The 71,664-nt window shown below is 45.4% G+C and overlaps 4 protein-coding genes across 6 annotated transcripts in view; 2 read left to right on the top strand and 2 right to left on the bottom strand.

Annotated features, from left to right (window-relative positions):
* Window positions 1-1,242, top strand: part of slc39a13 (solute carrier family 39 member 13) — a 51,978-nt gene extending 50,736 nt beyond the window's left edge. The window contains exon 10 of the mRNA XM_020518131.2: window positions 1-1,242. This exon is cut by the window's left edge and continues 459 nt beyond it. The gene's annotated coding sequence lies outside the window, so the exon portion shown is untranslated.
* A 16,146-nt stretch (window positions 1,243-17,388) lies between these two features.
* Window positions 17,389-42,961, top strand: LOC109920456 (transmembrane protein 178B). Its single transcript, XM_020520489.2, has 4 exons — window positions 17,389-17,749; window positions 28,605-28,718; window positions 41,079-41,216; window positions 42,603-42,961. The coding sequence occupies exons 1-4, from the start codon at window positions 17,389-17,391 to the stop codon at window positions 42,845-42,847; spliced, it is 858 nt and encodes a 285-aa protein (XP_020376078.1). The 3' UTR covers window positions 42,848-42,961.
* Window positions 42,962-44,164: 1,203 nt separating this feature from the next.
* On the bottom strand, window positions 44,165-60,561 carry psmc3 (proteasome 26S subunit, ATPase 3). 2 transcript variants are annotated; one of them, XM_048606949.1, is made up of 12 exons: window positions 60,322-60,561; window positions 55,256-55,336; window positions 54,629-54,754; window positions 53,654-53,758; window positions 51,381-51,443; window positions 51,019-51,156; window positions 50,660-50,803; window positions 50,331-50,479; window positions 49,839-49,935; window positions 49,062-49,207; window positions 48,488-48,569; window positions 44,165-46,102 (listed from the first exon to the last, which is right to left on the bottom strand). In XM_048606949.1, the coding sequence occupies exons 1-12, from the start codon at window positions 60,361-60,363 to the stop codon at window positions 45,992-45,994; spliced, it is 1,284 nt and encodes a 427-aa protein (XP_048462906.1). In that variant the 5' UTR covers window positions 60,364-60,561; the 3' UTR covers window positions 44,165-45,991. The 2 variants fall into 2 exon arrangements, with proteins under 2 accessions (XP_048462906.1, XP_048462907.1); XM_048606950.1 differs by lacking the exon at window positions 60,322-60,561 and adding an exon at window positions 59,379-59,502.
* An 8,813-nt stretch (window positions 60,562-69,374) lies between these two features.
* The window catches only part of mtch2 (mitochondrial carrier homolog 2), a 36,649-nt gene continuing 34,359 nt past the window's right edge, over window positions 69,375-71,664 (bottom strand). Inside the window, exons 13-14 of one of the 2 annotated variants that reach the window (XM_048606946.1) lie at window positions 70,656-70,751; window positions 69,375-69,616 (exon numbers count right to left, since the gene is read on the bottom strand). In XM_048606946.1, the coding sequence (XP_048462903.1) occupies window positions 70,665-70,751 (87 nt within the window). In that variant the 3' untranslated portion in view covers window positions 69,375-69,616; window positions 70,656-70,664. Of the gene's footprint in view, window positions 69,617-70,632; window positions 70,752-71,664 lie in introns of both variants that reach the window. The other variant, XM_020525167.2, reaches the window with a different exon arrangement.

Raw genomic sequence — 71,664 nt, 5'->3', positions numbered from 1 at the left:
CACTTTTTATTCAAAAGCAGCATAGGAAATGTTGCCAGGTGAACGTTGCTGGTTGCTGTCTCATTGTTAACAACTTGGGGTTTGCCATTGCTTTTTGACACAGATCAGATGTCAACAGCTAAAAGCATTGTGATGCTGCAGTAAATACTGTTACTGCAGTGCTTCCACTTATAGGGGTCTGCCAAAGTCAAAAATCCAAAGACAGTATGGACTTGTGCTGGAGTCATCAGGGGTCAGTAAGTTCTCCTAAAACAAAATCATCAGTAAAAGTTGTCATTTCACCCTGCTGACATCCAGATTAATGACTCCCTTTTCAACTATGTTACTAGACTGTAACAATAAACCAGGAGGACCCACTTCCCATTGGCTCTTTCCAAATACCCGCTCAAACACTATCAATTTGCAATATAACCCTCTTAATCCCATTCCCCAAATACACTCTGTCTAGCCATCTTGATCCTATTCCCCAAACACTGTCTGTCTGACCCTCTCGATCCTATTCTTCAAACACTACACAGCTGACCCCCTTGATCCTCTTCCCCATATGCTGTCTGACCCCCTCGATCATATTCCTCAAACACTACATGTTGACTGCCCCCGATCCTATTTCCCATAAACTGTCTGAGTCCCTTGATCCTCTTTCCCAAACACTACGTGTCTGTCCTTTCCATTTTGCCAAATTATTACTGGAGTCCCCAAGATTTCCACACTTCTTGTAATCAGATTGCACGTGACTTCATGATGATAGTATTTGCAGTGGTTAGGTAGCAAAACCAAAAGAAATGTGCAGTTTCCCAGATCACTTGGAGTTTACAACCATAACTATGCTTTTGGTGTGTGGCGTCTGTCCATTTACTACAGTGCAATAACTATGCCACCTACAAAATCAAACCTTTTTGCTCAGCACTGCTGTACTAGTGAAATCAGTCGCAGTGTTAGGAAATAGAGACATTCCTTAGTCTGTGTGCTCAAATGAGGGCTATGGACCGACTGTTACTACCAGCTGTTAGTGTTATTGGTGCTGTCTGCTCCTGTGTGAGCCTGTTGCTCAGTACATGCAACTGAGATCTTCAGCATCTCACAGCTATATACAGACCCATTGATAAAATGAAGCTCTCCACACTTTCTCCTATCTCCAGGCATAGATTTTATTTTCCTCATTATTTTTAAAACTTTTATGTATTTTAAATCTACTTGTAAATATTTAGCATGAAATATTTAATAAAATATGCATATTCAGTTTGTCACGTGTCTGATTTAGACCCAGAGCTGAAAGATCAAACCTTGTGCACGGGGATATTCAACATCTATAGATTTTTATAAGGCTGTGTGCAGTCTGTTGATATTTCAATTGCCAGATTGAAATAGCCTCTCATGTACATGCCACAGTGCCAAGACAGGTTTCAGAGCAATGAAACTGGTGTGTGTTATTCCTTCTGTCTTTCAGTCTTGGACTCCTGGTTAAATGTGACGTCACAATAATGTTCAGCACCATTCGTGAGTCCTCAGATACTGAAGCAGTCCATGTTGAAATGCAACAAGATCTGGACAATATCCAGGCTTGGGCTGACAAGTGGCAAGTGACGTTACGAATAAGAGACAATCTAACCACCACCCCTCGGCATTCAATGGTATTACCATCACTGATTCCCCCACTATCAACATCCTGGGGGTTACCATTCACCAGAAACTCAACTGGACTCGCCTCTTGTAGCCACTGCATTTATGTGCAGGTCAGAAGCTAGGAATAATGTGGCAAGTGACCTACCTCCTGACTCCTCAAAGCCTGTGCAGCATCTACAAGGCACAAGTCAGGAGTGTATTGGAATACTCCCCATTTGCCTGGATGGGTGCAGCTTCAACAACAGGCAAGAAGCTTGACAACATCCAGGATGAAGCAGCCCGCTTGAATGGCATTGCATCCACTCCCGTCACCACCGATGCTCAGTAGCAGCAGTGTGTTCTATCTACAAGATGCATTGCAGAAATTCACCTAAGATCCTCTCAGATAGCACCTTCCAAACCATCTAGAAGGACAAGGGCAGCAGATAATACGGGAACACCAGCACCCTCAAGTTCCCCTCTGAGCCACTCTCCATCCTGGCTTGGAAATGTATAGCCATTCCTTCACTCACTGGGTCAAAATCCTGGAATTCCTTCCCTAATGGGATTGTGGATCAACCAACAGCAGGTGGACTGCAGCGGTTCAAGAAGGCAGCTCACCATCAGTTTCTCAAGGGCAACTAGGGACGGGCAATAAATGCTGGTCAGCCAGCAACGCCCACATCTCTCAAATGAATTTTTAAAAAAGCCACAGGCATGGATTGGTAATGAATGGATTACCATCTGCACTATGTATCGAGACCCTGGGTCTCATGTCCTGTACTGTACAATAGGCCATCCAGTAGCTCTTAACAGGTCTCTGCAAGTGCTGCATTTAAAGCACCAGCACAACTGTGCTCTCACTTCTTCTGTTAAACTAGTGAATAAACTTCACCAGCACTTCAATGGCTATTTGACAATCCTGGAATCATGAAATATAATTATTTCCATGTTGTCTTTACATTTCTTTTTCGTTCTTGATGTTTTGTTTACTGAAGTTTCTCATTGTATACCTCTATATTCAGCCTCAACTGGAGAACTACATCCAGCTCTGGATGCCACACTTTATAACACTTCCATATCCTTCCTAGAGTGTATATAAAAGATTAATGAAGCACACCAACAAGAAACTTCAGTAAATTAGATTAATTGGAGGAGCTGGGGCTGCTTTTCTTGAGGGATATGGTTTAAATGCAGGTAAATGGGACTAGTTCAGTTTAGGAAACCTGGTTGGCATGGATGAGTTGGGCCGAAATGCCTGTTTCCATGCTGTATACTCTTTGACTCTATAACAGAATGTTGAGAGGAAATTTGATGGAGGATTTTAAAATCATAACGGACTTTGACAGAGTAAATATTTCCAATGATGGAGGATCAAGAACAATCAGCAACAGACTTAAAGCAGTTAGTAAAAGAAGCAATGGCAACATGAGGAAAAACATTTTCACACAAGTATTTGGGATTTGGATGCACTGCTTGAGAGTGTGGCCAAGGCAGATTCAATTCAGACATTTAAGAAGGAACTGGGTAATGATATAAAAAGGAAGAAAATGCAGGCCTACAGGAAGAAGTTGGTGACATGAGGTGACATGTTTGTATTAATAAAGCTCAGGATGATGTATGTATTATTAAGCACACTTTCCACTTGCCCTACCACCTTCAATAATTTGTGCATATATACACCTAGGATCCTCTGCTCTTGCACTCCCTTTTGGATTACACTAGACAATGTAATTGCACTCTTTTGTTTTTGTTCCTTAGCTTCAGATGATTAGATTCTACTCCTAACCCCTCTGGGATGTCCTCCCCCTCTCTTCAGCACAGCAATGTTCTCCTTAATCAACATTGTCATCCCTCTCTGCTTTCCTTGCATTCCTAAACACTTTATATTCAAGAACACTTACTGTGCAGTCCTACCCTTGGGTCGAGCTGAGTCTGTTAAGCCACAACACCTTTCCCAATAGCATTCTGCTCCTGTAACTCACCAGTCTTATTGAAATGCACTCTGTACGCTCACACATGTACATACTGACTCCAGTTTAAACTTTATTACATCTCCTTTACTCTCAACACCTTAGGATTTCTTACTCTAGTGTATCTCCTAGTGTTTTGTGCACCTTGGTATTCCTCTCAAATGTTACATCTTTGTTCCTAAATACTGCCTTATTCCTTGTGGGATAATTGGGGTGGCACAGTGGTGTAGTGGTTAGCACTGCTGCCTCACAGTGCCAGGGACCCAGGTTTGATTCGCACCCTCAGGCAACTGTCTGTGTGGAGTTTGCACATTCTCTCTGTGTCTGCGTGGTTCCCCACCGGGTGCTCCGGTTTCCTCCCACAGTCCAAAGATGTGCAGCTTAGGTGGATTGGCCATGCTAAATTGCCAAGTTAGGTGGATTAGCTATAGGAAATGTAGGGTTACATGGAAAGGGTAGGGGATGGGTCTGGGTGGGATGCTCTTCAGAGGGGCAGTGTGGACTTGTTGGGCCGAATGGCCTGTTTCCAGACTGTAGGGATTCTATGAGGTTTCTATGATCATTTACTTGTGCTGTTGGGGAGGGTTTAAACAAGCAATTCAAAGGTGGGCACAAAAGATCCAATGGCATATTTTGAACAGCAGGGCAATTCTCCCTCATATCCCTGCCAATACTCACCCCTCAATCAAGTTCAATGAACATTTGGCCCTTATCAAATAGTTATTTGTGGGAACTTGTACGCAAATTGCCTGCATAGTTTCCTATGTTACAACAGTAATTGCACTTAAAAGTATCTCATTAGCTGTAAGGTGCTTTGAGACATCCTGTGGTCATGAAGGGTATTATGTAAACATGCTGTTCTTTATAAATAGAGGAATAATGTTGAAAACAGGCATATTGCTGAAGTTTTCATCCTGCACTCATCAGGACAGTCACAAGAATCCCAAATTTCAAGTAATCACAATTTATACTGCAGGGGAAAAAGATGCTGTAGAATATGATTGACAAGTGCATTGTTATGGAGAAAGCAAAAGGGAAGATAAATTTCCCAAGGTCCTGGCTAATTCGAAAAATGTGTAAGGCTTCAATCATATTCCTTTAGTTTGCAGAGGATTGGCCTTGATGTATAAATGAATGTCATTTCTAGCAAGCTTAAATAAGTCAATATTCAGAACTCGATTGATCATGTTAAGTTGATTGTTAGTGTAGCTATTACCACACTGGATTATTCAGCAAGTGCTGTCTAATTGCAGAATCACATCTAACAGAAATGGTGTTATTTTGGATTTTATAAGCCAGGCTGATATAGTTTGTACTGTACCGTCTGTATTCTGCCAATTACGGACAACTAACTCAGTATACCAACTGGGTGATATGGTCAATCTACCTGGCATCACACCAGTAATATATTCAAATTTTGCACCATTTTTGAATTACCTGGGAGCTTGGGCAGCTGGGCCAGAAGTTGTTCCCTGTTAGCTTCTCTGTAGCAATGAGTTGGCCAATCAGAGTTGACTCGTCATCCACTTAGCAGTCTTTATCCTTAAAGTATAAGTTGTTGTGATTGTTTGTAATTTGGTATTCTCGCATCAGCCCCGATGAGTGCAAGATGAAAAATCTCAGCAACGTGTCCTCTGTTCAGCAATAATACACACACCTGGTGCCATGGCATACCTATCGAACCTGTCTCCCACATTTCTCTCTCTGACCACCCCCTCTTTTGCTCTCTCACCCATTTCCTCTCATCTGTCTCACGTCCCACCTCCCTCTCTTCCCCCATATCCCCCACCCTCCTCCCCATTTCTCTCTCTTGCCGCCCCACACCTCCCATCGCTCATCTCTTCCACAACCCCCATATCTCTCTGTCCCCACCCACACAACCCCCATCTCTAAAATCCTCCCTTTCTCTCATTTCTCCCACATCTCCCTCTTTCACGCTCTCTCCCACATTCCCCCTCCATCGCTCTTATCTAAGCCGTCTCTCTATCCCGCTGCCTTCGCTCTCTGACAATTTCTACTCTCTCTGTCTCCCACATTCCCTTCTCTCCCTCCCTCCCACAGCTCCCTCTCTCTCCCCCACATTCCCGCACCCTTACCCTCAACTCTTTCTTTCTTTCTCCCAACCCTCCATCTCGCCCACATTCCCTTCCTCTTGTCCACATTCTGTCCTAATCTCTCTTTCACACATTCCATACCCATCTCTCTCCCACATTCTGTCCCTCTATCCTAGTCTCTCTCCCTCTTGCACACATTATACTCCCTCCCCTACACATTATATTCCCTCCCCTCCCATGTTCCCCCCTCCATATCTCCAGTGCTTTTGTACATTCCCCTCCTCTTACTCTCTCCCAAATTTCCCCATCTTTTTCTGTCTTCGCCCTCCCTCCCTCTCCCAAATTTCCCTCCCCACTTTCCTTTCCCATATTCTCTCCCTCTCCCATATTCCCCACTTCCCTCTGTCTCCCAATTTCTCACACACATGTTCCCTCCTGCATTCCTTTTCCCACAATGCCACATTCCCCCTCTCCCTCACTGTCCCACATTCCCTCTCTTCCTCTTTCTCTCAGCCGCATTCCCCAACGTGTCTCCCTTTCTGTCCCACATTCCCTCCTCTCTCCTCATCACACTCCTCTCCCTCCCTGTATCCCCTATTCCCCCACTCTTTCAACCTCTTTCTCTCCCACATTCCCTCTCTTTGTCCTCCTCTCTGCCACATTTCCCCACTGTCTCTCCCTTTCTCTTCCACATTCCATCCATTCCACATTTCCTTCCTCTCTCCCTATCACATTCCTTCTTTCTCTCCAAAAAAGAGAGATAGCAAAAGTTTCTATAAATATATAAAACGAAAAAGAGTGGCTAAAGTAAACATTGGCCCTTTAGAGGATGAGAAGGGGAGTTTAGTTATGGGATATGATGAAATGGCCGAGGCATTGAACAGGTATTTTGTATCGGTCTTCACAGTGGAGGACACTAATAACATGCCAGTAATTGGCAAAGAGACGAAGGTAGGTGAGGACTTGGAAATAATCATTATTACGGAAGAGGTAGTGTTGGGCAAGCTAATGGAGCTAAGGATTGATAAGTCTCCTGGCCCTGATGGAATGCATCCCAGGGTACTAAAAGAGATGGTGGGAGAAATAGTAGGTGCACTGGCGGTAATTTTCCAAAATTCACTGGACTCTGGGGCAGTCCCAGCAGATTGGAAAACAGCAAATGTGACGCCACTGTTTAAAAAGGGAAGTAGACAAAAGATGGGGAATTATAGACCGGTTAGCTTAACCTCTGTAGTGGGGAAGATGCTTGAGTCTATTATCAAGGAAGAAATAGCAAGGCATCTTGATAGAAATTGTCCCGTTGGGCAGACGCAGCATGGGTTCATGAAGGGCAGGTCATGCTTGACAAATCTTTTGTAATTCTATGAAGACATTACAAGCAAGGTGGACAATGGGGACCCAGTGGATGTGGTGTACCTAGATTTCCAAAAGGTCTTCGACAAGGTGCTGCACAAGAGGCTACTGCATAAGCTAAGGATGTATGGCGTTAAGGGTAAAGTATTAGCATGGATAGAGGATTGGTTGACTAACAGGAAGCAAAGAGTGGGGATAAATGAGTGCTATTCTAGCTGGCAGCCAGTGACTAGTGGTGTGCCTCAGGGATTGGTGTTGGGACCACAATTATTTACAATTTATATAGATGATTTGGAGTTGGGGACCACGTGTAGGGTGTCAAAGATTGCAGATGACACTAAGATGAGTGGCAGAGCAAAGTGTGCAGAGGACTGTAAAACTTTGCAGAGGAACATAGATACATTGAGTGAGTGGGCAAAGGTCTGGCAGATGGAATACAATGTAAATAAATGTGAAGTCATACATTTTGGTAGGAGTAATAGTGAAAAGGATTATTACTTGAATGATAAAAAGTTGCAGCATGCTGCTATGCAGAGGGACCTGGGTGTCCTTGTGCATGAATCACAGAAGGTCGGTCTGCAGGTACAACAAGTAATTAGGAAGGCAAATGGAATTTTGTCCTTCATTGCTAAAGGGATTGAGATTAAAAGCAGAGAGGTTATGTTGCAGCTGTACAAGGTGCTGGTGAGGCCACACCTGGAGTACTGTGTGCAGTTTTGGTCTCCTTACTTGAGAAAGGATGTACTGGCACTGGAGGGGGTGCAAAGGAGGTTCACTAGGTTGATTCCGGAGTTGAGGGGGTTGGCTTATGAGGAGAGACTGAGTAGATTGGGATTATATTCATTGGAATTCAGAAGATTGAGGGGGGATCTTATAGAAACATATAAAATTATGAAGGGAATAGATAAGATAGAAGTAGAGAGGATGTTTCCACTGGCAGGTGAAGCTAGGACAAGAGGGCATAGCCTCAAGATTAAAGGGAGCACATTTAGTACTGAATTGAGAAGGAACTTCTTCACCCAGAGGGTTGTTAATCTATGGAATTCCTTGCCCAGTGAAGTAGTTGACGCTACTTCAGTAAACGTTTTTAAAGATAAGGTAGATTTTTTTTGAACAATAAAGGAATTAAGGGATATGGTGAGAACGCGGGTAAGTGGATCGGAGTCCACGAAAAGATCAGCCACGATCTTATTGAATGTCGGGGCAGGCTGGAAGGGCCGGACGGCCTACACCTGCTCCTAGTTGTTATGTTCTTATGTTCTAGTCCCCCACACTCTCGCCCTCCATCTCTCCCACATTCCCTCTCTTCCTCCTCCTCTCTGCTGTGTTCCCCACTGTCTCTCCCTCTGTCTCCCATATTCTGTCTGTCTCTCTCTCTCACCCCCTCTCCCCTGCCACATTCCTTCTGTGTTCCTGTATCCCCTATTCCCCCACTCTATCTCCCTCTCTCTCTCCCACATTACCTCACTACCTCTCTCTCCCACTTTCTGTCTCTCTCTCTCTCACCCCTCTCTCCCACTGCAACATTCCTTCTGTCTTCCTCCCTGTATCCCCTGTTCCCCCATTCACATTCCCCCTCCCTGCTCCCTCCCTCTTTCCCACATTCTCTCTCTTCCTCCTCTCTGCCGCATTTTCCCACTGTCTCTGCCTTTCTCTCCCATATTCCATCACTCTGTCTCCCTCTCTCTGACACATTCCTTCTCTCTTGCCCCCCCCCACATTCCTTCACTCTCCTTCCCTTTATCCCCTATTTCCCTACTCTTCCAACCTCCCTCTCTTCCACATTCCCTCTTCATCGTCCTCTCTGCCGCATTTCCCCCACTATCTCTCCCTTTCTCTCCCACTTCCCGTCACACACACTTCCTCTCTCTCACACATTCCGTCCATCCCATATTCCCTCCCTCTCTCCCTGCCACATTCCTTCTCTCTCCTTCCCTGCATCCCCTGTACCCCCACACTTTTTCTCCCTCTCTCCTGCATTCCCTCTCTTCCTCCTCTCTGCTGCATTCTCACACTGTCTCTCCCTCTCTCTCCCATATTCTGTCTCTCTCTACCATCCTTCCCCTCCACTCTCCCCACCACATTCCTTCTTTCTTCCTCCCTGTATTCCCTATTCCCTCACTCTATCTCCCCCCCCGCTCTTTCCCTCCCTCCTCCTTTCTCCACCACTCTCCCACATTCCATCTGCCCCATCCTCACCCCCTCTCCCTCCCTCCCGATATCTCCCTCCCCCTCCCCTCCTGTCTCCCATATACCCTCCCATTCTCTCTCCTGCATTCTCTCCCTGTCTCCCACATTCCCTCCCTGTTTCTCCTCCCTCCTCTCTCTCACCCTGCCACTTTCCTCCTGTCTACCTCCCTGTATTCCCCATTTTCCCACTCTCTCTCCCCCCTCCCATATTCCCTTCCCCTTTCTCTCCCACATTCCCTCTCTCTCCCCGCCACCTTGGCTCTCTGTCCCACATTCTCTCCCTCTCCCTCCCTCTGTCCCACATTCCTTCTCTCTCTCTCTCTCGCCCCCTCTCGTCCACATTCCTTCTGTCTCTGTCTGTCTCTCTCCTTCTCCCACATTTCCCCTCTCTCTCCCTCCCTCTTTCCCACACTCTCCCTCCCACTCTCCCACATTTCCTTTCTCCCTCCATCCTCCTTCCCACATTCCATCTTCCTCCCTCTCCTACATTCCCAAACACACTCTCTCCCCCACCTCTGTCTTTCATTCCCTCGCTCTCACATTTCCTTTCTCTCCCTCTTTCAGCCAGATTGCCTCTCCCTCCCTCTCTCTACCACATTCCTCTTCCCTCTTTCTCCCCAACATTCCCTCACTCTTCCCACATTCCTTCTTTCTCTCGCTCCTTCTCCCACAATCCCTCTCTTCCACATTCCTCCCCTCTGTCCCACATTCGCTGTCTCTCACCCCTTCTATCTGCCCCTCTCTACTCCCCCCACATTCCCCCCTCTCTCAGATACTCTCTCTACCTCCCTCTCTGCTACATTCCCCCCATTCCGCATTCCCTCCCTCCCTCCCTCTCCCCTGCATTTCTTTTCTCCCTCCCACCCCCTCTCCCACATTCCATCTTTCTCCCTCTCTCCTACATTCCCATACACTCTCTCTCTCTCCACTCTCTGTCCTGCATTCCTTCTCTCTTGTATTCCCCCTCTCCCTTTTTCACCAACATTCCCTCTCCTTCTCCATCTATCTCGCATATTCCCTCCCCCCTCTTTCTCCACATTGTCCCTCTCTCCACCACATTCCCCTCCCCCTCTCTCCCTGACCTTGCCTCACTCTCCCTCCCTAACTCTCTCCCATGTCTTCTCCCTCACTCCCTCTCTTCTATGTTACCCCTCTCTGCCCCACATTCGCTGTCTCTCTCTTTCCCTCTATCCCTCCCTCCGACATTCCCTCTCTCTACCTCCCTCTCTCTCCCTCCCTCTAGAATACCTTACAGTGAAATGCCATCCCTATTACCTACCATGAGAGTTCACCTCTGCCATCCTGACAGCAGTCTACATACCACCCCTTGTGGATGTGAAGAATGCCTTAGACGAAACTTACACTGCCTCAAACACTCTAGAGACAAAATTCCCCGAGGCCCTATTCACTGTGAGCAGCGACTTCAACCAAGCCAACCTCAAGCACGTGCTGCCAAAATACCACCAACACATCTCCTGCACCACAAGGGGACTGAACATTCTGGACCAGTGCTACAAAACCATCAAAGATGCCTACTACTCAATCCCCCACCCACGCTTCGGAAAATCCGACCACAGTGCTGTGTTCCTTCTCCCATCTTACAAGCAGAAGCTGAAATGGGAGAATCCTTCACAAAACAAAGTACAGTGCTGGTCTGAGGCAGCAGAAGACTCTGTTCGGGACGGCTCAGACTCAGTGGACTGGAACATGTTCAAGTATTCAGCGGAAAACCGAGACAAGTGCACCACCACCGTCACGGACTTCAGTAGCAAATGCGTTGAGGACTGTGAACCAAAGAAATCAATCCGTGTTCCCCAACTGTAAACCTTGGATGAACCAGGAAATCCACTCCCTACTGAAGATCGGGCATGCAGCATTCACGTTGGGTGATCCGGACCCACACAGAAAATCCAGATATGACCTTTGCAAAGCCATCAGGGAGGCCAAGAGGCAGTACTGGCCCAGACCTACCAAACAGACTCCTGCCATCTATGGCATGGCCTGAATGACATTATGGGATACAAAATAAAACAGTGTAAGATGGTGGACAATGACATATCCCTCCCTGACACACTCAATGCTTTCTATGCTCAGTTTGAGCAGAATACCACCGGCGTGGAACTCCTGCCCCGACAGTCCCAGACACGCTTTTCCCTCCGTCACCACTTCAGAAGTCAGATCAGTCTTCCTGGGAATCAACCGAAGGAAAGCAACAGGCCTGGACGGTGTCCCTGGCCGAGCACTCAGATCCTGTGCAGATACATTCACTGACATCTTCAACCCCTCCCTCCTACAAGCCGAAGACCACCATCATCCCCATATCCAAGAAAACACATGCAAGAGTGGCCTTAATAACTACCGTCCAGTGGCTCTGACTTCAATAGTCATGAAATGCTTCGAGAGGCTGGCCCACATCAGCTCCAATCTCCCAACTTGCCTCGATACCCTACAGTTGCCTACTGACGTAACAGGTCCAAAGAGGATGCCATATCCCTAGCCCTGCACTCATCTCTGGAACAACAAAGACACCTATGGTAGACAAACAGGAGGATGGAAGAACACAGCAGACCAGGCAGCATCTGGAGGAAAGGAGCAGCCAACATTTTGGGTATTACCCTTCTTCAGGACTTCTTCAAGACACCTACATCAAACTCCTGCTCATTGACTGCAATTCTGCCTTCAACACCATTATTCCCTCCTGACTGATCTCAAAACTGCGTGACCTTGGTCTCGGCTCCGACCTCTGCAACTGGATCCTCAGCTTTCTGACCCATAGGCTGCAATCAGTGAGGAGAGGTAACTGCACCTCCTCCACAGTAACACACAACACTAGAGCTCACAAAGGATGCATCCTCAGCCCCCTACTATACTTCCTGTACACCTACAGCTGTGTTGCTAAATTCTGAATGAACGCCATATACAGGTTCGCTGACAACAACACCACCGTAGTGGGATGGATATCTAACAACGACGAGTCAAAATACAGAAGGGAAAGAGGGGGCTTGGTGCTGTGGTGCAATGAAAACAACCTGTCTCTCAATGTCGGCAAAACTAAAGAACTGATCATCGACTTCAGAAAGAAGAGAAGAGAACATGCCCCCATCTACGTCAACGAAACTGAGGTCTAGAGGGTGAAGAGCATCAAGTTCCTAGGAGTGATGATAACCAACAACCTGTCCTGGATTTCCCATGTAAATTTGACAGTCAAGAAGGCACAACAACGCCTCTTCTTCCTCAGGCGGCTCAGGAAATTTGGCATGTCCATAAAGTCCCTCACCAACTTAATTCACCAAAAATCCTCAGACAGCATCTTCCAAACTCATGACCACTTCCATCTAGAAGGACAAGGGTGGCAGATATATAGGAACACCAGCACTCTCAGGTTTCCCTCTGAGCCAATCACCATCCTGACTGGGAAATATATAGCCATTCCTTCACTGTCACTGGGTCAAAATCCTGGAATTTCCTCCCTAATAGGATTGTGGGTCGACCCACAGCAGGTGGACTGCAGTGGTTCAAGAAGGCAGCTCACCACCACCTTCTCAAGGGCAACTAGAGACGGACAATAAATGCTGGCCAGCCAAGAATGCCCACATCCCACAAATAAATTTAAAAAAGCCACAGGCATGGGTTGGTAATGAATGGATTACCATCTGCATTGTGTATCGAGACTCTGGGTCTCATGTCCTGTACTGTACAGTTGGCCATCCGGTAGCTCTCAACAGGTCTCTGCAAACCACCAGCACAAACTGTGTCCCCACTTCACTTAAACCAGTGAATTAAACTTCACCAGCACTTCAATGGCTATTTGACAATCTGGAATCATGAAATATAATTATTTCCATGTTGTCTTTACATTTCTTTTTCGTTCTTGATGTTTTGTTTACTGAAGTTTCTCATTGTATACCTCTATATACACCCTCAACTGGAGAACTACATCCAGCTCTGGACACCACAGTTTATAACACCTTCATATCCTTCCTAAAATGTATATAAAAGATTAATGAAGCACACCAACCAGAAACTTCAGTAAATTAGATGAATTGGAGGAGCTGGGGCTGTTTTTCTTGAGGGATATGGTCCAAATGCAGGTAAATGAAACTAGTTCAGTTTAGGAAACCTGGTTGGCATGGATGAGTTGGGCCAAAAGGCCTGTTTCCAAGCTGTATACTCTATGACTTTTCTACAGATACGCCATTGAAAGCATACTGTCTGGGTGCCTGACAGCCTGGATCAGGCAACTGCTCTGCCCAGGATCATAAGAAACTACAGAAGGTGGCGTGCACAGCCCAGATCATCACAAAAGCCAACCTTCCATCCATGGGCTCCATTTACATGGCTCGCTACCGCGGAAAGGCTACCAACATCATCAAAGACACATCACACCCTGATAATGATCTCCTACAACCTCTTCCATCAGGCAGAAGATACAGAAGCCTGAACACACGCACATGCAGGTTCAGGAGCAGCTTCTTTCTAGCCATTATCAGACTGTTGAATGGACTCTAGCCTCAAATAATGTAACCTGTATGCCTCTGAGTGTATTTTGACTGCGCATCCTTTGCTTGCTGTGATCTGCCTGTACCACTTAAACAAAGTTTTTCACTGATTTTCGGTACAGGTGACAATAAAATCAATCAATCAATCAATCAATCAATCAATCAATCAATCCCTCACCCATGTTCCCTCTCTCTCCTACATTCCCTCTTGCCCCCCCACCCTCCCCTCTCCTTCCCTCACTCCTTCTCACCCATCCTCTCCTTTTCGCTCCCTGTCTTCCACATTTCCCCCTCTCTCTGCCACATTCGTTCTTTCCTACATTCCCTCTCTTCCACATTCCCTCTCTCTCCCCCATCCCTCTCTCTCCACATTCCCTCTTCCCCCATTCTTTCCTCTTCCACATTCCCTCTCCCTCTCTCCCACATTCCCCTTCTTTCTCTCCCTCCCTCTCTCTCCCACATTCTCTTTCTCCTCTTCCTCCCTCTTTCCCACATTGCCCCTGTCCCTCTGTCACCCATATTCTCTCTCTCCCTCTCTCTCCTGTCCCTTCCCCGCACCCCTCTCCCTCCCTCCCTCCCTCTCTCCCACATTACCTCTCTTCCTCCCTCTCTCTCACATTCCCCTCTTCCTCTGTCACCCATATTCTCTCTCTGTCTCCCCCCCCCGTCTCTCTTCTCCCCCTCTCTCTCTCCTCTTCATCCCTGTCTCTTCCACATTCTCTCCCTCTCCCTAGCATGTTCTCTCTCTCTCTGTCCTTTCCCTATTCCCCTCCTCTCTCTCCTCTCCCTTCTCCTGCTCCCTGCTCCCCACTCCCTCCTTCTCTCTCTCTCCCATTACCTCTCTCCCTAGCTCTCTCCTACATTCCTCCACACTCTCCCCCACTTTCCCTCTCCCCTTCCCTCCCTCTCTCTCCCCCACATTTCCCCCTCTCTCTTCATCTGACATTCCCACTCTCTCTCACACATGCCTCACTCTGTCTCCCACATCCCTCACTCTCCCTCTCCCCCACATCCCTCACTCTCCTTTCCCACATCCCCCCTCTCTCTGTCCCTCTTTCCCCCTCTCCCACCCTCTCTCCCAGTCTATCACCCTCCCTCCCTCTCTCTCCTTCCCATACCCTCCCTCTCTCTCTCCCTCTCCGTCCCTCTGTTTCCCCCACTCTCCCTCTCCCACACCCTCCCAACCTCCCTCCCACTTTACCCTCTCTCTCTTAGCCCCTCTCTCTCCCTCTCACCCACATTTCTCTCTCCCTCCCTAATTCCCCCCTCACATTGCCACCCCCACATACACCCCTCTCTTTCTCCCATATTCCCTCATTCCCACATTCCCTCCCTCCCACATTCTCCTCCTCTCTGTCCATCTCTTCCCCTTCTCCCCTCTCCATCTCTCCCACATTCACCCCTCTCCTTCTCTCCCACATTTCCCTGCTCCCTCTCCCCCTTCTTCACATCCTCTCCCAAATTCTCTCTCTCTGTCTCTCTCCCACCCTCCCTCTCTCCCACTCTCCCCCCACCCTCCCTCCCTCACATTCCCCCCTCTGCCTCTCCTCCACTGTCCCTCTCTCAACCTCTCTACCACTTTCCCCCTTTCACTCTCCCTCCCATTCTTCCACATTTCTGTCTCTCTCTCTCCCCCTCTCTCCCACTGTTCCCTCTCCCTCATTTCCCCCTCCCTCTCTCCCACATTGCCGCCCCCACATTCCCCCCTCTCTCCCACATTCCCTCTTTCCCACATTACCTCTCTCCCTAGCTCTCTCCCATATTCCTCCTCTCTCCCACAATCCCCCCCTCTCTTTCTCTCTCTCTCTCCCTCCCACTTCCACTCCCTCCCTCTCTCCCACATTCCCTCCTCCCCTCACCCACATTTCCTCCCTTTCTCCCAGTTCCTCACTCCTTCTCCCACCTCCGCCTCTCGTCCTCTCCTCTCCTACCCTCCCTCTCTCCCACTCACCCCTTCTCCCCTCTCCCCCTCCCTATCTCCTTCTCTCTCCTACACATTCCCCCCTCTGTCTCTCCCCTACTCTCCCTCTCGCCCACCTTCCCTCTCCCTGTCCTAACCTCCCTCCCACTGTGACCTCTATCTCTCCCTCTCTCCCACTTTCCCCCCTCTCTCCCACATTTCTCTCTCATCTATCTCTTCTCTCCCTCCCTCCCAGGTTCCCCCTCTCTCTCTCCCCCACCCTCCCTCTCCTTCTCCCCCACGCTTCATCTCCCTCTCCCTCCCTCCCACATTCCCCCCAGTCTCCCACATTCCCCCTCTCTCCACAATCCCCCTCTCTCCCACATCCCTCCTGTCACTCTCCCTCTCTCCCACATTCCCCTCTCACTCTCCCTCTCATCCCTCATCTCTCCCCCCCCTACCCTTCCTCTTTCCCACTCTCCCCCCCCCCTCACCCTCACTTCTCTCTCCCTCCCTCCCACATTCCCCCTCCCTCTCTCACCTTTCCTTCTCCCTCCCACCCTCTTTCCCACTCTCCCTCCTCCCTCTCTCCTACATTACCCCCTCTCCTCTCCCTCCCTCTCCACTAACCTTCTCCCCCATCCTCCCTCCCACATTCCCTCTCTCTCCCACTTCCCCCACTCCCACTTTCATCCCTCTCTCCTCTCCCACATTCCCACCCCTCTCTCCCACATTCCCTCCTTTCTCCTTCTCTCCCACATTTCCCCCTCCCTCTGTCCCCCTTCCTCACTTCTTCTCCCAAATTCTCTCTCTCTGTCTCTCTTTCTCTTCTCCCTCCCTCTCTCTCCCAAGCGTGTTCTCACTCTCTTCTATTTTTACCTCCTCCCTCCCTCCCTCTCTCTCCGTCCCACATTCCACCCTCTCTGTCTCTCTCCTACATTCCCCTCTCTCTCTCCTACATCACCCCCGTCTCTCCCACATTCCCCCCTCTCTCCCACATTCCCCTCTCACTCTCCCTCTCTCCCACATTCCCCTCTCACTCTCCTTCTCTCACATCCCTCATCTCTCCCCCCACCACCCTTCCTCTTTCCCACTCTCCCCCTCCATCTCTCACCTTCCCCTCTCCCTCCTACCCTCTTTCCCACTCTGCCTCCTCCCTCTCTCCCACATTCTCTCCCTCTCCTCTCCCTCTCCCCCATCCTCCCTCCCACATTCCCTCTTTCCCCCACTCCCACTTTCACCCCTCTCTCCCACATTCCCTCCTTTCTCGGTCTCTCCCACATTTCCCCCTTTCTCCCTCATTTCGCCCCTCCTCCTTCCTCACTTCCTCTCCCAAATTCTCTCTCTCTGTCTCTCTCTCTTCTCCCTCTCTCTCTCTCCCAAGCGTGTTCTCACTCTCTGCTATTCTTACCTCTCCTTCCCTCCCTCTCTCTCTCCCTCCCACATTCCACCCTCTCTGTCTCTCTCCTACATTCCCTCCTCTCTCCCTTTCTCTCTCCTACATCCCTCCCCCCTCCGTCTCTCCCACATTCCCCCTTTCTCTCCGTCCCTCCCTCTCCCACATTGTCTCCCTAGCGCGTTCTCTCTCTTCTCTCACTCCCCCTCTCTGCTCTCCCTCTCTCCCTAGCCTTCTCCTTCTTCCACCTTCCCTCCCACATTCCCTCTCTCTCACACGCACACATTCTCTCTCCCCCTAGCGCGCGCGCGCTCTCTCTCTCTTTCCCTCTCCCACATTCTCTCTGTCTCTTGCAGACACATTCTCCCTGTAGCGCTCTCTCTCTCCTCTCCCACATTCCCTCTCTCTGTCTCCGTGTGAAATGGCGGCGATGAAGGTGCTGACCGGTACCGGCCTGTTGCTGGCTCTCTGTGCTCTCGGCCTGCTTGCCATGGCTATCTGCACCGATTACTGGTACGAGACCGATGCCCGGCGGCACCGGGACCGCTGCAAGAACTACGCGAACAAGAGGAATGATCCCGGCTTCATCTATATCCCAAGCCAGAACCTACCCCTCCGCCAGGCTCCCCGGCAGCTGCTGGCCAGGGCCCGCAGCTACTTCCTCGCTTCAGCCCCGCTCGACTCTCACTGCAGCCGCCAGTTCAACTCCACCATCCTGGGCCTCTGGAGAAAGTGTCATCGCCAGGGCTTCGACCAGGACACCGAGGAGCTCATCTTCAAAGGTGAGAGCCACCGGGGCTGGCCGGGGGTCTCCCTGAGGGTGGAGTTGGGGGGGTGTGAGACTGGGTGAGAGTCTCCCAGAGAGACGGGATAGGATTGACAGACAGCTCAGAAATTGAGAGACTTGGAGCTCCAAGAGAGAGGAATGTCTTTTTGGGGTGGTGGGCAAGTGTCTGGGGTTGAAATGCTGTTTGGTACAAACAGTTAGGTTAGGAACACTTAGGGTTCTGTGGTTCAGAGGTTGGGTTAGGGTTCTGATCCTGTAAATGTGAGCTTGACATCAGGTTGTTTGGAGACAATGAACTTTGGGGTCTGCTGTTGGAGTGTTGTCAGCTGGAGCTCCAAGTTAAGTGGGGTGTGTATTCACGGGGAACTGGGTTCGGTGGGGTGAATTTGTCTGTGTTTGTCAGTTGTATTTGGCAGGCTGCTGTTCTGGGTGTAGGCATTTGCTGAAAGGCAGGATTATGGATCCAGGGACGGCGCTGTCCAAGGTGCTGAACATTGTTATATAAGATGTTAGAGAATCTTCTGAACGAGAGAACCGTAGCTCCTGGGATTGTGATGTACAAATCTGTGCTCTAATCGGTGTTAGAGTATGCCGTGAAATTTAAAAATAACTGTGAGGCTGTTAACAATCAGATTAATGGAGAAAGCAGGCATCGTGGACGCAGTAAATTATAGATTAATATGCGGGGAATGAGGGAGATGAGACACCCACAGGCTGCTAGACTTCAAAACATTCAGCAAATATCAATCAATCAATCAATCAAAGGGTCTTCGACTGTGGTTAGGTGTGGGGACCAGAGACAGGGGTAGGTGGCAGTCATGCAGTAAATAGTGCCTTCTCTCCTTCCAGTCAAGCCTTGTTTACCAGAAAATCATTTGAGTCACATGCAGGCTGAAGTTAGAAGAGCTTTCTAATCAGTCTGCATTGGAATTTGTCCTGCTTTCTACTCATTGAAGAATTGTAATAGTGAATTGTAAATCTTACTTTTAATGGAAGGTTTCTCACAAAGGCTCTGAGTTGGGAGGGTTGCACAATCAGATAACTTGATTTCCACTTTAAATACTAATTATTTTCTCAATAAATTCCACAGAAAATACACCACTGCTAGCCATACCAGTCATAATCCATTTGATCCAGCTCTATGCATGTACATGGCTTCCTATGGAGAAGTGTTGTTCTACGTTTGTGCATGTGCACCCATGCCTTCCTGCTTGTGTCTATGTATGTGTCATATACAGGTTAAGATCATACAACTATTGTCATACTAACATAGGGGTGAAGCGTATATGCAGAGGCAGGTGTTCAATGAATTTTGTGTTGGTCTTCATTAGAAATGCTACACGTAGCATCCTGGAAATAGCTGTAAATCAGGAATTGAAAAGGAGGGAGGAACTCAAGAAAATTCCAATCTCCAGGGAAGTAGCTCTGAGTAAGTTGTTGAACTATGAGTAGACACACCCCCAAGCCCTGATGGACTTTATCCTACAGTCTTAAAACAAGTAACTAGTGAGATTGTTGATTCCATGGATTTAGTGTTCAAAAGCTAATTAGATTCAAGAAATGTTCCTTTAGATTGTAAAATAATAAATTTAATCCTCCTTTTCCACAAAGGGAGGGAGGCAGAAAGCAGGAAACTAGAGGACAATCAGCTCAACATCTGCCATAGTGAAAATTTTACAAGTTACTATTAAAGATGTATAACAGAGATAAGTTCAAGATAATTAGACAAAGCCAACATGGTTTTGTCAAAGGGAGATCATATTGAACTAACTTTTTGGAGTTCTTTGAAGAAGAGACTTGAGCTGTGGATAAAGGGAAACCAGCAGATATATTGTATTTAGATTTCTAGAAGGCATATTTTATGGTGCTACACCAAACGTTATTGTGGAAATTGAAAGCTCGGGAGTAGCATAATGGCATGGATTGATGATGGAATTGCTAACAGGAAGCAGAGAGTAGGAATGAATGGGTCTTTTCAGGCTGGCAGGATGTCACAAATGATGTGCCACAAGGATCAGTGCTGGCGCCTGACCTCTTTACAATTTAAACAAACGATTTTGGATGAAGGGATCAAAGGCATGGTCGATAAATTAGCGTGACACAAAGATAGGTAGAAAAGTAAGTTTGAAAAGGACATAAGGAACCTGCAAAGGGATATAGATTGGTTCAGTGAGTGGGCAAAGATTTGTCAAATGGAGTACAATGTCGGAAAACATGAAATTGTCCATTTAGGCAGGAAGAATAAAATAGAAGCATGTTATCTAAATGGTGAGCTCAGAGATGTAGAGAGATCTGGGCATCCTACTGCATGGTTTGATTTGATTTATTATTGTCACATGTAGCTAGGTACAGTTAAAAGTTTGTTTTGTGTGCAGTACAGGCAGATCATACCATACAAAGTACATAGGGATATTAGAACTTAGTGCGGAATACAATGTTACGGCTGCAGAAAAGGTGAATCAGGCCTGGACGATTGTAGTATCTTCAGATCTGCAAGTAGATTTAAGTAAACATTGTTAGTAATTTTAACAGATATAGAATTGAGGATTAAAAGAGCAGAATGATTATAAAATATGTAAGAATAAGATCTGGGGCTGGTACAGCAAGTAATCAGGAAAGCAAATGGAACGTGATGGTTTATTGTAAGGGGAATTGAATACAAATGGAGGTTATGCTCCACTTATATAGGGCACTGGGGAGACCACATGTGGTCTCTGTGGCATCCAGCTGGAGGTGGCGGAAATGATGGCTTTGGATGCAGAGGCTGGGGGGATGGAAAATGAGGACCAGGGCACCCTAGTGAAGGGACGGGGTGAGGGATGAAGTGCAAAATTAATAGGAAACAGCTGAGGGCCTTGTCAACCGCAGGAGTGGGAATCCTCAGTTGAGGAAGAAGGTGAACATTTCTGAGGATCCCCCCGCTCCCCTGCAGAAGATGGCATCATCAGATCAGATGTAACGGAAGCAGGAAAACTGGGAGAACAGAATAAATCTTTATAAGAAGCAGGGTGTTAGGATGTATAGTTGCAGTAACTGTGGAAGTCAGTTGGTTTGTAGTGGGTATCGGTGGCCAGCCTATCCCCAGAAATGGAAAAAGAGGTGTAAAGGAATAGTAGTGAGGAGTCAGAAGTGGATCAGGCGAAGGTGAGAGTGGGGTGGAAATTGAAAGTGAAATTGCCAAATGTTCCCAATTCTGAACAAGAGGGGGAGGTAGCACCAATGATGTCATTGATGTGCCAGAGAAAGAGGAACATTCCATGTACCCCACAAAGAGATAGGCATCATTGGTGCCCAAGCAGTTTCCCTTGGCCACATCTTTGATCTGAAGAAAGTGGGAGGAATTAAACAAGAGATTCTTCAAAGAGATGACAAGCTCAGCCAGGCAGAGGAGGGTGGTGGCAGATGGGGACAGTTCATGCCTTTTTTCCAGGAAGAAGCAGAAAGCTCAGAAACCATCCTGTGGGGGATTGACATGTAAAGGTATTGCATATCCTTGCTGAAGAGGAGGTGGCTGGTGTCCATGAAAAGGAAACTGATGTAATGGTGGATGCATGTGAGGAGGGACAAGGTTCATAGATTTGTACGCGCGCAGAAAAGGCCTTTCAGCTCATTGAGTCTGCACCGACTTTACTGCCACTAAAAGTGTGCTAATCCCAATTTTCTCCACTTGTCCCATATCCTTGAATATTATGATATTTGAAGTACTCATCCAAATATCTTTTAAAGGTTGTAAAGTTTGCAGCCTCCACTACCTTCCCAGGGAGTGCATTCCAGATTCCCACCACCTGCTGAGTGAAAATGTGTTTTCCCAAAGCACCTCTGAATCTCCTGCCCCTTACACCTAAAACTATGCCATCTCATGATTGACCCCTCAACTAAAGAGAACAGCTGCTCTCTATTCACCCTGTCCATACCTCTCATGATCTTATAGACCTCAAGACTGTTCCCCCCTCAGTCTTCTCTGCTCCAAAGAAAACAATCCAAGCCTATCTAGTCTCCTTGTAGCTCAATTTCTCCATCCTAAGCAACATCCTGGTGAACCTCCTCTATCCTATCTAATGCTGTCACATACTTCCTGTAGTGAGGTGACCAGACTGCACACAGTATTCCAGTTACAGCATGAACAACGTTCAGTATAACTCCAACATTACCTTCTAGCTCTTATACTCTATTCTACGACTGATGAAATCAAGTGTCCCATATGCCACCTTAACTATCCTATTCATGTGCTCTGCCAACTTCAGGGATCTGTGAATAATTACTCCAAGATCCCTCTGTTCCTCTAAGCTATCCAGTGCCCTGCCATTCATTAAATACTCCCTCATCTTGTTTCTGGTTCCAAAGTGCATCACCTTGTACTTACCAGGGTTAAATACCATCTGCCACTGGTCTGCCCATCTGACCAATCCATCTATATCTTCCTGTAACATCTTCTTCACTATTAACCACTCTACCAATGTTGGTATCGTCTGCAAATTTGCTTAACATTACCCCAACATTTTCATCTATATCACTTATTGTATATGAAACAAGAAGGGTCCCAGTGCTGATCCTTCTGGTACACCAGCCTCCAGTCACTCAAACAGCCTTCTACCACTACCTAATATTCTTGAGTAGATTTGTAGCTCGGGTTGTGGATGCTGTGGTTGGTTTGCTCGCCGAGCTGGTTCATTAGTTCGCAGACATTTCATTAACCTGCTGGGTAACATCATCAGTGCAGCCTCCAATGAAGTGCTGTTGTATTTTTCCACCTGCTATTTAAATTCTGGGGTCCATTGGAGTTGATTACCTAATTTCTGGTTTTTCTTCGCAGTGGTGTATATATAGAGTTTAATTCTACGTATTTATTGATGGCCTTCTTGGTGGAGAACCAGGCCTCTAGGAATTCCGATGCTTATCTCTGTTTAAATCATAGAATCTTTATAGTGTGGAAACAGGCCCTTTGGCCCAACAAGTCCACACTGACCCTTGGAGCATCCTACCCACACCCATCCCCCTATAACCCACCTAAGCTACACATCCCTGAATACTACAGGCAATTTAGCATGGCCTATCCACCTAACCCACACATCTTTGGACTGTGGGAGGAAACCGGAGTACCCAGAGGAAACTCACGCAGACACGGGGAAAACATGCAAACTCCACACAGACAGTCACCCAAGGGTGGAATTGAACCCAGGTCCCTGGCGTTGTGAGGCAGCAGTGCTAACCACTGATCCACCCTGCTGTCCACGGTGGCTCAGTGGTTAGCTTGTCCTAGGATCCTGACGTTGTCCCAATTGAACTGGTGGTTCTCCTTGTCTGTACGTAAAGACGAGTGAGTATTAGTCATGTCTTTTTAGTTGGTGTTCATGTATTCTTGTAGCCAGTTTTCTTCCTGTCTGGCAATGTAATGTTTGTCGCAGTCCATGCATGCAACTAACAACAAAAAGACACAACCAATACTCACTCGTCTCCATACATGCAGACAAGGAGAGTCACCAGTTCGATTGGGACAACGTCAGGATCCTAGGACAAGCCAAACAGAGATAAGCATGGGAATTTCTAGAGGCTTGGTTCTCCACCAAGAAGGCCATCAATAAACACATAGAATTAGACCCTGTATATACACCACCATGAAGGAAATCTGGAAATGAGGTAATCAAGTCCAACAGACCCCAGAGTTTAAATAACTAGTGGGAAAATACAACAACGCTTCATCGGAGGCTGCACTGATGATGTTACCTAGCAGGGTAATGAAATGTCTGCAAACTAATAACCAGCTCAGTGAGCAAAATCAACCATAGCTTCTACCACCACCCTTTGTGTTCTATTACTAAGCCAGTTTCTGATCCATTTTGCCAAGTTTCCCTCAATTCCATGTGCTTTAACTTTTTCAAACAGTCTCCCATGTGGAATTGTGTCTAAAGCTTTGCGAAAATCCATATGAATTACATCAACTGAACTTAGCTTATCCACAGACTCGATCACATTTTCAAAATAATTCTAACAAATTTGTTAGGCAGGACTTCCTTCTGACAAAGCCATGCCATCCCTAATTATCCCGTGCCTTTTCAAGTGGATATTAATTTGTTCCTTCAGAATTTTCTCCAATAGTTTCCCTACCATTAATGTGAGGCTCCCTTCCAGAGTGAAGACCGAAGAGAAGTATTTATTTAACACCTTTCCAATATCCTGTGATGTCACACACCAGTTTTCCCCTTGGTCCTTAATGGGCCTTACTGTTTCCCTGGTTAACCTCTTCTCTTTAAGGTATTTATAAAATATCTTGTGATTTTCCTTAATCCTGTTCTCAAGTCCTTTCTCATGCCCCCTGTTACTGTTCTAATTGCTTAGGAGAGAAAAAAATTTGAGTTGAGGTAGGAAGAGATGTGTTCCATGGGGCAGGAGCAGGCAAACAAAATGGAGCTATCCAGGCAGACCTGTTTCTGAATTTTGGGAAGAAGGTAGAAGCGAGCTGTGCCAGGCTGGGGGACTATGAGCTTGAAGCAGTGGAGGGGAGGTCACCAGATGAAATGAGGTTATTGACCATTGTGGACACAATGGTCTAGTGTTCCATGATGGGGTCATGGTCCAAGGGGAGATAAGGAGGAGATGTCTGAGAGCTGGCGCTCAGCCTCTGCAACATAGAGGTCAGTCCGCCAGACAACAGCAGCACCACCCTTGTCGACAGGCTTAATTACAAAGTCAGGATTGGAACTGAGAGCACAGGGTGCTCAGAGGGAGATAGTTTTGAATAGGTGAGGGGACAGAGAAATTGAGGTAAGAAATATCAACTTTACTTTTTGTTTAAAAGAGTAAAGATGGCTTTACAATCAATTTAAAAGAGTAGAGGAAGCTCTACTCTGTATCTAATGCTGTGCTTGTCCTGTTCTGTGAGTCTTCGATAGTGGCTGTGTAATGGGGGCTTTACTTGCAGTTTCAAACAGCAGAGGGAGCTTTATGTTCAGTTTAACATTGTACAGGGTGCTTTATAATCAGTTTAAAATAGTGGAGGAGCTTTACTCTGTATCTAACTAAATACTGTACCTGTCTAGGAGTATTTGATGGTGGACAGTGTAGCGGAGCTTAACTATGTATTTAAACCCATGCTGTACCTGCTTTGTGAGTGTTCAATAGGACCATGTAGAGTAAACTTTGCTCTGTATCTAACCGCATGCTATATGGAGAATCATCAAATCCCTACTGTCCAGATAGAGGCCATTTGGCCCATTGGGTCTACAGCAACCCTCTGAAGAGCATCCCTCCCAGAACCACACCCCTCCTCACCCTACCTAGAGATAGAGATGTACAGCACAGAAACAGACCCTTTATTCCAACTCATCCGTGCTGACCAGATATCCTGGATAAATCTAGTCCCATTTGCTAGCATTTGGCCCATATCCCTCTAAACCCTTCCTATTCATATACCCATCCAGATGCCTTTTAAATGTTGTAATCGTACCAGCCTCCACCACTTCCTCTGGCAGCTGATTCCATACATGCACCATCCTCTGCGTGAAAATGTTTCTCCTTAGGTCCCTTTAAAATCTTTCCCCTCTCACCTTAAACCAATGCCCTCTAGTTTTTGACTCCCCCACCCTGGGGAAAAGACCTTGTTTATTTACCCTATCCATGTCCCTCATGATTTTATAAACCTCAATAAGGTCAGTGCTCAGCGTACAATGCTCCAGGAAAAACTGCCCCAGCTGATTCAGCCTCTCCCTCTATCTCAAACCTTCCAACTCTGCCAAATTCCTTGTTAATCTTTTCTGAACACGTTCAAGTTTCACAACGTTCTTCCTATTGCAGGGAGACCGGAATTCTCACAGTATTCCAAAAGTGGCTTAACCAATGACCTGTACAGTTGCAACATGACTCCCAACTCCTATACTCAGTACACTGACCAAAAGGCAAGTGTACCAAATGCCTTCTTCACTATCTTATCTACGTGCGACTCCACTTTCAAGGAACTGTGAACCAAGGTCTCCTTGTTCAGCAGCACTCCCCAGGATATTACCATTAAGTGAATGCGATTCCCTTGGCTAATCCACCTAATTTGCACATCATTGGACTGTGGGAGGAAACCAGAATACCCTGAGGAAACCCACACAGACATAGGGAGAATGTGAAACTCCACACAGACAGTCACCCAAGACTAGAATTGAACCTGGGTCCCTGGAGCTGTGAGGCAGCAGTGCTAACCACTGTGCCACCTACCTGCCCTGGGAATCTTTGATTGGGAGAGTGAAAAAGGAACTTTCTTTTCAGTTTAAAGAGTAGAGTGAAGTTTGAAACATAGAAACATGGAAGGTAGGAGCAAGAGGAGGCCATTCGGCTCTTTGAGCCTGCTCCGCCATTCATCACGATCATGGCTGATCGTCCAACTAAATAGACTAATCCTGCTTTCTCCCTATAACCTTTGATCCCATTTGACCCAAGTGCTATACTTAGTCGTCTCTTAAATACATTCAATGTTTTGGCATCAACTACTTTCTGTGGTAATGAATTCCACAGGCTCACCACTGTCTGGGTGAAGAAATGTCTCCTCAACTCCGTCCTAAATCGTCTACCCCGAATCCTCATACCGTGACCCCTGCTTCTGGGCACACCCACCTTCGGGAACATGCCCCCTGCATCTACCCTGTCCAGTCCTGTTAGAATTTTGTAAGTTTCTATGAGATCGCCCCTTATTCGCCTGAACTCCAGCGAAAACAATTTTAACCTAGATAATCTCTCCTCCTATGTCAGTCCGGCCATCCCCAGATTCAGCCTGGTGAAACTTCACCGTACTCCCTTGAGAGCAAGAGCTTCCTTCCTCAGAAAAGGAGACCAAAACTGCACACAATATTCCAAGTGTGGTCTCACCAAGGCCCTGTATAACTGCAACAACACATCCCTGCTCCTGTACTCAAAACCTCTCACAATGAAGGCCAACATACCATTTGCCTTCTTTACCGTCTGCTGCACTTGCATGCTCACCTTCAGCGACTGGTGTACAAGGACACTCAGGTCCCACTGCCCACTCTCCTCTCCAAATTTACAGCCATTCAGGTAATAATCTGCCTTCTTGTTTTTGCTTCCAAACTGAATGAGCTCAAATTTATCCAAATTATACTGAATCTGCCATTGATTTGCGCACTCACCCAACCTGTCCCGATCATGCTGAAGGATCTCTGCATCCTCATCATAGTTCACCTTCCCACCCAACTTTGCACAGGAATTAACCCTGTCTTGTCTCTATCCTGGGAGACTTTGATTCAGACAGTATCAAGGTAGCTTTATTTTCAGTTCAAAAGTGTAGAGGAATTTTCATTTTCAATTTTAAAAACTTGAGGGAGCTTAACTCTGTATCTAGCCTTGTGCTGTAACTGTCCTAAGAGTGTTTGATGGCAACAGTGTAGCAGGAGATTTGCTTTCAGTTTAAGAGTTGACAGTGCTTTACTTTGGGTTTAAAAGTAGAGGAGGCTTTACTCTGTATCTAACCCCATCTTGTCCCTGTTCCGTTAATGTTTGATGTGGATAGTGTAGTGGAAGCTTTGCTATCAGTTTAAAAGAATTGAAGGAGTTTTTTTTCAGTTTAAAAGATTAGAGGAAGCTTTAATTTCAGTTTAAAGAGCAGAGTTAGTTTTTACTTTCAGCTTAAAAGAGTAGAGAGAGTAGTACTCTGTTTCTAACTCAGCGCTGTCCCTGTCCTGGGCCTGATGAATGTGTTTAGTCTATAGGTGGATTTTCTCTGTTTATTTTTTACTTGCTTATGGAGTGTTTGTTTACTCAGTGCGGCCTGACCTTCACCCTATACGTATTCTGTGGAGTGTCTAGTGATGGAAGCTTGATTGGAGAAGAACTGAGAGGGCTTTTATGTTCACGGAAGCTGCTGGGAGAGCAAGGGTGCAGGGAGTTTGATAGCTGTATCTAATCCATGCTGCACCTTGGCCTTGATTCAGTCCCAGCTGCTTCTCATGTAATCACCCAACACCCAGACCCCTGAAGCAAGGGGAGTTGCAATACCATCGGGTTACATAATTATTGGAACAGTGAGCCCCAGGCATTGCCGGAACAAGGAGCATTGAGAGTTTTTTGACGTTCGGTGTAATATACAGTACTGTAGGCTGAGGTTCAGTGTAATATACAGTACTGCAGACTGAGGTTCAGAGTAATAGAGAGTATGGCAGACTGAATGGCGGTCTAACAATTAGGAATGAGTGGATTTGTTACTCATTTTCGCTGTCTGTGCAGCGAGCTTCCTGATAGAATGTGTTGTTAGTGGCTGTGGTTTAAGTCTGGAGAATTGAAAGTGTGATGATTGCAGTCTGAAGGGGCTCACGTTGTGGTGTTGAATGTAAAAACATCAACACCAGCTCACCCTGGGCCTGTCAACACTGAAGCCTGAATGAAGCTAGACCCAGCAGGGAGGAAAGGCCTCCGACAACTGGTGGAGACCTGGGGTAAGGCGTGACTGGAAAATGCCCAGGGACAAGAGGATGGAAGCAGAAAAGAGTTTACTGAAAGCAGAACTATACATGCAAAATGCCAGACTAGAATGCTGCAATAGACCATGGTTTTACTATATTGGAAAGCAGAAACGAAAGCTGGCTGCTGCTCTAAGATGTCACTCTGTCTTATATGCGACAGTTGTCTGGGTATTGCAAGAAAGTAACAATGCCTTTCCTGAAGAGATACTGAATTGATGTGTCCGCACTGTGGCTATTTGATGGTAGAATCGATTATATAGCTTTCTGGGCAGACAGAGTCAATGGCCTACGAACAGATGGTTAAAATGCCAGTAATACTTGCAGTGAGTGGGCGTGTTATGTTAGTTGCACAGTGTAGACCAGCAGTGGCTCTGAAATTGTATGTTTGTGTTACAGGTGTTGTACAACGATGTATCCCTGTGAAGTATCACTACTCCTCCTCAACAGTCCCACGAAACCTTCCGGTCAATTTAACCATGACCATTCGGCAGGACGAATGGCATGCTTTACGTAAGTACAAGGAAAAGAGGATCAGGACCACCGTTCAGAGTAATAGAGAGTACTGCAAGCTGAGGTTCAGGGTAATAGAGAGCACTTCAGGCTGAGTTTCAGAGCAATAGAGAGTACTGCAGGCTGAGGCTCAGAACAATAGAGAGTACTGCAGGCTGAGGTTCACAGTAATAGAGTACTGCAGGCTGAGGTTCAGAGCAATAGGGAGTACTGCAGGCTGAGGTTCACAGTAATAGACCGTACTGCAGGCTGAGGTTCAGAGTACTCTAGATGTGTTTCAGAATAATAAAGCAGATAATGATAATAATAGACTGTGATGCTCTCAGCTGATGCTATTATTGGACAAATCAGAACCCACAGGAACCTGGTATGATTCTTTATATTTGGATTTGTACAGTTTTAACATAATGGTCTCTTGCTGAAACATAAAGTCAAAATGCTGCAGATTTTGCTCTAACAAGAAAATAAATTTTTATTAACAAGAAAAGCTAAGATTGGAAAAAACAAGCCATCCACTTTTCACACAAATTCAAAAATTTTTAAACACGCAGTAAAAGTATTACCCAATATATAGCCCAAAACACTGCTTTTAAAATTGAAAATAAACAAACCAGCTTTTATACAGTGCCCAAAAAAAGCACTCATACAGCTCTCACACCAAAGTCCTGGTTTCTAAAAGTCACACACAACATCGCCATTTAGACTGGAACTGCAGATAGCTTCTTCCTGGAGCTATTATACACCTGAGATTAAATGTACTTAGTTTTAAGTAACCACTTCAGGGTTTTATCCCAACACTCCTGGTCTGGGATTAACACTAATCCCCCAATCTAAGGTAATTTAATTTACTATATATCCTTCCTTTCTCAGGAGCACAGGTTTTACTTCATAAGATTACTCAAAGTAAAAACTGATTACCAGAAGTCACCTTCTCTAAGCTATTCGTGTTTCCCTTATGGTTCAGAAAAACAAGCTCCAGAGATCTATAACCAACCTTGAGGCCCCATTATTTACCCTGCTACATTGTAAAACAAACTAAACTAAACAAATGTCCCCGTTTATGGTACACAAAACCCATTTACTCTGAGGGCCAGGTTTGAAAGAAATCGCCATGCTACAGAAATATTTGGAAATTAATTGTTAATTTCAGATGCACAGAAAATCCATAATGTGTCATCTTTAAAAAATAGGAAACCCAAACTTAAAATAAATAATATTAATATATATAATTTGTAAATCCTACAATTTAGTCGCACACCCCTCCAAAGAAAAAATGAAAATAAATTTTAAATAGGCATTTTTGTTATTCATCAAAAGTTATCTTATTGCTAATTCTACCTATTACTAACCCTGGTTACATGTCAATATTAATTATACACTAAATCACATAGCAATCATTGATACACTACACAATGTCTCTCACATATGCACTCTCAATAAAGCCTCCGCAATGACATTTTCTTTTCCAGACACATGAACGATTTTCAAATTATACAGTTGAAGAATTAAGCTCCATCGAATTAATCGTAAGTTCTTGTCCCAACATCTTTCTAAGTAATTCAAAGGATTATGCTCCGTATAAATAACAGTTTTGTCCATATTATTGGTAATGTATGTTTCAAAATGATGTTGAGCCATCACAAGACTCAATGTCTCTTTCTCAACATTTGAATACTTTAGTTGATTTGCGGTCAGCTTCTGTAGAAAAATAACTGACAAATCATTCAATCCTCATCTCGTCATATTGCAGTAAAACAGACCCCACACACTGACATCACTGGCATCAAAAGCTAATTAAATGGCTTTGTATAATTTAGCATTGGGCTGTCTTTAGTACAGCTTCTAATTTTTCCAAGGCAGTTTGACACTGTTATGTATGTTCAAATGTTTTGCCTTTTACAAAGTTTGTTAACAATACAATGACAGTGCTGAAATGCAGAATAAACATGAAAGAACCCACAGGGTGCCTACATGGTGTAAAATCTCGATTTAGGCATGGGATGTCCAAAATAGCCTCTAATTTTGTTTATCTAAGTGCTACTTGGCCTTATCCCATTGTATGGCCCAGATACACTATCTTGGAATTGGCAAGTTCACTCTTCGCTGAATTCACAGCAAATTGGCTTTCCAAAGTCGATCAAACAGTTCAGTCAAATGGTGTCAACATTCTCGCCAGGTTTGACTAAAAACAACCAAATAGTCAATGTAAACAAAACGATTGCTAAGTCTGAAGAAGGGTCACTGGATCCGAAAAGTTAACTCTGCTTTCTCTCCACAGATGCTGCCAGACCTGCTGAGTTTCTCCAACAATTTCTGTTGCATTTCAGATTTCCAGCATCGCAATTCTTTGTTTTATTTTACAATTGCTGAGTCCTTTGATTATTGCTTACCCATTGAAATATTGCTGATGCATTTTACATTCCAAACAGCATGACTTTGTACTGATTAACTCTATCTGGTGTATCATAAGCCAAGATTTCTGTAGCTTTCTCTGTTACCAATATCCATTTAGCAAGTCAATTTTTGTGACAAACCAGGCGTGTCCAATTTGTTCGACACATCCTCCAGTCATGGTGTAGGATATGAGTCCACTCTTGTTACCACATTGACGATAATCATGCAGAATCTTTGTGATCCATCCTGTTTTGGCACTACCACAATTGATGGTATCTAGTTACTTTGGCTCAGTTCAATAATGTCATTGTTCATCATAAACTTAATCTCTTTCCTCACCTGAGCTAATCTCTCTAGATTGAGTCAGTATAGGTGTTGCTTTATAGGAAATGTATCTCTACATCAAAATTGTGAACAGCCAAAACCACTTTTCCAGGCCTATTCTCACAAATAATTCTGTAATAGTCTTCATAGGTCACCTTGATAATTTTTTGGAAGATAAGAATTTTTAATCCTTTAAGTACCTCAGTGTATTCCAATTTGTTTGTTGGAAAGTTAATTTCTGAATTCTCCATTTTGGACTAATCTCGTATTACACTTATGTTTCTATTTCTCTCCCTACTTCCTTCACTATACCTTTCTCCCAGCCATCATCCTTATATAATCTTTTCATCATGTTAATATGACATACTCACTGACTCTTCTTCTGTCTGGGGTACTCACTACATCATTCACATCATTGAATCTCTTCTTCATTTGATGAGGCTCAGTGAATATTGCTTTTAATGGTTCCCCAGAGGCAGTAACAACACTAATCCCTTGCCTCCTGCAGCAACATTTCAAACTTTGGCCTTTCTGTGTCCTCTAATTTTCATTGTTTGTTCAGCTTCTTTCAGATGTCTTTGAGCCAACTTACATATATTAATCATTTTCTCTCTGAAACGTGAGACGAAGGTTGGAAATTTTGTTTCTGAGATTTGATTTATTAACTTTAAATAAATAGTCCTCTTACGTCACATCCATATATTAGTTCAAAAGAACTGAATGCTGTGGAGTCATTCAGAGCATCCCTAATAGCAAATAGTAACAAAGGAATTCCCTTATCCTTATCATTAGGACACTCTTAGCAATAAGACTGAATCATAGTCTTCAAACTTTGATGCCATAGTCTCCAAACTTTGATTATGGATGAAACACAAAAAGTGTGAATTGTTTAATTTGTAAACAAGACATTATTTCCTTAGCTGTCTAAAATACTTACAGATCAAGGCTCAAATTTTATCTTTTTGGATATATATATAAAACATTGAACTTTTGTAGTCATTTTTTCTAAAGGCATTGCTACAGAAAAGCTTGTTGAAACATCCATAATTGGTGAATGACACTGTTTCCCATTCCTGGTTTTAGGTGGAGGTCATACACAATCTGTTAAGACTTTGCTAAATGGTTCTTTGAAAGCTGGTATTGGAATTAAAAGTGCAGATTTAATTGATTGTTGCGGTTTCCTCATTACCTGACATGTTATGGCATTTCTGGCATTTTTGTGTAATCATGGCCAATAAAAGTGCTTTCATATTTTAGACTGTGTTTTCCTAATTCCTAAGTGATGTGCCATTCGAATTTTGAGAGTCATTCATCAAATGTTGCTCCGGTACTCAGATAGGACTACCAGCTGATGAACCATAGCCCTTTCCTCACCGGTTGGTGTTTGAGGTGGTCTCCATTTCTTCATTAAGAATTTGTTTTTCAAGTAATAACACACAGGTATCCTTTTTGATTCAGTTTCTGAGTAAGCTGTTTCATATAACTCATTCAATTTCAAATCTGTTTGTTGCATTTCTGTTCATGGATATGGACTAAATATGTCAGCCTCATTTTCTCCACCTTCACTCTTTTTAATTAAAAATTTTCAAAGTTTGTATCCAATAACTGACTTTACAAATCATCTCCCTTTTTCATAGACTCTTTTTTTCTTCCTGTGTAGTTCAATGGGCCTCAGGTCTAGTCACATCACAGTCAGGAAACAATCCAGGATATTCCTTCTGTAACATTTCAGTTTCTGTTACCTCCACTGGTTGTTCTGTGACCCTTGGTGAAGCCAACATTTTTGAACCAGCCAGATAATTTCCTAAGGGAAAATTATTTCTGTCTATAGGAATTTGAAAGATTCACATAATCCCTACAGTATGGAAGCAGGCCATTTGGTGCAGTGAGTCCACACTGACCCTCTGAAGAGCATCCCACCCAGACTCACCATGCCCACTCTACCCCATAACCCTGCCATTCCTTTGGCTAATCCACCTAACCGACACATTCCTGAACACTGTGGGCAATTTAGCATGGCCAGTCCCACCTAATCTGCACAGGTTTGGACTGTGGGAGGAAACCGGAGCAGCCGGAAGAAACCCCTGCAGACATGGGGAGGATGTGTGAACTCCACACAGACAGTCACCTGAGGGTGGAATCAAACCCAGGTCCCTGGCACTATGAGGCTGCAATGCTAACCACTGAGCCACTCTGCTGCCCCTGCTCATTTCATGAGTTTCTAAGTCACTCTTTAATCCAACTCTATAATGGGATTGGTGTATAGCTCCAATTAGTATTTTATTTCTCATCAACCCCTCAGGAAGACACGTGCCATAATAGCCAGCATCAGAGACTGACTTATTCCAGTGTCTCTCTGTATTTTTATTGGTTTACCAGCTTGATTTGAACCATAAGGAAAACCTTCTATTTTAAGATAAAATATTCAGAACTTCCCAGTCTGATTCTCCCTTGACAAATCATTTTCATGACTATTCTGTCCATCTTAGTACATTCCAAGGAAACATGTTCTCTTTGTATTACTACTACAGTTTTTGTATCTACTTCCTTTCCTGATGCCACCTTACCTGAAGACTTCTGAGGTTTTCCTATCAACTGACATGTTTTACAAATCCGCACTACACTTTTATGAAATCTTGGTTGTCTCTACTTCTTCATCAGAATCATGTTCATGATGTAACAACATTCTGAAACTCCTTCAGCCTCAATGTCAATGTGAGCTGCCTGCACTCTCTTAATTAACTTTGGATCTGCTTCCTGAGTCTCAATTAATGAAGACGTGTCTCACACCTCTTTTGAACTATCCTCATTCTTGGATAATGTTTCAGCTGTTTGTGGTATTGCTATGACCTCTGGTGATGGATTTTGTTTGCATGATGCTCTAGTCACTATACATTACCGAAAAAAGTTTTGGAACCCATTCCTGCAACTTTCTGTTTCTTTAACCTAAACTTGACATTCCGTAATTAAAGGTGAAGATATAGGTTTCAATCCTACCAAATCAATTCCATCCACGAGTCATTTTTTTAACTATCCCAACAACTGCCAATCCAGATGATAAATCTCACTCCAGTTGGACTCTGTGTAATGAAACTGGGATATACTCTCTACCTATCTAATTTACCAACACATTGGCTTTCATCGAATCCTCTGAATGGAAAGCATTCAGAGTGTTTGAATAGCCCAGTATCCTGTAGTACAGTTATGGACTTAGATTCTTCCCTTGAAGAGAAAGGAACTATTTTTCTTTTTGACAAAAATCCTTCATATCTCTCACCTACCCCATGTACTTCTGCACTCATGACAGTGTCTACCTCTGGTTTCTTAGTTACAGTTAAACAGACAATCTGATCTATGTATGAGGTGGGGGGTGGGGGCTTATTCCTTTTGCGTTTCCTTTTCGGACTCATTCTTACAAACTCCAATAAGTCCCAAGGATTTTTCTTTCAACTTCCAGCATTCTGAGCAAATGTGTCACACCTTGCTACTGTGGAACCTTGGCTTCCAAGTTTCACCTCCACCCCTTCCAATTTGAGAGGACACCCTGAAGCATTCCCAGCTATTCATTCCTTAGCTTGACCACTTGCCTTATTTTCACCCTCGCATTTTCAATCCCTCTCAAATTTCTGAGGAAAAAAGGTTTCATTTTATGGATTAACTCATAATCATCAACCATTATTGTTACCTGCCTAGCGATTGCAAACCGTTGGTCCTCAAGGTAATATTTAAATTCCTCCAGGCAAAGAATCTCTCTAAGAACTTTATACATGGTTTCAGTTCCTAATGCTCATATCCATCTGTCAAAATTCTTTTAACTCTTTTGAATTCAGTGTAGTTTTGCCCCAGCTATTTCCTTAAATTTAGAATCTTTGCCCAACACCTCAGCTAGTACAGTTTTCTTCAAAGCAATGTCCACTGACAGCAAAGCAGAAATCTCCTGTCAACTTACTCTGCAATATCCAGTTCTCTTTTGCTCAATTCATTTGCCTAGCTTTTTTCTCAAATGACGTAAGAATCCCTCCACAGCCTTTTCCTCAAAATTTAGTAGGTCCTGTGTAAACATAAGCACTTCATGACTGGACTTCAAATTATGACTCAGATTCTCCCTAACAATGGCTGCAGCAGCAACTGAGCAAGAGGGTAACTAGAGAAAGGGTTAGCCTACTCAAGGACAAAGGAGGGAAGTTATGCGAGGAGTCAGAGAAAATGAGTGAGATTCTTATTGAGTACTTTGCGTCAGTATTCACTGAGGAGAGGGACATAATGGATGTTGAGGTTAGGGATAGATGTTTAATTACTTTAAGTCAAGTCAGCATAAGGAGGGAGGAAGTGTTGGGTATTCTAAAAGGCATTAGGGTGGACAAGTCCCCAGGTCCGGATGGGATCTATGCCAAGTTACTGAGGGAAGTGAAAGAGGAAATAGCTGGGGCCTTAACAGATATCTTTGCAGCATCCTTGAGCACGGGTGAGGTCCCGGAGGACTGGAGAATTGCTAATGTTGTTCCCTTGTTTAAGAAGGGTAGCAAGGATAATCCAGGTAATTATAGACTGGTGAGCCTGACGTCAGTGGTGGGGAAGCTGCTGGAGAAGATACTGAGGGATAGGATCTATTTACATTTGGAAGAAAATGGGTTGATTAGTGATAGGCAGCATAGTTTTGTGCAGGGAAGGTCATGTCTTACCAACTTGATAGAATTCTTTGAGGAAGTGACAAAGTTGATAGATGAGGGAAGGGCTGTAGATGTCATACACATGGACTTCAGTAAGGCGTTTGATAAGGTTCCTCATGGTAGGCTGATGGAGAAAGTGAAGTTGCATGGGGTCCGGGGTGTACTAGCTAGATGGATAGAGAACTGGCTGAGGAACTGGCTGGGCAACAGGAGACAGAGAGTTGTAGTAGAAGGGAGTTTCTCAAAGTGAAGAACTGTGACCAGTGGTGTTCCACAGGGATCCGTGTTGGGACCACTGTTGTTTGTGATATATATAAATGATCTGGAGGAAGGTATAGATGGTCTGATTAGTAAGTTTGCAGATGACACTAAGATTGGTGGAGTAGCAGATAGTGCTCAAGGTGAGAGGGGAAAAGTTTAAAGGAGATATGCATGGAAAGTTCTTTACGCAGAGGGTGGTGGGTGCCTGGAACGTGTTGCCAGCGGAGGTGGTAGAGGCGGGCACGATAGCATCAGTTAAGATGTATCTAGACAGATACATGAATGGGCAGGGAGCAGTGGGATACAGATCCTTGGAAAATAGGTGACAGGTTTAGATAGGGGATCTGGATTGGCGCAGGCTTGGATGGCTGAAGGGCCTGTTCCTGTGCTGTAATTTTCTTTGTTCTTTGTTTCAATTGTATCATTTTAAGCTGATATTCTGATTCTTTTTCTCCTGTTTCCCTTAACAACTGTAACTCTAGTGTTCTCATTTACACTATTCATTGTCTTTTTCTGCTATCTTTGTGTCTTTTCGTTCTCATTCGAATTCAACCTTTATTTGTCATTCTCTCCTCATGCTCAAGCTCCTTTAATCATAATTGAATATTGTGTGAATCCAATCTTTCCCTACCCTGACTATACCTGGCCTTTCTTGTGCTTGCTCTAAATCCAAGTACTGTGATAGTACCTCAGTTATCTTTATCTTCTTAGCTCTGTGCTAATCTGACACTGTCTTGGTCTTCCTTTCCCTGGGTGTTTTCACTTGTTTGCAGGAAGAGCAGAGTAACTGGTTCACAATTAAAAAGGTGACTCTTTCAATAGAAGTCATAGCTTACTGCTGAAGGAAAAAAAAACAGATTTCTTCAGATTGAAAGTGTTTCTTTCTCTACAGAGAACAGAGCTCCTGTGCAAGCAGAGAACTGATGGTTTCTTACTGTGTTGATGACAGCCCCAAGGCTTTTGTCATCAATAACTGGTCACTAGTTCACAGACCAATGAGCTACTTGTTGCTGGCTAAATCTCTATTTGTACACAGCCCTTAGCTCCACCTCAACTGCAAACTAAACTTCAACTACAGCTCGAACCTGCAGCTGTGTAAACAGCGCTTCCAATGAATGTCAGGTTTCTTGCTTTTAAAAATTGCAGCAATCCCAAAAGAATCCTTGGTTTTAAAGTAGATTTTTTCTCATTTCAGACCATAATCAAAAATGTCAAAGAATAAAAAGACACATTGTATATTTTGTTAACATGTGATGCCAAATTCATGTAATCAAGTCCTCTTATTAAGTAATCCAGGTAGTCTAAGGTTCTTGATCAGATTTGTAGCTCGGGTTGTGGATGCTGTGGTTGGTTCGCTCGCCAAGCTGGTTCGTTAGTTCACAGACATTTCATTACCCTGCTGGGTAACATTGTCAGTGCAGCCTCTGATGAAGCGCTGTTGTGTTTTCCCACCTGGTATTTAAACTCTGGGGTCTGTTGGAATTGGTTACCTTATTTCTGGTTTTTCTTCGCAGTGGTGTATGTATAGGGTCTAATTCTACATGTTTATTGATGGCCTTCTTGGTGGAGAACCAAGCCTCTAGAAATTCCCATGCTTGTCTCTGTTTGGCCTGTCCTAGGATCCTAATGTTGTCCCAATCGAACTGGTGGCTCTCCTTATCCATGTGAATGGAGACGAGTAAGTACTGGTCATAGATAACAAGGTGTAGAGCTGGATGAACGCAGCAGGCCAGGCAGCATCAGAGGAGCAGGAAAGCTGATGTTTCGGGTCTGGACCCATCTTCAGAAATGGGGGAGGGGAAGGGGACTCTGAAATAAATAGCAAGAGAGGGAGGCGATGATGGAAGGAGCAGATAGGTGCAGAGAAGACAGACAGGTCAAGGAGGCGGAGATGGATCTAGTAAAGCTGAGTGTAGGTAGGGAGTTGGGATGGGTGTTGGTCAATTGAGGGAAGACGGACAAGTCAAGGAGGCGGGGATGAGGCTAGTAGGTAGGAGGTGGGGGTGGGGGTTGGTCAGTGGGGTGGGAGGAGCAGATAGGTGGGAGAAAGGATGGATAGATCAAGGAGACGGGGACTAGCTGGGCTGGTCTTGGGATAAAGTTGGGGTTGGGGAGATTTTGAAGCTTGTGAAGTCCACATTGAGACCATTGGGCTGCAGGGTTCCCAGATGTCCTCATTTTTCAAGGACTGCAATTTCCCCTCCACAGTGGTCCAAAGCACCCTCAACCACATCTCTTGCATTTCCTGCAACTTACACCCCCTCCCCACAATAACAACAAAGACAGAATTACCCTTGTCCTCACATATTAACCTCCATTCACCATTAACATCCAGATTCAACGCATCATCCTCCGCCACCTGCAATCTGACCCCACTACCAAGGACATTTTTCGCTCCCAATCCTTATCTGCCTTCCGGAGGGACCCCTCTCTCCATGATTCTCTCATCCGCTCCACACTCCCCACTAGCCCCACCACCCCTGGCACTTTTCCATGCAACCACAGGAAGTGCTACACCTGCCTCTACACCTCCCCCCTCACCCCCATCCCAGGGCCTAAGAAAACCTTTCACATTAAACCTGCACATCTGCTAATGTGGTATATTGTATCCACTGTTCCCGTTGTGGCCTCCTCTTCATTGGGGAAACCAAGCGGAGGCTTGGAGACAGCTTTGTGGAACACCTACACTCGGTTCGTGACAAACAACTGCATCTCCCAGTCGCGAACCACTTCAACTTCCCCTCCCACTCCCTGGACAACATGTCCATCCTGGGCCTCCTCCAGTGTCACAACGATGCCACCCAGAAACTGGAGGAACAGCACCTCATATTTCGCTTGGGAACCCTGCAGCCCAATGGTCTCTATGTGGACTTCACAAGCTTCAAAATCTCCCCACCCCCGACTTCATCCCAAGACCAGTCCAGCTAGTCCCCGCCTCCTTGACCTGTCCGTCTTTTCTCCCACTTATCCGCTCCTCCCACCTCACTGACCAACCCCCACCCCCACCTCCTACCTACTAGCCTCATTCCCCCCCTCCTTGACCTGTCCATCTTCCCTCAACTAACCAACCCCCATCCTAACTCCCTACCTACACTCACTTTTATTGGCTCCATCCCCACCTCCATGACCTGTCTGTATTCTCTCCACCTATCTGCTCCTTTATCCACCTTCCATCATTGCCTCCTCCTTTCTCTATTTATTTGAGTCCCCTTCCCCTTCCCCTTCCCCTCCCCCATTTCTGAAGAAGGGTCCAAACCCGAAACGTCAGCTTTCCTGCTCCTCTGATGCTGCCTGGCCTGCTGTGTTCATCCAGCGCTACACCTTGTTATCTCAGACTCCAGCATCGGCAGTTCCTACTATCTCTAAGTACTGGTCATGTCTTTTTGTTGCTCGTTGGTGTTCATGTATTCTTGTGGCCAGTTTCTTTCCTGTCTGCCAATGTAATATTTGTCGCAGTCTTTCTGACACACCAACTTATAAACAACACCCTCACCGGCATCAAATTCACCTGGAAAGAAAAGAGCGAACAGCTTCCATTTCTGGACGTCATGGTAGAACGCTGGACCAATGGGGAATGTCTGACAAAGGCACACAGAAAGGCCACACACACGGATCAAGTCTTGAATTTCAACAGCAACCACTCCAACACCCACAAATGGGGTTGCGTAAAAACATTATTTAAAGGAGCAACAACACACTGCAGCAACCTGGAACTATGCCAAAACGAAGAAGAATACCTCCACCAAGTATTTAAAAACAACAGATACCCAAACAGCTGGGTCCGACGATGCCTATCACACAAACAACAGGAAGATACAGTATGTCCTGACACACTCATCACGTTACCATACATCAAGAACATATCCGAACTGACCACAAGACTCCTATGATTATTGGGCTTCAGAGTGGCATATAAACCTATGTCAACACTACACCAACTGCTAACTCAAATCAAAGACCACTTACCCACAATGGACCGAACGAACGTGATATAGAAGGTCCGACGCAAAGACTGCGAAAAACATTACGTTGACAGACAGGAAGGAAACTGGCCACAAGAATACATGAACACCAACTAGCAACAAAAGGACAGACCAATACTCACTCGTCTCCATTCACATGGATAAGGGGAACCACCAGTTCGATTGGGACAACATTAGGATCCTAGGACAGGCCATATAGAGACAAGCGTGGGAATTTCTGGAGGCTGGGTTCTCCACCAAGAAGGCCGTCAATAAACATGTAGAATTAGACTCTATATATACACCACTGCGAAGAAAAACCAGAAATAAGGTAACCAATTCCAACAGACCCCAGAGTTTAAATAACAGGCGGGAGAACGCAACAGCGCTTCATCAGAGGCTGCACTGATGACATTACCCAGCAGGGTAATGAAATGTCTGCGAGCTAACGAACCAGCTCGGCGAGCGAACCAACCACAGCAATCAAGATAGTCATTGCTATTGCTCTCTATCTAACCCTATGCTGTCCATGCCTTGGGAATGTTTTTTGGGGACGGAGTAGAGAGAGCTTCACTCTCTATCTAACCATGTGCTGTCCCTGCCCTGGGTGTGTTTCGTGGGACGCGGTAAAGGGAGCTGTACTCGGTGTCTAAATTGATTTCGCTGTTTATTCTGTTCAAATTATTTTGGAGTTAGTTTCTTGATTTGCTTCTCTCTCTGATTCAAGCTCTGCTTTCTCCTGGTCCCAGATCTGCGACGGATGACAGCAGGGTTTATTGGAATGGCAGTTTCTATCATTCTGTTTGGCTGGATCATTGGGATTCTAGGCTGCTGTAAGGATCATGATCTGATGCAGTATGTGGCTGGCCTGCTCTTTCTCATGGGAGGTAAGACAGTCAGTGCCCGTTGTCTGAATTCAGCACCTCCACAGCCCCTTCTGTCAATTCATAAAGAAACGGTGCTGATGGCTTTACCCAGTCTTTCCATCTAAGGACGATATAAACACACTGACGGCTGAGAGTCTCTCTCTCTCTTCCCCAGTCCATACACTGATTGCCCTCTCAATCTTCGCCAGTTCGTACAGTGATCCCTCACATCCTCTCACAGCCACCAACTGCCCTCTCTCACTCCATCCCTGTCCATCCACTGACTGTCCTCTCACTCCTTCCCAGTCCGTACACTGATTGCCCTCTCTCTCCGCCCCCCAGTCCGTACACTGATTGCCCTCTCTCTCTGCCCCCAAGTCCGTACACTGATTGCCCTTTCTCTCTGCCCCCAGTCCGTACACTGCCCTCCCTCACCACCCGCCAGTCCATACACTGATTGCCCTCTCTCTCTGCCCCCCAGTCCATACACTGACTGCTTGCACCCTCCAGTCCATACATTGACCACCCACCTGCTCCTCCCCAATCCGTACACTGACTACCTCTCGCTCTTCCCCAGTTCTTTCAGTGATCGCCCTCTCACTGCCACGCAGACTGCCTGCCCTTTCTCTGATGCTCTTTTGACCCCCAGTCCGTATATTGGCTGCTCGCTCCCCCCAGTTCGTACACTGACTATCCATGCTCTCCCTGGCGGTACATTGACCACTCCTCCCTCCCTCCCTACTGCCTGTCAAGTCCCTAGCAGTGTTTTTACCGACTGTCTGACAGCATGCCGAGTGAGCTCCTACAGTGGAGGCAATTGATAATGCAAACGCAAGTTGGCTTTTTCTGAAGAAGGGTCTAGGCCCGAAACGTCGGCCTTCCTGCTCCTCTGGTGCTGCTTGGCCTGCTGTGTTCATCCAGCTCTACACCTTGTTGTCACAAGTTGGCTGTATTGCACTTTGGAATTCTTGTACTCTTGAACATGCCTTTCCAGTGTAGTCTTTCCTTTTGATCTATCAATTCTGGAGGTAAGCTGCATCTGAGGGACCCAGCAGCAGATGAGCTGAGACAGTATTATTCTCTTGGAAGTAGTTGGTCTCAATGATCCCGCGGAGATTTGGCCACAGCTTTATCCTGGGATCATGTACCACACTGAAAGTGCAAACTGTTTGCAGGGACGGCACATCGCCAGTACCTTAAGAGCAATCTTGATTGCGAAGATCTAAGGCAGTGACTTCAGTCTTCTTGAATGCTTTGTAAGAACAGTTAAGTCAGACAAGCAATAAAACAATTCCAGGTCAGAAGTACATTTAGTGATTGTGTGGAATCTGAGATCTTTATGAAAGATGTCACTGAGGGCTAGAATCTAGATGAGAAATATCAATTCTGTTCTTCCTTTCCCATCAGGAACCTGCTGCATTATCTCCCTCTGTACTTGTGTAGCCGGAATTAATTTTGAACTTTCCCGTTTTCCTCGGCACATGTACGGACTGCCCGAGGATATCAGCCACGGCTACGGCTGGTCCATGTTCTGTGCATGGGGAGGACTAGGACTCACACTGTTAGCAGGCTTCCTCTGTACTCTGGCCCCCTCCCTCAGCAACCCTCACACAGTCGTACACAAACCACGGGCAGAGAATGGGACAATGTGACAGACGTCGCTGCCATACTGTTTAACATTCGTGGGTTCAACGAGATGTTCAGAGGTCTGAGGGAGCAAGTCAGCCAAACGATGAAATGGCAGAGTCACCAGGAGCTGCATTACGACCCTGGGCAGGGTGCTGAGAATTGCTTAAACACTTAAACATCAAGTCTACACAAAGCAGTTTTGTTGAATGTATTTAATAGAATGACTTGTGATAATGCTGTGTTCGTACATTGAAGTCGATTTACGAAAAAAAAATCCTAAAAATCTTGCAAAAACAGTTTTCTTTCTGTCAATGCATCGAGGTCTTTTCTCCCCCAAGTTTATTATATACAACTTTGATACTACCTATCATTTCAGCGTCCCAGCCAACTTGTAGAGTTAAAAAAAACAGAAGACTCGCTTGTACATTTAGTACATGGTGTCTCCTCCCGTCCCAGAATGTAACCAGCAGCAGATTCGAAGGAAAGTGCTGAGGTCAGCAAATGTGGGAAGGTTAAAGGCACCTGTTTTTTCAGCTACAGACTCTATTTTGTAAAGTGGCTGTGACTGGCTGTGTATTGCCTCTGCATCCATTTTTATAAAACAATTAAACATTTTTCAATTGTACAGAATGTCACTGCTGTAAATTGCTTTGAATATGATTGAACTTTTATTTCTTCCCTTTTTTGGTTAAATCTTCAAAACTGGTGCAAGCACCTATTTCCAGCTTATTGTTGGAAATGCATTTTATAACTGAAAGAGACAAACAAGCCAATAGACAGATTTCTGGGCGACATCTCTTCCCACTCCCGGTCGAACCAGAGACAGTTCAAAGCATCCAGGTCGAGTGACTGTGGAGTTTATACAATGCATTATACCAGGAAGAGACAAGGAACTGTAGCCTTCCAGGTTACAGTCTCAGTCTGTCTTGATTATCAGTCAGTATGCCAGGTATTTAATTCTGTACCATTACATACTGCTAAGGGTTGCTGATTCCAACTGTAGCTACCGCACTGGCAATGGCCAACAACTTCAAGGTGGCAGAGAGACAGAGATATCAGAGCTCGCAGATGACCAGTACTGTCCAACAGAAATCACTGATTCATCAAAATCTGCTAGAACATTTCAGCAGAAAATGTCTCACATATACTTTGCCAAATTTAGGTAAACACACACCCTGCGTACATTTAGCTAGTTAAATGTCCCACTGTTCAGTGACCAAGACACGGAAGGAATAAATCAAAAACCATACACACCATTTTTTTGACAATATGAATTTGATCAAGAAACAGACGTTCACAGTGTGAATCTAAATATAGAGATCACAGCCTCAACAGTGAAATCTATTACACCTTTTTATTTACCAAGTAGAAATACACAGCTAGATTCCCTATTTTTAAAGTATGGATCATTGGTCATTGGATTGGAGTCCGTGTGGTCATTCCTGGTGAATAAATGACACGGCACAGAGGGCTGGCAGGTACTGCTCCTTACCAATGCTCAGATTTTAAGTCATAGAATCCCTACAGTGTGGAAGCAGGCCATTTGGCCCATCGAGTCCACACCACCCCTCCGAAGAGTATCCCATCCAGACCCTTACCCTATCCCTGTAACCCTGCATTTTTCCTATGGCTAATCCACCTAGCCTACACATCGCTGAACACTACGGGCAATTTAGTATGGCCAGTCCACCTAACCTGTACATCTCTGGATTGTGTGAGGAAACCAGAGCATCCGGACGAAACCCACGCAGACACTCGAGGCTGGAATCGAACCAGAGGCACCAGTGTTAACCACTGAGGCACCGTGCCACCCAAAGTCACACCAGTGAGGAGCAGTGATCAGCAGATCAACCCTCCCCAAACTTGTCCATCGGTGAGGAGCAGCACAGGCTGAAGTTTGGTTGGGGGAAATGAGTGACAGTAGATAAAACTGGTATGTAGAAGGCAGTGAATGACTAATAGTAAGCACCAGGAGAAAAATGCAGCAGTGGGTTGAGGGGGGGAAAAGAGGAGGGCGATATAGGTGGGTATCATCTTGTCGAGGAATGGTTTATTTCCTGGATTGAGTTTATCTCCTATCTGTATTAAAAGCCACAGGCTCTTTCAAATATTTTCAAAAACCTTACTTCAGAATTAAACTAATTCCCCTCTAGATGTATATTAAATCAAGCAGGAAAATTAACTTATAAAGGTTCAGAGTTGTGCCTGGTCTGGTTCAAACCAATCAAGCAAACTCCAAACAATGAAGTATCTCACTCTAATGGTCTGGGAGTGGAGCTGAGCTTTTTCAGTAAGACCCCATGAACAATCCTGACTGAGCTTGATAACAGGAGTGAGGAGGACGTGTTTCACACTGATTCATTTCAGGGGCATTCCTAATGCACCCCCCCACCCCCCATCCAAACAGCACTGACCCATGGTTCAGTGAAAGGTGAGGTTCTGTGAGGTGGTGGTATAGGACTGGATCACTCAGTCTATCAGTCTTACTCCATTCACATTTGTGTGTTCATGATGGGATCAGACCTTGATCTTCTAAAGAGCTCCAAGCTTCTCCTCTCCTGTCACTTTTACTGGCATGACCACCACAGCTTCTCAGTCATTGATCCAACTCCCCACTTTTCCCAAGCATCACGTGAAATGATTGCACCATTCCTGACCTCTCTCTCACCACTGTGCTGTGCTCATTGTGTCACGTCATTCTGAAAGAAGCATGCAGGTCTGGGATGTATCAAAATCAAGTGCAGTACTATCTGTTTACAGTACATTTGTAAAATATTGTGATGTCCATTTTTGATGTATGTTTATAGCCAAGGATTGAAGGAATAAACTGATCTGATCAGGGAGTGAGTGTTTGAGATTGTAATATATACACTGAGCATTCAGTTGGTCAATAATTAAAAAGATGTAAAGCCATGGAACACCAGAGTGTGTTATTTTGTTTGAAGTTGTTTCTTGTGTACAGTGTATCGGAGACCTGGCCTGGGGGTTTATTACTACCATCTCCTAACTGGACAAGGTGATAAGACCCCTCTGGATACATGTACATATTACCCAGACCCCATCCCACACCTGGCTCAGCTACTTCATGAATACAGGAGAAGCAATCATTTCATTGAATCCAGCTCCAGGGATCGTACGGGGAGTGGTACCAACAAGGGGCCTGGCTCCTAGGCATAGTATTGGAGGTTGGCCTTTTTCTTGGCCTGAACCTCCAGGATGCCCTCCATATAATCTTCATGTGTGAGCTCAGTGGCCTCTCTGCGCAAAGCGATCATCCCCTGTCAAGGTAAAAATATTCAGCATCAGCAACACAGTGAGACAGAGGAAACATACAGAGTGAGGCAAGTTGACTAACCTCAGCCTCCAAGGAACACACTCAGAGATAGTAGGAACTGCAGACGCTGGAGAATCCGAGACAACAAGGTGCAGGGCTGGATGAACACAGAAGGCCAAGCAGCATCATAGGAGCAGAGAGGCTGACATTTCGGGCCTAGACCCTTCATCAGAAAAGGGGGAGGGGAAGGGGGTTCTGAAATAAATAGGGAGAGAGTGGGAGGCGGATAGAAGATGGATAGAGGAGAGGATAGGTGGAGAGGAAACAAACAGGTCGAAGAGGCGGGAATGGGGCCAGTAAAGGTGGGGAGTTAGGGAAGGGATAGGTCAGTCCAGGGAGGACAGACAGGTCAAGGGGGTGGGATGAGGTTAGTCGGTAGGAGATGGAGGTGCGGCTTGAGGTGGGAGGAGGGGATAGGTGGGAGGAAGAACAGGTTAGGGAGGCAGGGACGAGCTGGACTGGTTTTGGGATGCAGTAGGGGGAGGGGAGATTTTGAAACTTGTGAAATCCACATTGATACCATTGGACTGCAGGGTTCCCAAGCGGAATATGAGTTGCTGTTCCTGCAACCTTCGGATGGCATCGTTGTGGCACTGCAGGAGGCCCAGGATGGACATGTCGTCTGAGGAATGGGAGGGGGAGTTGAAATGGTTCGCGACTGGGAGGTGCAGTTGTTTATTGCGAACCGAGCGTGGGTGTCTTGCAAAGCGGTCCCCGAGCCTCCGCTTGGTATCCCCGATGTAGAGGAAGCCATACCGGGTACAGCGGATGCAGTATACCACATTGGTAGATGTGCAGGTGAACATCTGCTTGATGTGGAAAGTCTTCTTGGGGCCTGGGATGGGGGTGAGGGAGGAGGTATGGGGGCAGGTGTAGCACTTCCTGCGGTTGCAGGGAAAAGTGCCGGGTGTGGTGGAGCTGGAGGGGAGTGTGGAGCGGACAAGGGAGTCACGGAGAGAGTGGTCCCTCCGGAAAGCAGATAAGGATGGGGAGGGAAAGATGTCTTTGGTGGTGGGGTCGGATTGCAGATGGCGGAAGTGTCGGAGGATGATGTGTTGGATCCAGAGGTTGGTGGGGTGGTACGTGAGGACGAGGGGGATTCTTTTTTGGTTCTTATTGCGTGGACGGGGTGTGAGGGATGAGTTGCGGGAGATGTGGGAGACATGGTTGAAGGCGTTCTCGACCACTGAGGGGGGGGAAGTTACGGTCCTTGAAAAACGAGGACAACTGAGATGTCACAACTGAGGATTTCACAAGTTTCAAAATCTCCCCTCCCCCTACCGCATCCCAAAACCAGTCCAGCTTGTCCCTGCCTCCCTCTCCTGTTCTTCCTCCCACCTATCACCTCCTCCCACCTCAAGCCGCACCCCCATCTCCTACCGACTAACCTCATCCTGCCCCCTTGACCTGTCCGTCCTCTCTGGACTGACCTGTTCCCTCCCTAACTCCCCACCTGCACTCACCTTTACTGGCCCCATCCCCGCCTCTTCGACCTGTTTGTTTCCTCTCCACTCCTCTATCCATCTTCTATCCGCCTCCCACTCTCTCCCTATTTATTTCAGAACCCCCTTCCCCTCCCCCTTTTCTGATGAAGGGTCTAGGCCCGAAACGTCAGCCTCTCTGCTCCGATGATGCTGCTTGGCCTGCTGTGTTCATCCAGCCCTGCACCTTGTTGTCAAGGAACACACTCAGTCTGACTTCTCTCCAGAACAACGTAAAGGGCAAGTGGGCAGCACAGACACGCCCAAGTGTACATATGGAGCAACAAGTATCAGACTCTCATTGCGGGGATTGGAGGAATGGTGTATGATGGCAGGAAGACAGGGCTGAGAGATCAGCCATCGTGGTTACTGACTGCTACAAATACACCAACATTCTTATGTGATAATCCTCCTGGCAACAGTCACATTACTCTCTTGCAGGAAAGGAGATTCCTGAGAGCCTGTCACAACTAACTGCTAGCCAATGAAACTCTGACATGTCATACTGTCCTTGATCTCCCTATCCTGACACACTAACGCAATCCCCAGGGAGTCTCTCTCCTAATACACTGCACCCAAGTTTCCATAAACACTCAATCCCAACACACACTTCCTGATCTCAAGAGGTTCCCTTCTATACTGACACTATTCCTGATTCCTAGGGATTCTCTCTATCTTGACAAACTGCGTCTACCATCCAGGGATTCTCTTTCCTGACACACTGCTGCCAATCTCCAGGAACTCCCTATCTCTACACACCATTCCCAAGCTCCAGAATTCTCTATCCTGACACACTGGTCTCAATCTTCCGTAAATTTCCCTATCCGAGATCTCAGAGTTATACTTACCGCTTCCACACACACTGCTTTGCACTGAGCTCCATTGAAGTCATCGGTACATCGAGCCAACTCCTCATAGTTCACATCAGGACTGCAGGCAGCAACAAGAAAAGAACATTGAACAGGAAAATCCACTATTACCTAGAACTGGGCCCTACTCTGAACCATATGACTTTACACCACAATTTAATACAATAGTCAATCTAAATTCATGAGTTCCTAATACATTGCAACTCAGGGCCCAGAATGACAGCAGAATTAGAAACAGTCAATGTGTCAAAAAGCTAATGGATAAACACTCAAATGAAATAAATCTGCACGGTTGCAGACATAGTAGATTACTGCACACAAATGGATTAATGACCTCCTCATGTGCCAGTAAAGTGTAACAGTATTAACCACATCTGCCTGTATACCGACCCCAGTTACATGGCTGAACCTAGGCAATGTAGCAACAAATTTCTGCTTATACTTCAGGTTAGAGATGGAATTGCCAGGGCAATGGGACACATGGATGAGACATCAGAAGGAGAAGAGCTGGTGAAGCTGGACTGACTCCTGACTGAGCACAGAGCATTCTCACCTGACATTCATCTTCCGTGAGTGAATCTGCATAATCCTTGCTCGCGCCTCCTCATTGGGCATTGGGAACTCAATCTTCCGATCAAGTCTGCCAGACCGCAGCAAAGCTGGATCCAGGATATCAACTCGATTGGTGGCTGCAATCACCTACCGGGGAATGGGAGCAATAGTCAAACTCCAGAGAATGGGTTGTTTCGCACTCTTACACACAAAAAACTGGCAACGACAGTGACCAAAGACAAAACAAATCAAAATTTAGCAACAAAAAAAAAAAAAAAAAATCAATCAAAAAAGTTAGGTTTTGCTTTTGTGACAGCAGCCATGTAATGATGACGTGATCACACAGTGTGGAGCTGGAGGAACACAACAGGCCAGGCAGCATCAGAGGAACAGAAAAGTTGATGTTTCGGGTCGGGACCCTTCTTCAGAAATTCAAACCTAGATATTTTGGAGGACACTTCAAATGGGTGGCCCACTTCAAATTAGATTTTAAGTGAGTAATAACATCAGTTTTCCCTCAAGCATTTGATGCAGTTAGTGCCTATGAAGGTGGCCCATACATAACCACCCACTTCAATCTGCCCACATGAAAACTTGCCCGGAGTTCTGCAATGACACACAGATTGGCACAATGGGAAAACACCAATAGTTACTTTGGCCCCTCCTAAAGAATATTTATACTTACAGGAACAACCCACCCCTACCCCTACCCCCACCCCCACCCCCACCCCCACCCACACCCACACCCACACACGCAAAGTTACTCTCCAGTATTTACCTTGACAAGGGTATTTGGCTGAAAGCCATCCAACTGATTGAGCAGCTCCAACATTGTTCGCTGAACTTCACGGTCACCAGCCTTTTCACTGTCAAACCTGCAACAGACAGAATCACAATGTAGCCAGGTACTGTTCATGTGTTCACTGGTACTGCAAGCCCACCGACCACTTTACCAGCATAACACACAAACATTTACTGCCCAGTCTTCCCCTGAAGCAGAACTCTCGATATGCTACCATGTCACAAAAAAATCACCCAAAACTTCACTCAAGAAAGATAAAAAGGGCACTAATCCACTATATTAGAGACAGACCCACACCAATGCACCGTTCCCCTCCACATGTGCTCAACATGCTCCCCTCCCATCCATCCAACACCCACATTTGGCCACCACTACTTTCCATCGACGGTCAGAGTGTTGGGGGCTAAATATGCTGGTGTGTAACACTGGTCAGTGTGGAGGTGTAACGATTGTGGTCACTTTTCTCACCGTTTTGTGCCGATGGCATCCAGTTCATCGATGAAGATGATGGACGGAGCTTTCTCTTTGGCCAAAGCAAAAGCATCACGAACAAGCTTTGCACCATCGCCAATAAACATCTGCACCAACTGTGGGCCTGCCAGTTTCAGAAAGGTAGCCTGAAGTGAGGAGAAAGCTGTCAGCTCACATACAGAGTAAAGCTCCCGCTGCTGTTTTAAACTGAAAGGAAAGCTATTGCTACACTGTCCTCATCAAACACTCCCAGGACAGGGACAGCACAGGGTTAGATACAGAGTAAAGCTTCCTCTGTCTTCCCTGTTAAGTCAGACAGCTCTCACCTTGGTCTGTGCAGCACAGGCTCTCGCCAATAAGGTCTTTCCTGTTCCTGGTGGTCCGTACATCAGAACTCCCTTTGGAGGCTGGATTCCCAGATTCTCAAACTTCTCCTTGTGATTCATAGGGAGGACAATGGCTTCAACAAGCTGCAGAGAGAGACGGGGAGAAACATATCATTATCACAGAAAAGGTCCACCCTTCAGCCGGACACATACTCAGCAACTCTTTCCTCAAATGGGATTTCAGGCATTGACATTCCACAGCTGGGCAATACTATGGCATCCAGTACACATGGAGAGTCCCCTCCGTGTCTGCTGCAGTCTGGTGCTCATCCCATCCCTCATTATAGGCACCCACTGACCTCCTGGATCTGCTTGTCCAGACCCCCAACGTCACCGTACTGCTCAGTCGGTCGCTCATCCACCTCCATGGCCTTTACCCGAGAGTCATACTCAGTCGGCAGAGTCTCCAGGATCAGGTAGGAATCCTTGTTCACACCCTGGAATGGAAACAGGAGATATTACAGGCAGATCAAAGGCCATCACAGAAAGGGATATAAGGACACTCACAGAGTTAGAGTGGGGTGGGACACTGATACATACAAGGTGTACAAGGCCACAAGGTTCAATCAGTTACAGTGAACTGTCTGTGAAAGCCATGGGGGAGGACAACAAGCGTGGAAGAGATAGGGTCCGAATAAAGAAACAAGTGGGATGCACTCACCACGAGGTCACCAGGCTTCAGTTTCTCAGCATCGACCAGTCCAATCACAGGCAGGAAGTACGTCTGTCCAACATACAGAAGACAGAAGTAAACATCCAATCAACCAAACCCAGCCTGAGAACAGTTTATAATCCCAACAGCACAGAAGGAGCCCATTTAGTCCACCTTCATGCTAGGTCTCGGTGGAGCAGTGACTCCCACCACCCCCCCAACTTGATTCCCAAGGCCCCACAGCTTTATTAACCTCAAGCACCCATCCAATTTCCTTTCAAAATCATAGTCTTCATTTCCAACCCTTCGTTGGTAGAAAGCTTTAGGTCATTACCACTTGTAAAAGTGTACCACAGGTAAAACAAAATTCCTCCTCACATTTCCCATGCATCTCTTAGATCCCATATGTTTTAAAGACAGATGCACGTAAACACCCTCTGTCCCTGCAGAGTATTTAGAACTGGGTCATTAAGTCTACCTAACTTTTCCCTAATCATTCTGCATCACCTCACACTTTTCTGTATTAAACTCCATCTGCCATTTGTCTGCCCACTCCGATCCATTTATTATTTGTTAGAATCAATTCCGGTCATCCTCACTGCAGCCATTATGATGTAGTGCAATTTATACGTATATCATTTCTTTTGAAGTTTGGAGTTTTGAACTTTGAATTAATGACATATGGGTTTTTCTGTGCATCTGAAGGGTTTAATGATTAGCTTAAATATTCATAGCTATGGACATTTCTTTCAAAACAACTTGATGGAGGAGTAGCTTAATCAGGTTTTGTATACATTTGTATACATTAGGAGAGTTTATGAATTAGGTAAACAATTGTGCATCTAAGGTTTCAGTCAGAAACTTGTGCACTTTTAAGCTTAAGGGAAATGCCAGTAGCTTAGAGTAAGGTGTCTCAATTTGGTTTCGGTTTGGGGCAATTCTGAGGTCTTAGATGAAGATAGAAATGCAAAGCAGGGCTCCTAAGAAAGAGAGAAGATAATGAAAATTGATTTCCTTAGAGTAAGGTGTCTGGTAATAGCTCCAGACCAGAAGTGCTTGGATAAAACCCTGAAGAAGTTATTTGAAGCCGAGAACATTTAAACTCAGGTGAATGAAAGCTTCAGGAAAAGGCTCAGATTTTCCAGACAGAGAATAGAAGTCACAATTAAATTAAGCCTATAAATGTGATAGAGAAGGGGATTTTTCTATGAAAGCAGTACTGTAGAAAGCATGCTTTTGGCATGTGTAAAGGTCTGATTTTGGAATTGCTGGGATTGTGTTACTATCTGTTTCAAAACCTTTAAATTTGCATTATATTTAAATAGTCTAATTTATTTTATACTTATTGCTTGTGTGTATTAAATTTGTTTTGTTGTTAAAACCAACCCTGCAACAGTGTGTGTTTGTATTCCAGTGAGAAACCAAGTCATTAAAACCAGAACGACTGAACATGACCTGTGAAGTCAAGTTTCAGTCTGGGACCTGATTTGTCTAATAAAATTAGTTAGGATCATAACACCACCTGTCTAAGTTTGGTATAGTCAGCACATTTTGAAATCTTACTTGGCCTTCCAATATCCAAATTATTTATTTACAGCAAAGTAAAAAATGTGATCCTAGCACTGACCCTTGGGGAACATCAATGTCTACAACTCTCCAGTCTGAAAAGTAACCAACTACCTTAACTCACTGCTCTTGTCCTCAAGTCAATTATTTGTCCAATTAGACAGTGATTCTCATATTTGCTGAGTCACTGTTTTAGTAATGAGCATTTTGGTACCTAGTCACTTTCTTAAAATCCACATATACAACATCAATTGCAATCCCTTAAACTACCTCCTTTGTTACTTCATGAAAAATAAACAAACAATGAATGCTCTACCTTTTATAAATCTATACCGTTAACTTAGCCCAACCCCAGTAACATCAATGGTGAGTGGTTCAGCACATGCTATGTGGTTGGGAAAGGTGGGGCGTACAGGGAACAGTGCTGCTGGTAGGAGACTCAGAACTTCTTCTGCCTGGTCTAATGGAGAAGAATGAGGCAATCTCCTTTCCTCTCTCCTGGGGCTGTGCAAGCGATGGCAGATAACCCAGCCTACCAGCTCCAGTTAACTGCCTTGCTCTCAGTGTACAAGTAGTACAGAGGGTCTGGACCTGGCAGTCTTTCCCAAGTCCCCCTCACAAACAGTAATACTGTTCCAACTTGTACAGCACATGCAGTACTGGGACATAATCCTCCACAACAGCTCCTTCAATCACAAATCTAAGGCCCTCCTTACCTGACGGGTGGATGTTTTAATCACAGCACACTTCCCTTTCCGCTGGGAATCCAGATCGACATTTGCTCCATCCTCCTCCTGGTCATTTGGATCAACGTCCAGTAACTGAGAAAGAGCATCAGGGCAAGGCATTAGCAATGCCCCTCACAATAATGCCCCAAGCCATGACAGGTTAGCTTTAAAACCTGTCTGCTCCCATAGCAGTGCCAGGGTACAGCCCAACAATGGTGGAAGTGGTTAATGGCTCATAGAGCACCCCAGGGGCATGATCACTTGTTTGCACAGCAGCTGGGAAGCCCCACATCTATGCCGTCATATGAGTTCTGCTCTATGTGAATAAATCACATACGGAACTCAGACATCTTTGCAGGAACTATGAAAATCCGAGGGAGTTTTGCATTGCACTGAGGTCCCTTAGATGGTTCATTAAACTGAAAACTGGGAGAGCGCGTTTCAAGGTGATAGCGCGTTTCAAGGTGATAGCAAATATCAATTGCAGCTCTTTGTCCTTTATGTCTGGTCATGTTGACTGGCCTCAGTTAAAAAGGTAAAAAGAATGAGATTGCGAATTCACAGAGCTGAGAAAGTAATTGTACACACCTTCTGTGCTTGAATGTCACAGCACAAGTCCCTTGAGACAATCTGAGCACAAGGTTTCAGCTCAACCAAACAGGCCGAGGGAGGGCCCAGGCCAGGAGTGTAGCCCGGGCTGATGGAAGGGGTCATCCTTTGGATGGGTCATTAAACTGAGGCTCTGTTTGCTGTCAGATTCCATTGCACTTTGTTGAAAAGCAATGACGAGATGGTCCAAGATTTAAGGTGATTAACACTGAAATGTGCTCAGATGCAGCAGTGCCATCTCCAATTGGACTGTCATTACAGAGGTATCCTGGGTGTAAGCACAAAGTGCTCACATTCCCTGACACTTCAATCAGCTTTGGGCAGGGACCTACTCAGGGAGCCTCATGTACTCACCTCAATGACATTGGATACCAGGTACGGCAAGGTCTTGTTCACTTTGATTTTCTCACTGTTCTCCTTGATTTTGTCCTTCATGGCCTGCAACTCATGTGTGACTCTCAGCACCTCACTCTTCATAATCTGCCAATCAGTCAGAGACAGCTTACGTCAAAATGGTGACAACAATGGTGAAGGGACTGTGCACACATTCTGGCTGTCACACTCAAACAAACACCAACCCAAACTCCATTCACACACAAACACACTCCCTCTTAGACTGGGACCATTATCTCATGGCTTTGGTTCACTCTGGGATACCTTTGACAGTTCTCTACCTCACTCATATAGCCATTGCTCATGTGGCAGCCTGTAACTGAAGTACTGGTAGACTATTCAAATGTGAAAAGCCTTAAATTCTAGATTCACCCTCACCTATTCTAACACGTGAAGATTTTATTGGGTGGCCTGTGGAAGTCATTAGGACCAATCCCCTCAGGTCTTGCAGCACTGAGCCCTAACAGTCCCATTCCAAGCAGCTGCTCAGCACGGGCAGAGGGGAAATGCGGTATCTTCCCACTTCCAGGCACTGCACAAACAGGACTGCGGTGTCTTCAACTGCTGGTTGAGGTACTGAGCATTTACCTTAATCTCACTATCCAGCAGGCGTGTACGCTGAACAATCTCCTCAGTGGACATTTTAAGCACCTCTTCACCAATGCCATCCTGAAAAAGTAAAACAAACCATCAATGGGGGAAGCAAGTAGGGGTGAGGGGCAGAGGGAAGGAGAGACAAACAGAGGGTGTTGGGGGTTTGTGGAGAGAATACAAATTATTTCTTTTCTCTCTCTACTTTTACACATTCCTAGGACATAGGCCAGTAGCTCCCAGGAATTTGCCAGCTTTTTGTCTCTGCATTTCTCCAGTCTCTTTTCTCTCCTGACATGAACGAACTTCATGATCCCAACTCTGGAGTTTGGGCCAGAGAACAAACCTTTCAGTGCTATACCTATCAGGTTTTCTCAAAAGTTGATGTTTCAATGAGATCCCTTTCCATTCTTGTGAGCTCCAGAGAACACAGTTTTGGACTTACGTCACTGACCCCTGCGATGGTGGGGTGGGGTGGGGTGTGGTGTGGTTTGGTTTTGATGAATGCTCTCCATGTCATCTCCAAGGTGAGGATGCCTTACCTGACCAAAACTGAAGATACTACTCCAAATGCGGTTCATGGTACAAAAATCCATCTAAGTGCAGTAAGACATCTATACTTTTTCACTCCAACCCTATGCAGTCTAGGCAACAGCCATTCCTTTACGCAGAAAAATTGTTCACGTCCCTTCCTTATGTAAGTAAAGTGAGAAGGGGAGACCAGGGAGTTATAGAGCAGTCAATCGAACACTTTTACGGGGAAATGACTGGAGTCTGTAATTAATGAGAGTGTCATTAAACAGCTCCACTGTTTTCAGCTGGTCAGAGACAGCTGGGTTTATAAAAAGGGAGGTCAGACCTGACCAACCTGATAGAGTTCCTGAATAGGTGACTGAAGAAGCGGATGTTATATATCTCTGGATGTTATTTCCCCAGATTTCTTGAGTTGAGATCTCAACTACTCACTATTTATCACGGACATAGAAATACGAGTGCAAATTTGCCGATGAAACAAAGATGGACAGCACTGTAAACAGCATGGGTGGAAACATCAACTCCTAGAGATACTGATCAGCTCGGTGATTGGCTGAAACTAAGCTAAATGGATTGCAATCTAATCAAAGTGAGTGAAGTCATTCACTTGGGATCCAAAAAAGGAGGAAACCAGGGTTTTTCTCAATGGGGAAAAGCAGTGGAGGCAAAGAATGGGTCCAGCTACACAGATCATTAAACAGGTCCAGAAAATAATCCTAAAGGCTGATGGAACTCTGGCCTTTCTCTCAAGGACTCAAACACAAACAGCTGGACAGAGCCCTACTTCAACCACCCCCGGAGTCACTGGGAGCTGCTCTGGGCCCCATACCTTTGAAAGGAGATACTGGGGTTTCAGGTACAGCAGTGTAGATTGACTTCTGCGTATCATTCTGGTAAAACAGTTTAATTAGGAAAGAGTAAATAAGATAATCTCTTAGCTCCCAACATTTACAAGATTTAGGGGTGACAGGTAGAAATGTTTAAGCTATTAAGTGTAACCGGTTCTATCCACCCTATCAATTTCTGCTGGCTGGGCAGTGTACAAAAATGAGGCAACACCTTATAGGAGAGAACTTCAGAAACACTTGCTCACACAAGGGATGGTTTGGACTGTCTTCTACAGGTGGCATCTCATGTCAGATCGGTTGTTTATATTTTAGCCAAAGGTAACATTGGAGATGGGGTTAAGGTGGAGGCTTGGAATTAAGACCTCAAACAATCATGGTCTCTTATACACCCTCACACCCGAAACTCACCCTCCATTTTCACTCTCACTTCCCCTATTTCCACCCCCCAATTCACTTTGATCAACTTGCCTGCTTCACCATTCAATAAGATCATGCCTGATCTGTTTGAGGTTTGCATTCCCTATTCCCATCTACCCCCAATAACCTTTGATTTCCCCTGCCAAACAAGAATTCATCCACCTCAGTCTTAAAAATAATCATTGGAACTCTGCCTCAGAGGTGGCAAAATTTCACAACCCTTAGAGAACAATTCTCCTCATTTCTGCCCTGAAAAGGTGACCCCTCACTTTAAAACAGTGACCCCTGGTTTGGGATTCACCCAAACAGGGAAACATCCTTTCCACATCAACCTTGATAAGATCCTGAATGGTCTTATATACTTCAATCAAGTCACCCCTCACTCTTCTAAACCTCAGTGGAAACAAGCCCAGACTGCCCAACCTTTCCTCATAAGACCACCCACTGATTCCAGATATCAATCGAGTGAATCTTCTCTGAACCGCCTCCAAAACATTTACATCCTTCTTTAAATAAAAAAGACTAAGACTGTGCACAGTATTCAAGACATAGTCTCAACAATGTCCTGTATAACTGAAGCACATCCTTCCTTTAATATTCAATTCCTGTTGTAAGAAAAAGATAACATCCCACTAACCCTTTTAGAACATAGAACAGTACAGCAGAGGGACAGGCCCCTCGACCCACAACGCTGACGCTATATTAAACTAATCCCTTCTGCCTACTCATGGTCCATATCCCTCCATTCTTTGCATATTTGTGTGCTTATCTAAAAGCCCCTTAAACACCCCTATTGTATCTGCCTCCACCACTGTCCCTGGCAGAACGTTCCAGGCATATATTACTCTGTTAAAAAAAAAACTTGTCCCTCACATCTCCTTTGAAATTTCTCCCTCGTCTTAAATGCATGCCCTCTCATATTAGACATTTCAACTCTGGGAAAAAGATTCTGACTGTTAACCCTATCTATGCATCGCATAATTTTATATTCATCTATCAGGTCTCCCCTCAGCCTCCATCACTCCGGAGAAAACAACCCGAGTTTGTTCAGCCTGTCCTTATAGCTCATGCCATCTAATCTAGGCAATATCCTGCTAAACAGCTTCAGCGCCCTCTGCAAAGCCTCACATTCTTCCTGTACTGTGGCGACCAGAATTGAATGCAATACTTTACAAAAAACTTTGTTAGGCTGCAACATGACATCCTAACATTTGTACTCAATGTTCTGAACAATAAAACCAAGTATGTCATACGCCTTCTTTACCACCCTATCTACTTGTGTGGCCACTTACAGGGAGCTATGAACTGGGACTCCAAGATCCCTCTGTACATCAATGCTGTTAAGGATCCTACCATTAACTACATACTTTCCCTTAAAATTTGATCTCCCAAAGTGCAATACCTCACACTTCCCTGGATTAAACTATCTGCCATTTCCCCACCCATATCTGCAACTGATCTATCTCCTGCTGCTTCCTAGGACAACCTACTACACTATCAACAACTCCCCTGATCTGCGTTATTTGCAAACTTATTAACCTAAGCATCTACGTTTTCAAAGTTATTTTTATATATCACAAACAGCAGAGGTCCCAGTACAGTTCCCTGCGGAACACCACTAGTCATAGACTTCCAGCCAGAAAAACAGCCTTCCACCACTGCCCTCTGTCTTCTATAGGCAAGTCAATTTGGAATCCAAATGGCCACATCGCTGTGGATCCCATGCATCTTAATTTTCTGGATGAGCCTACCATGGGGAACCTTGTTGAAAGCCTTACTAAAATCCACATAGATGTCATCCACTGCTCTGCTCTACTGTCCCTAATTAGGCCAAATGCACCCAAATCCCATCCCTAAGGATCTTCTCCAACAGTTTCCCAACCACTGATGGGAGACTCACCGGTCTATAATTTCCTGGATTATCCCTACTTCCTTTCTTGAACAGAGGAACACTAGCTACTGGCCAGTCCTTCTGATGGCATACTGTACCTTTATACTAATTTTTTGTGACTCACTCACTAGAACACCTAAATCCCTCTGCACCTCGGAAGTCTGCAGTCATTCTCCAAATCACCAAAATTAATTTTTTTCCCCATTCTTCCTGCCAAAGTGAAGCACTTCACATTTACCCACATTATACTCCATGTGCCAGATTTTTGCCCACTCACTCATCTGTCTGTATCCACTTGCAGACTCCCTTTGTTCTCTTCACAACATACTTCCTATTTATATATTAATACGAGTTTAATTATCATGCCCCTTCACTCCCCTCATCTTAATCACTGATGTAAAGTGTAAGAAGTTGAGGTCCCAGCACACACCTGTGGGACTTCACTTGTTGTATCCTGCGATTAGACAAAAACCCATTCATAAATGCTCTTTTTTCTGCCAGCCAGCCGATCCTCGATCCATGCTAATATGTTATCCCCTACACATAAGCTTTTATTTTCTGCTTTGACCTGGCATCTTTTCAACTGTCTTCTGGAAATCCAACTACTGTACATCGACAGGTTCCCATTTCTCCACAGCATGTTCCACCTTCAAAAGGATTCCAATAAATTAATCACTCACAATTTCCCTGTCACGAAAAAAACATGCCAACTCTTCCCGATTACCTGGAGTTTAACTCCCTCAAGCATATATTCCTGAGGTGATCGATTTTGACAACCGACATAAGAAGTAATTGACTTATAGTTTCTAAATCAACCTGTTCAGAAATGTTATTACACTCCTCTGGAATAGGTGGGACTTGAATCCAGGCTACTCAGATCCAGGGGCAGGGACATTACCAGTACACCACAAGAAGGGTCCCAACCCGAAACATCAGCTTTCCTACTCCTCTGATGCTGCCTGGCCTGCTGTGTTTCTCCAGCTTCACACTGTGTTATCTTTGACTCCAGCATCAGCAGTTCTTACTTATCTCTAACCTATAGTTTCCCCTTCTCTACACCTCTTTCCACCCCCCACCCCCGCTTCCTAAATAATGGGTTTATATTTGTTATTCTCCAGTCCAAATGAACCATTCCTGAATCTGGGAGTTTCTCAAAAGTTAACACAAACCATCACCATACTCCCTCTCTGTACTACACTGGAATATATTTCTCCCTCACCTCTACCTCATCCCAATGGACCGAGCTAACTTTATACATTACATTTCTCTCTCTTAACTTCACCTCATCTCAGCGGACTTCTCTCCCTCTCCCTCTCGACGTTATACGATAATATCACTCTCTGCCTTTATATTATTATATTTCTGAATCTCACCTCCACCTCATCCCACACGGACCTCTCGTTCAGAGACGCCATTTTCCGTTCTGCTCTGTGTTTTCGATTCCTGTTCGCACTTTCACCGAACCGGGCCGCACCGTCCCTGTGACAGCTGATACTCTCCGTCCTGATGCCGCTGATGGCAATCTCACCCGCGCGAACTGCGTCGACCGACGCCGGCCTCGCCACCTCCCTTTTTTAAAATAATATTCAAAGGTTTGGTCGCAACTCGCGCGTCGAATCTACCGTTCCCGGCAGTAATCGATTTTACCTGACTCCATCACGTGGGCCCCGAAAGTGCTGAGTGTTGTCACGGCCGCCGCCATCTTTGTTTGGGGCAGGGGCGCGGGTCTTGCTGGGAGTCAAGTGTCCAAACAGGCTGCTGCAACAGCTCCCTGGGAGGATGCAGGCTGCAAAGTGTTGGCACTGTTGTAATGTAGGAAATCAGCAGCAGATTCAGCACAGCAAGATCCGAACACCAGCAATTACACATGATCTTATTAGCTACTGCATATGGTGCGGGTGAGACCAGTCCTGGAATACTGAGCCTTTTTGGTCCCTTTACTTAAGGAAAGTTATGTGATTGGACGCAGTTCAGAGAACATTCATTGGGATGATGGAGATAGCAGGAACTGCAGATGCTGGAGAATCCGAGACAACAAGGTGCAGAGCTGGATGAACACAGCAGGCCAAGCAGCATCATAGGAGCAGAAAGGCTGACGTTTCGGGCCTAGACCCTTCATCAGAAATGGGGGAGGGGAAGGGGGTTCTGAAATAAATAGGGAGAGAGGGGGAGGCGGAAAGAAGATGGATAGAGGAGAAGATAGGTGGAGAGGAGACAGACAGGTCAAAGAGGCGGGGATGGAGCCAGTAAAGGTGAGTGTAGATGGGGAGTTAGGGAGGGGATAGGTCAGCCCAGGGAGGACGGACAGGTCAAGGGGGCGGGATGAGGTTAGTAGGTAGGGGATGGGGGTGCGGCTTGAGGTGGGAGGAGGGGATAGGTGGGAGGAAGAACAGGTTAAGGAGGTGGGGACGAGCTGGACTGGTTTTGGGATGTGGTAGGGGGAGGGGAGATTTTGAAGCTTGTGAAATCCACATTGATACCATTGGGCTGCAGGGTTCCCAAGCGGAATATGAGTTGCTGTTCCTGCAACCTTCGGGTGGCATTGTTGTGGCACTGCAGGAGACCTAGGATGGACATGTCGTCTGAGGAATGGGAGGGGGAGTTGAAATGGTTCGTGACTGGGCCCTTATCTCCAACTATCTGGACTCCATTTTCTCCCCCTTGGTCCAGGAACTCCCTACCTACGTCCGTGACACCACCCACGCCCTCCACCTCCTCCAGAACTTCCAATGCCCCGGTCCCCAACACCTCATCTTTACCATGGACGTTCAGTCCCTATACACCTGCATTCCCCATACAGATGGCCTAAAGGCCCTCTGCTTCTTCCTGTCCTGCAAGCCCGACCAGTCCCCCTCCACTGACACCCTCATCCGCTTGGCCGAACTCGTCCTCACCCTCAACAACTTCTCTTTCAATTCCTCCCACTTCCTACAGACAAAGGGGGTGGCTATGGGTACCCGAATGGGCCCAAGCTATGCCTGCCTCTTTGTAGGTTACGTGGAACAATCCCTCTTCCGTACCTACACTGGCCCCAAACCCCACCTCTTCCTCCGTTACATTGATGACTGTATCGGCGCTGCCTCGTGCTCCCACGAGGAGCTCGAACAGTTCATCCACTTCACCAACACCTTCCACCCCAACCTTCAGTTCACCTGGACCATCTCTAATACCTCTCTCCCCTTCCTGGACCTCTCTGTCTCCATCTCGGGCAACCACCTAGAAACTGATATCCATTTCAAGCCCACTGATTCCCACAGCTACCGAGAATACACCTCCTCCCACCCACCTTCCTGCAAAAATGCCATCCCCTATTCCCAATTCCTTCGCCTCTGCCGCATCTGCTCCCAGGATGAGGCATTCCACTCCCGTACATCTCAGTTGTCCTCGTTTTTCAAGGACCGTAACTTCCCCTCCTCGGTGGTCGAGAACGCCCTCAACCGTGTCTCCCACATCTCCCGCACCTCATCCCTCACACCCCGTCCACGCAATAAGAACCAAAAAAGAATCCCCCTCGTCCTCACGTACCACCCCACCAACCTCCGGATCCAATGCATCATCCTCCGACAGTTCTGCCATCTGCAATCCGACCCCACCACCAAAAGACATCTTTCCCTCCCCACCCTTATCTGCTTTGCGGAGGGACCACTCTCTCCATGACTCCCTTGTCCGCTCCACACTCCCCTCCAGCCCCACCACACCCGGCACTTTTCCCTGCAACCGCAGGAAGTGCTACACCTGCCCCCATACCTCCTCCCTCACCCCCATCCCAGGCCCCAAGAAGACTTTCCACATCAAGCAGATGTTCACCTGCACATCTGCCAGTGTGGTATACTGCATCCGCTGTACCCGTTGTGGCCTCCTCTACGTCGGGGAAACCAAGCAGAGGCTCGGGGACCGCTTTGCAGAACACCTACGCTTGGTTCACAATAAACAACTGCACCTCCCAGTCGCGAACCATTTCAACTCCCCCTCCCATTCTTAATGTACGATTCTTAAGGGGCTTGACAGGGTCAATGCTAAAAGGATATTTCCTTTCATGGGAGAGTCTAGGACCAGACAGCATAGTCTCAGAACCAATTTAAGATCGAGAGAGGAGCAAATGGTATATTTGATAATGAGAATGGATTATTGGCCTTGAAAAATATTAAATCAGCCAACCTACCTTCGTTAAAAGATCAAAGGACGTTGATTTTATAGAGCTGGGTGTCTTGGATTTTTGTAATGTTTTACAGAGATCCATAAAAAATAGGAACTGCAGTAGGCCATTCAGCCCCTTGAGCCTGCTCTGCCATTCAATAGGATGATGACTGATCTGACATTCCTCTCATCCACTTTCCTGTCTTTTCCCCATAACCCTTGAATTCCCCTACTGATCAAGAATCTATCTCAGCCTTAAATATACACAAGGCCTCTACCCCCACAGCTCTCTGTGGCAAAAAGTTCCAAAGATACTCAACTCTCTGAGAAAAGAAATTGTTCTTTATCTCAGTCTTAAACTGTTTTGTTCTATCAAAGATCATAGAATCCCTACAGTGCGTAAACAGGCCGTTCAGCCCAACAAGTCCACACCGATACTTGGCGCATCCCACCCAGACCTGCTATAATCGACCTAAGCTACACATACCTGAACACTACAGGCAATTTAGCATAGCCAATCCACCTAACCTGCACATCTTTGGACTGTAGGAGGAAACCGGAGTACCCGGAGAAAACCCACGCAGATACGGGGAGAACGTGTAAACTCCACACAGACAGTCGCCAAGGGTGGAATTGAACCCAAGTCCCTGGCGCTATGAAGCAGCAGAGCTAGCCACTGAGCCACCGTGCCGCCCCACTGAGACTGTATCCACTTTATGTGTTCTGATACCTAAGGGACTGGTGTACGCGCGCACCAAGGTCCCTCTGATCCTCGGTGCTTGCTGGAGTCCTACCGTTCATCATGTATTCCTTTGCCCTGTTTATTTTGCCCAAGTGCATCACTTCACATTTTATCCAGTTGAATTATGTTTGCCACTAATCAGCCCATCTGACCAACCTGTCTATATCCTTCCATAATTTACTATTTACCATCCGACCTATTTTCGTCTCATCCATGAAATTATTGATCAATCCTGCTACATTCAAATCTAAATCATTTATATAAACCACAAACATAAAGGGCCCCAACACTGATCACTGCGGGACCCTACTGGATTGCTTGGATCCGTGCGTGGAATGCGATTGCCTAGTGGGCCACGTTTGGTAAGCATTCTTCAACTGTCACCCTCTGCTTCCTGCCACTCATTTAACTTTGGATCCAATTTGCCAAATTTTCTTGATTCCCATGGGCTCTTATCAAAAGCTTTACTGAAGTCCAAGTGGATGATATCAAAAGCATTGTTCTTATCTATACACCCAGTCACCTCTTTCAAAAATTCAATCAAGTTAGTCAGACATCATCTCCCTTTAACAAACCCATGCTGACCGATCTTAATTAATACGTCCCTCTCCAAATGTGGATTCGTTCTGTCCCTCAGAATTGCTTCCAATAGTTTCCCCACCACCAAGGTTAGACTGACTGGCCTGTAGTTTCCTGGTTTATCCCTTGCTCCCTTCTTGAATAACAGTACCACTTTGGCTGTCCTCTATCCTCCTCTTGTGACCAGAAAGGAACGAAAAACTTTTTAAGCACCCCTGCTATTTCCTCCCTTGCCTCAGCCAACAACCTGGGATACATCTCTTCTGGCCTGGAGATTTATCTAGTTTTAAACCTGCCAGATCTATATAATAGTCCTTCTCCCTAATTCTGTACCCATATTATCCCTCTCAGCTATGAACTCCAACACAAAGTATTCATTTAGAATCCAACCTGCAGCCTTTGTCTCCACGTAAATTACCACTGTGGTCCTTAACGGGCTTACTCTTTCCCTCATTATCCTTTTACCCTTAATCTACCTGCAAAGCAATTCAGGATTTTCCTTTGGCTTACCTGCCAGTATCCTTTCATATTACCTTACAGCTCTCCTAATCTCTGTTTTCAAGTTCCATTTTGCATATTCTTTACTCCTCTCGTGCTTCTGTTGTTTTGAGCCCTTGGTGCCTGCCATAAGCCTCCCCTTTTCTCTTAATCCAATGCTGTACATGCATTGATATCCAGAGTCCACAGAATTTGATGGTCCCACCGTTTTCTTTATTGGAACACGTTGGCCCTCAACATTCTAATGTTTCCTTCTTGAATGCATCTCACTTTTCTGAGGCAGGTTTAGCTGGACGTATCGGTTCCCAGTCCACTCTGGCCTAATCATATCTGATCTTATTAATGATATGAGGGAAAATGTTTTAAAGTAGCAAGTGGTTAAGGTCTGGAATGCATTTCCTACGATGATAGTAGAGCCAGTTCAGTCAGAGTGTTCAACAGGCAATCAGGTAATTATCTGAAAAGCATGAACAGTTAGGGTGACAGGATGAGGAATAGCACTAAGTGATTTCCTCATTTAGAAAGCCAATGTAGACACAATAGGCTCAATGGCCTTTTTCTGCACTGTAACAGTTTTGTGTTTCACAGTGGAAGTCTTGGTAAAAACAAAATACAGGAGATGATGGCAAGTGTGCCAGTTGCTACACAAACAATCAATTTAATCAGTTGAACTCATTTACATTTGATGGTATTTGGTCTTTGCAAACTGAATACGTTCAAACCTTGCAAATGTTTTGAATTACCTGGGAGCGTGGGTCCTTACAGATCTGCACTCCTTTTTCATAGCCAAGCATCAGCCAGAGTCAACTTGCTGACCAACTTGCATCCTTTTCTGCTGCAGTTGTTTGAAATTTGGTATTCTTGCATCTGTTCTGATGAATGCAAGTTGAGAATCCTCAGCAATGGACGTAGAGTTGGTTTAGAGAAATAACTCTCATTCTCTTGAACGTCAAGTACACTGGGACAGAAACTAAAAGTTAAAGCTAGGCTTTTCAGGACTGCAAGTAGCACAAAGGAACTCTCTCCTGCAAAGAGAATTTGATGCTAGGTTCATGTATTAAGTTGAAATCTGATGTTTATTAATTCCTGCCTCTCAAAGGACACGGGGTAGAGATAGATAAATGGAGTAGAGGTAGATAAATGAAGTTTGGTCAGAGAAATCTCCTTAGCTGATTGAATAGTAATACAAGCCTGAGCGGTTACATGTCCCTCTGGTCCATGTACTGAAAGGGGATGAATGTTGTCTTTCAGCAATCAAGGCCCTATCTATTCTCTGGTGTACGTATGTGTCAACCCATAACACTATTTTGAAGGAAGGTGAATTATCCTGGTCAATATCTCTCCCAGTATTAATCTGTTTTACTAATGTTTTCTGGTCAATATCCCAAAGATACTTTTCAGAATTTGCTACACAATCCCTATGACTGCAGTGCCTACACTGCCTGAGATTTTCTTCTCATCACAACATGCCCTCCCACCTATTTTTGTATCATTAGTAAATATGGATAAATGTCCCCTCCTCCAAATCATTAAGGTAGATAGTAAATAATAAGGTCCTATGAGTTGGAGGGGAAGGGAGAGAGGAGAGGGAGAGAGAGAGAAAGAAAAAGAGAGAGAGAGCAAGAGCAATAGCAGCAGGGTAAATATGTGGCAGTCAATGATAATAGAATGTGTACATGTGTAGAGAAATTATATTAAGTGAGTGGTTGGAGGCCATGAGAGGGTAGTGTGCACATGGGCAGTGGAAGGTTTCAATAGATCAATGGGTAGAGAATTGGTTAAAAGATAGGAGTGGGAAAGAGTAGGGGTAAACTGGAGATAAGTATGAACAGAGGCTCCTTAGTGATCATATCTGGATTATCATCCATATATAAATAAAACCAGAAAAGTGATCATAGAAGAATCATAGAATCCCTACAGTGTGGAAGCAGGCCATTTGGCCCCTCAAGTTCACACCGACCCTCCAAAGTGATCTTATCTGGGGCAGTACATAGCACAGTGGTTAGCACTGCTGCCTGACAGCTCCAGGAAGCCAGGTTCAATTCCACCCTCGGGCAACTGTCTGTGTGGTGTTTGCACATTCTCCCAGTGTTTGCGTGGGTTTCCTCAGGTGCTCTAGTTTCCTCCCACAATCCAAAGATGTGCAGGTTTGGTGGATTGGCCATGCTAAATTGACCAGAGTGTGCAGGCTAGGTGGATTAGCCAGGGGAAATGCACAGGTACGGGGTGGGATGCTCTTTGGAGGGTATTGCCGACTCAATGGGCCAAATAGCCTGCATCTATACAGTAGGTCTTCTATGATCACTTCTCTGATTTTATTTATATATGGATGATCCAAACATGGATAAAGGGAACACAATTCCAAAGTTTATTAGGTGATTGAGATGTTGGTGACATAGTGAATGGTGAGTAGAATTGCCACAGACTTCAGGAAGACATCGATAGACAATAAAAATAGGCAAATAGCAGATGTGATCCAATACTATTCAGTGTGAAGAGGTGCATTTTGGAAGCCAGAATAATGTGAATAGAGTTACAAGCCAAATATTGTGGATGCTAGAGTGAAATAAAAACAGGAATTGTTGGAGAAACTCAGCAGGTCTGGCAGCATCTGTAAAGAAAGAAACAGAGTTAACATTTTGAGTCCATTGAAAATTCTTTTGAAGTGACGTAGAGATACCGGTGTTGGACTGGGGTGGACAAAGTCAGAAGTCACACAATCCCAGGTTATAGTCCAACAGGTTTGATCCTAAGTGAAACTTAGTCAGAGACCTGCTGGAATCTCCAATCTTCCTGCAGTCCATTTAGGAATCATTTCTTGAAAAAGGTTGAGATGCTTTCTCTGAAGTCCATGCTGATTGTTAGGTTATTACTATATACATTTCATGTTATTACAAAGAGATAGTTCCCTTTTTGGACGTCCGAGTACAGGCATCACATTAGTCTCTTTATCCATCTATTTGGGTCTTGACATACTCAATTATATGTTTCTTGCTTCATATTTTCTACTTGGTTTCTCAGAACTATCAAAAACACATCATCGATCTCAAGAGATTTATTAGTGTTCAGGCCCGCTGGTCTGCTCCATAACTCAACCTCAGTTGTATTCCTTATTCATTCTAATTGGGTTATTTACTGGGGTTGGGCGCTTGTGAATTATTGAGGTAGTCAAAGTGTTTTCTCTAAAGTGCTCTCTCTAAAGTGCTCATGTTCTCAAGACAATGAATATATCTGATGATACTTTGCTGTTCCTGGACTGCTCTCTTTGGCTACTGGACTGAAAGAGTTTGCAATAGGCCTTCCTCATCTGTGTCTCCGATGTGTCTTTTTGTACATTCCAGTATTCATCATTGAACCTCCCGTCCTTTACATTATGTATTCCTGTTGCACATAGGTTAGCATTATATCATTAAAAGATACTGCATTTAAAAAGCTTCCTCGCTTGCTATGTTCACACTTTCTCTAATTTCTTTCCCTTTAACCCTTTTTAGTTGCGTAGCTAGATCGAATCTTTGGTGTTACAAGATTGCAGATCATGATGTCTTTGTATATTTGCTGTCCTTTGTTCCTGTTTTATGTATATCATTTTTTTAAAATTCATTCACTAGATGTGGGAGCTGCTGGCTGGGGCAGCATTATTGTCCTTGAGGTGGTGATGAGCTGCCTTCCTGAACCACTGCAGTCTTGGGCTGCAGATACACCCAACTGGCATTAGGGAGAGAGTTCCAGGATTTTGACCCAGCAATACTGAAGGAAGCGTAATATATTTCCAAGTCAAGGTGATGAGTGGCTTGGAGGAGAACTTGCAGGTAGTGGTGTTCCCATGCATCTGCTATCCTTCTTCTAGACGGCAGTGGTTATGAGTTTGGAAGTTGCTGCTGAAGGAGCCTTGGAGAGTTGCTGCAATGCATCTGGTGGATGGTCCACAGTGCTGCTACTGAGTGTTGGTGGTGGAAGGAATGGATGGGGGTGCCAATTTAGAAAGTGCAATAGATCACTTGACCATTTGGCCCTTCCCTCTCACATCTGGGTGAGTAAATATACATACCAACTTCCAATTCCAATGCACATGGGATTTCCCAGTGTATACTACACTAATGGAAGGCACCAATGAACCTCATCATTATCTTTACAGAAGTAACCGAAGCTTTATGAGTGATTCCTGAATGGACGAATGTGAAATATGACAAAAACAAATGTCAAACAGGCCCGATTCCGCACTCTCTCATCAGACTATCTGGTCAGCTTGAAGAGGAGGGAAATACAAGCTCCCAACACAGGGGAAGAGCAGAAATTCTCTTATTTGTACTGGAATCAAACATTTTTAATTAGCATTTCAATTAGATATACTTTTTTCTAAATTGAACTTAGCAGAATAACATTCATGGATCAAGCAAAATGGTTGAGTGTGACCAGGCTCAGTTTAACATGGGGAGCAGCCACTGTCAGAATGATGTATTTTACAAAATATTATAGTGCTATGCAAATTTGTTTTATTAAATAGACTCCAACACATGGCAGTTGATGAATCCTACACATAAAGGCCTGCTTTACTGCTCTTTTATCATTGTACCTCATTCAGCAAGGAACCAGTACAGTTGGAGGGCTACACAACACTCCCCAGTGCTGGCTGTGGACACTCACTGCAGACAGGACTGTCGCAAGGGCTTTGGAACGTTCACATCAGCTGGATCCCCGAGTACTGACTGGTCCTGTTACAGGATCGGGGAAACAAAAGCGAAAATGTTCATTTCCAAATAGAACTGAGGAAAATGATGCCCATCTTACCCTGTCAGTCCAAAAAGGAACTGACCCAGTGCCAGATTGAGTGGAAGGTTGGTTACAAAATCCCCAAGAGGAACCCATGGTCCATGCCAAATTAACCAAGTTGCAGGCCTGGCTGCAATACTGTTTTAACTGTTCTCAGTGCCTCTGTTGGGAGCAGGGGAACCAGACAGAGTCCCAGCTCCTGATCACATCCTGCTGGAAAGCAGGTGAACAAGATCAGGACTGGCTGCAACATCCCCATAACCATCATAGCCACCGCCACCCCTCCCCAGTCCAACAGCTCATTACTTGGGCCGCACTCAGGAAAGCTGAACAATGCAGTGAGGTACACAGTATCTTCAGTGCTGCCCACCTCCTTCCTGATGAGGAGGAGAGGAAAGGGAAGAGCATCAGCAGCAGGAGAGACATCCGCTTTTTCCACTAAAGAGTAGTCCACTGGCATCCCAGCTACTAATAGTAGGAGGTTGCAGTAACAGACAGAATTGTTCCCCCACTCCTCATTCACGATCAAACACTTGGGCAGGCCACAGTTAAGCAAGGAGTCAGTTAGACCAGAAATTTTGAACAGTATTTGTTCTGGGATTATCAGATACTGCTGTTACATGTAAGACAGACTTGATGATGCTGCTGGAAGTGAGAGGTGGGTTACTATAGCCTCAAATCTCGCATGGGAATGCTGCTGCAAGGACAGAGTACCCCATTCCCAGGAACATGGCACTCAGAACACCATCCTCATTTTCACAAAGAAACCACTCACTGTACAAACCACTGGATAACAAACAGGGAATTAAAATATGTTCTTCTTTAAATCAAAGACAATCTCATTCCATCATAAAATAATTCATTTTGCCAGTGTGGATCGACAATACATCATTAAAAACTGCATGTACGTCATTGAAAACACAATCATACAAATTAGACTGCACCTCCCACCCCTCACCCTTTCAGTTCGCAGCTCATCACCTCGTGCATCTACACAAATCGCTTTTGTTCAACTGCATACGTTCGTCCAGCTGGAGCCTTCCGGAAAAATAGACTGTTTCCTCGGCTCAGGTTTCCCTGCAAGAAAAACAAATTTAAATTGTTAAATAAATACAACTTTGGGAGAAAACTTTTCAAAGGAAACTGGCAGAGGAACTGCAGGAGCTGGCAAAGGAGCTACACAGGCTCAACATCACATTCTGGTGGCAGAGCAGCATTAAGACTCATTCTTGGCACTGCAACACACACGGAAATACCAAATGTACCAGGACTACAATCAAAACAAATAAAACCCAAAATATTCAGCAGAAATGAAGAAAGGCCGCAGCTTGAATTATTAACACAGAAACATAAAAACTTGGAGCACATTTAGGCCATTTGGCCCTTCAAACCTGCTCTGACATTTGATATGGTTATGGCTGATACTCTCTCAATGACATATTTCCCTTTCTCCCCATACTTGTTGACATCTGTAATGTCTAAAAAGATTATCTGTTTCTTTCTTTAATATGTTCAGTGATGTAGCCTCCACAACCTTCTTTGTTAGAGAATTCCACAGGTTCATCAACCTTGGAGTGAAGACATTTTTCTTTGTCTCCTGTCCTAAATGGGTTACCTCGTATCCTGAGACTGTGATCCCTGGTTCTCCACTCCCCAGCCAGGGGAAACATCCTTCCTGCATCTAGTCTGTCCAGCTCTGTTAGCATTGTATATGGTTAAGTCATATTCCCTCTTATCATTCTAAACCCTAGTGAATACAGGTGCAGTCAAACCAATCTCTCCTCTCAGGACAGTCCTGCCATTCTAGCTATCAGCCTGGTGAACTTCCATTGCACTCCCTCAATCGCAGGTATATCCTTTCTTAGGTAGGGAGAGCAAACTATATAAAATAGCGTAGGTGTGGTCTCACCAAAGCCCTGTATAACTGCAGAAGGACAGCCCTACTTCTGAAGTGGATGTCAATGGGGTGGCAACCCATGGGAACACATGT

Source organism: Rhincodon typus, chromosome 17, assembly GCF_021869965.1.
Source record: "Rhincodon typus isolate 14 chromosome 17, sRhiTyp1.1, whole genome shotgun sequence".
NCBI lineage: Eukaryota > Metazoa > Chordata > Chondrichthyes > Orectolobiformes > Rhincodontidae > Rhincodon > Rhincodon typus.
The sequence above is the reverse complement of the archived record's forward strand: the minus strand, read 5'-3'. Positions and strand labels throughout refer to the sequence as shown.

Coding starts and splice junctions, on each gene's coding strand:
- psmc3 (XM_048606949.1), bottom strand. CDS start 60,363: ATGGCGTCTCTGAACGAGAGGTCCGTGTGGGATGAGGTGGAG. Junction 51,444..53,653: donor TTAAAACATCCACCCGTCAG/GTAAGGAGGGCC, acceptor TATGTTGGACAG/ACGTACTTCCTGCCTGTGAT. Junction 51,157..51,380: donor TGAAGCCTGGTGACCTCGTG/GTGAGTGCATCC, acceptor TTTCCATTCCAG/GGTGTGAACAAGGATTCCTA.
- LOC109920456 (XM_020520489.2), top strand. CDS start 17,389: ATGGCGGCGATGAAGGTGCTGACCGGTACCGGCCTGTTGCTGGCTCTC. Junction 17,750..28,604: donor CGAGGAGCTCATCTTCAAAG/GTGAGAGCCACC, acceptor TTTGTGTTACAG/GTGTTGTACAACGATGTATC. Junction 28,719..41,078: donor GGACGAATGGCATGCTTTAC/GTAAGTACAAGG, acceptor TCCTGGTCCCAG/ATCTGCGACGGATGACAGCA.